We start from the raw sequence: 53730 nt of genomic DNA on the forward strand, positions 1-53730 counted from the left end.
AGATCGATGTGTACATGGACACAGAGTTTGTGCAATTCTTTGACTTCTTATTTTGGTTTTCTGTAGCGGCCTTCTTGAAATTGTGCCTTCCTGGCGCCGATCTTGGCGTCAAAAAAGAATTGCCAAGAAACAAGGGGCACCTAATTGTAAACTTTTACATAGAATATATATGAAAACTGTAATGTTAGTTGTTAAAATTTGACCAATTGTTAAGTGCATGGTTGCCAAAGTTTGGTGTATTTTGAAAATTTTATGACATCTATTGAAGCAGTTGGTCTAATATGTTAGTTTATGATAATTTTTTGAAAATGGTAAATTAGTTTCATCTTTATTACACTAAAACAAAAGGGTGCTTTTCTGTTATTGTACTGAATTAAAAAGTGTATGTGTGTGCATATGTTTGCATGTATGTGTGTGCACACTCGCACATACAGACTACATACATGCCTAGTATATTTTGAATTCAGTCCCAATAACAGAAAAGTACCAATAGCACTCTGACTATTGTGTTGTATTTCAATAAGTTCATAGTTATGTTGTGTTTCATTGAGCATTTACTAAGTTTTTATTTAAAAATTGGCAAATCTCAGATAAGCGACATTTGGTGCAGTTTTGTCCGCTGTCTTAAATCGTGAAAAATCACCATTTCCTTGGAAGGAATGTTTTGACGCCAAGAGGGAAATGACATCAAAAGGCACTTTCAAAAAATTCCCTCTTCAGCCCAGTATCTGGGAAAGAGCCTTATATGGCTAACCTTAATGCTTTGCCTTATATGGTTTTAGCCTTATAAGGCTAAAACCATATAAGGCAAAGTGTAGCATTTGCGTTAAGGTAAACCATACTCATAGAACAAATTGTAAATGATTGGATTTTGTTGTGAGTAAATAAATCTACATACGTTTTTGATACTTCTCTTTCTTAATTCTTACCATTAATTTTAACAATTATCCATAATAATGGTTACAGATGTTTGAAAACATGTTCCTTATATAAATGCAGTAATGATCACGAAAATGCAACATATATCACATAGTTAAAGATGAAAGTTTTAAAAAATAAAATATGCATGTGTTTCCACAACAATATTACATCCTCGAAATATATTACAGGCTATTCAGGCATGGTTTATATTGGACATTCAGGATTCTTTTATGCACATAATTTCGCTTAATAAGTTTAAAAGGATTATTTTTTATTCTTTTTTCGTGTTTAAGTCCGAAAATAGTTTTCATGTAGGTAAACAAAGAAATGTAATCTTGAATTGCATAACTGCAGGGAAACAAGATTTGTAACAAGTGCTTCTATGGCTTTTTACGATGTTATACAATTGTTTAAATTTAGGAAAGAGACCAATAAAATAGAATAGGACAAGGTTAATTGAATTTGCCTGTATTTATTCAATGAAAAGTTAAATCATAAAGTATTATTTTTGTGCAATTTGAACATTGTCTATAATAGTGGTTTCAAACTGGCAGGCCCTGAAGCAATTTTATGCAGTCAGCGAATATATTATATTTCAGTTATGCATTCATTGCAAATACGGTAATGCGAAGATTTCTAAGCTTTACTTATTTAAGCTGAAGTTTCAGTTTAAATTACATTCAATACTATTAAACATGAACATAAGTAACACGTCAGAAAACCTATAAATATAAATCTTATTCAAAGATTTGAAGATACAAATTTAATTAACTTTTATTCATTTTTTGTGAAAAAATAAAGAAACTTTTGCTCATGGTTTAGAATTTTTACCTATATACCCAACTTTTAATTCACAGAATTTATACTAACGTATTAGCATTTCAAAATCTATATAAGGAATCTATACTAACATATTAGCATTTCAAAATCTGATAAGTTGGAAAAAGAACATATTTTGTTCTATAAAAATAAAATATTTTTATTCTGATTAGAAGTGTAATTAATTTAAGTCTATAATTAAAAATTTAAAATAAATTTTTAAAATTTATTTAGAAATTAATTATATGTAAATAAATACACATGGGATAATGCGAGTCATAAGTACTGAAAAAGAGCATATTTTGTAATTTTCTTGTATAAAAATAAAATTATCTTATTCTAGTTACAGGTGTAATTAATTTATTTATAAAATAATTAAACAGCGAATCAAAACATCTACTGGCAAAGTCATGTGATGATCAGCACGAAGATTTATCAAAACTATCTACAAAGTCATGATACTCTACGTAAAGTATCTACATATAGAAAGGAAATATCCCTTTTCTTTTCCCTATTTTAGTTAACATCTGAACTAGCAACCTAAACACTCTTCCCACTGTGTGGCACCTATCGCCCAAGTTGGGGAATGGGATTTCAGGAACCTCGCCAAGTGCCAGTTATCTGAGTATCCCTTAAAAATCAAATTGCATGCCATGATTGAAATAACTATATTTCACTTGCTTCCAAACATATTTTGTTATTTATAGAATGAGCACCTTTTGCCCAATTACAATAAAAGCTCAACTATTCAGAAGGCTGGGAAATACAATATGTGAAAATTTCAGGCAGCTGAGTGTAAAAATGTACTTCACTGTAGAAAATCTAAATGAATGGAAGAAGAAATTTCAACTCTAAATGTTAAAGAAATAAAATTAAATTCAACTATAAAGATCTAAGATTAAAAATAGTCATCTTAAATAGCAAAAGCTTGCATTTAACATTATGCAAGAGTTTTAAAGAAGAATGCATTTTAAACATGAAAGCTAATGTATTTTTATTGGCCTTTAACATATCAAAGTAAAACATCGTAATTGATTATAAAATCCTGTTGATCGTGAATGTTGGCAAACTTGTGGCTTTCAATCTGGCAGAAGTTCGAAAGAATTGATTACTCTTTATTTAGTTAGGCAATAAAAATTATGGATATAGCATATAAAAAACTTAAATCACTTGTCATAATTTTTCACAGTATATCACCACTCTTCATGCATGTTCAAATGAAGTTACATATGAAGCTCATTAACACTTTTGTTGATGCCAATTTTTAAAATGTAAGGGAAAAACAACAATTAATTTATAGCCTTCTTCATAAAACTTATAAACCAGCGTATTAATAATTAATCAGGTTTACATAAAACTAAGGCAAAAATTGTATTATAATGTGATTGATGCTTATGCATTGTGCTCAATCAGACTAGCAACAGTTTCTGTTTCTATGGAGTCTTTATGCTTTAGGAAAGTTTTACAAGTGTCTTATATGCTTCATTTTCTGTTAAAAGTAAAAAATTAAAAAAAAAAAAAGCTTCTAAAATTTTAACATATTTTGGTGATTTAAGCTTTCAGTTTGGTTAAATGCTAGATAATTGGGCTTTAAAGGAAAAATTATTACAAACTACATGAAATATGACATCACTCCTGAATAAGAAGTAATTCTAGAGACTTAATGATAAGCGATTTTTTGTGTGGCAATGTTATCTGTATTCTATGAATTTGTTTTTGAGTTGTAGCTTTCCTTTTGATGTAAACAGATTAAATTCAGCTGTAAACATTAGTAAATTTGAATTTAAATGAAAGATTTGGAATCTTCTTTTTAGAGTTTCAGATATGTTTCAGTTCCAGGCAGGGAATATTTGTAATTAGAGTCTACTATATTATTTCCTTCTTTTATTTGGAACAGGGCTTTTACTGTAGTTTTATTTATAGGTAATAAAAGAGGCAAAATATATCCTCATCTTTACAGAGTAATTAAAAGGTACCCATTGGCAATGACACCCATTAATATACTGTCAACGATTTTTTGTTGTCTGTTGGTAATTTTCTATGTCAAAAGATTGATTAAAATATTTCTATCTCATCAAATTTATTTTTGATTTTTGAATGCTATTGTCATTATCATATTGTCATTATCATATTCAAAATTGCATCAAACAGATTGTTATTCTATGTAACTTCTGTTTTCAGTGTGAACGTTACTAAACGCAAAGGCAAAGGAATTCTTTCAAACCAGTTTCCAGTTCTTATTCTAACACTTCGTCAGCAATTATCAGTACAGTACAAAGTCCGTAATCCGGACTCGTCGGGACTTTGGCGATTCCGGATTATAGATCATCAATTTAAATCTGGTAAGATGACATGCAGAAATTATACAATTAAAAATATGAAACCGTAATTTATGAAGTAAAGAGCAATTATGATCTAAAGGGTATCAAAATTTACAAAAAAAAAAAAAAAAAAAAAAAAAAAAAAAAAAAAAAAAAAAAGCTTAATATTTATTTGTTTACTTTATTAAACATTTCTTTCAATGTAAGTTGTTTAAGATGTTTCCACAAAAAATTCCCTTTTCTTTTTTCTTGTGTAATCCAATGCCATACTCCTCGTATAATTTTGAGACGGATATGCCTTTATCCATTTTTTGCAGCAATTCCACTTTTTGTTTGAGGACGTCGAAACATGGTTTCGCTTTGTAGATCCTTTGGCAGCTCCAGAATTGGACACTCTTTTTGACATAATCGAAAGTTCAAGCTTACTTTTATAAAATTGCTCTAACAGTCTGCAAAAAATAATAAGCCGGATCCAATTAGAAGATTAAGGAACAACGCAATCTGCAACATTAACTGAAATAGATAATTTTAGCCTAGCTTATACCGTCCATTATACATTAAATGCGTATGCGTAAACGCATATGCGCAGAAAGTTTGTAGCTTTTAGGTCCGGATTATAGATCATTTTGGATTATGGACGTCCGGATTAAAGACTTTATACTTGTATTTGTGCTATTAAAAGTAGCACAAATTTTTTAAATTTACAGATTTCGGAATAGTTAGAGAGACAAAGGATATGCCTTTATCCATTTTTTGCAGCAATTCCACTTTTTGTTTAAAGGAACACCGAAACATGCTTTCGCTTTGTAGATCCTTTGGCAGCTCCAGAATTGGACACTCTTTTTGACATAATCGAAAGTTCAAGCTTACTTTTATAAAATTGCTCTAACAGTCTGCAAAAAATAATAAGCCGGATCCAATTAGAAGATTAAGGAACAACGCAATCTGCAACATTAACTGAAATAGATAATTTTAGCCTAGCTTATACCGTCCATTATACATTAAATGCGTATGCGTAAACGCATATGCGCAGAAAGTTTGTAGCTTTTAGGTCCGGATTATAGATCATTTTGGATTATGGACGTCCGGATTAAAGACTTTATACTTGTATTTGTGCTATTAAAAGTAGCACAAATTTTTTAAATTTACAGATTTCGGAATAGTTAGAGAGACAAAGGATATGCCTTTATCCATTTTTTGCAGCAATTCCACTTTTTGTTTAAAGGAACACCGAAACATGCTTTCGCTTTGTAGATCCTTTCGCAGTTCCAGAATCGGAAATTCTTTTTCATATAATCGAAAGTTCAAGCTTACTTTTTATAAAATTTCTCTAACAGTCTGCGAAAAATAATAATCCGGATGCAATTAGAAGATTAAGGAACAGTGCAATCTGCAACATTAACTGAAATGCCTTAGATAATTTTAGCCTAGCTTATACCGTCCGTTATACATTAAACGCGCATGCGCATAAAGTTTGTAGCTTTGAGGTCCGGATTATAGATCATTCCGAATTATGAATGTCCGGATTACAGACTTTGTACTGTATTACATTTCCATAATACATCTATAACACAAATTTGTTATATGAGACTTGAATACTCGTAAGTTTCGACAAAATCTTACATCCTAATACATAATTCACATACATAATGCATTTACTTTTCTATTTTTTGTTTAAGCCTCACCAGTGGCTGAGTGGTTGAGAATGCTTAATCGTAGTAGTTCAACTTGGTTTGTTCCCAGCAGAGCCGTTTTTAGACTTGATAAGGCCGTAAGCTATTTGAGGTATGGGGCCCTTTATAAGTCTGATATATTTAAAGTATATTTTTATTTTGGGAGGCCCTAAGCTATAGCTTTAGTAGCTTATACATAAATCCTGCACTGGTTCCCAGTCAAATGGGTTGTTTTCTGTGATTTCCTTCATGGGTAACATGGGTGTGAGTCGGTTCTCTTAGAAAGTCCTCTAGAAATGCATCCCTCCACTTAGTCACACAGCCCTTGTAGTGCCTGCCATATTCAAATAAAATCTATTTTTCGGTAAATATAATAGCAAGATAAAAGATGCTATAAAATTAAATTAAATAAAAGTTAGGCTTCCTCTTCAAGAAAGTGATGGCATTTGTTTGCTGTAATGTTTTGAAATTGTTACTGAAGTAAAAGGACAAGCCCGGATATTAACCAGAAAGGAAAGAAATATGAAAATTCTATCGTTTTGGGAATGCCAGGAACAGCTACTGAGGTTAAGAAAATACTTGCAGAAAAGCCAATTAATTGAGTTATAATACTACCAGTGTATTTGGAAACTAGCACAATATATCCAAATATCTCTTTTTCTGCAATTCAATTGAAACTGGAAGAACAATATTTTGCTCACTTCTAGGCATATTTTGTCACCAGTAAGTCAATCACTTTTTATTCATCCATTTCCATTTTCTGAGTAATGTGAGAAACCAGATATACTTGTTTCTGTTATTCTAACTCTCTTTTATATTTAAACCTTGAAAGGTAAAAAGACTGTTTTATCATATGGACTAATTCATTTCTGCCTTGGACCGGTCCTTGATCCTCGCACGAGTAGGTTGTGCATTATGAGCGCTCCGCCGGAGACGAGTACGTTAGCCGAAAATAGCGCATGGATGGACGCTAGCGTTCCGCCAGAGATGCCTGCTAGAAGTGAGAGTTGCGTTGGGCTTTCCCTACAAATTTAAATCGGCGACACGCATATGGATTATTACCGCGAAAAATTATCGCAAGTGAAGAAAGAAATTGATGGCGAATAAGATAAACCAACTACGTTCAGTGGCGGATGTGAAGGTGCTTAAGGTAAGCTCATCATTAATCGTGTTCAGATAAAAATATAGGTAAGCTCATCATTAATCGTGTTCAGATAAAAATATAGGTAAGCTCATCATTAATCGTGTTCAGATAAAAATATATAAAGACTTATAAATATAAGAGATATATAGAGACCAAATAAAACTAAGTTTTGTTAACAAGTTTAACAAATTATCATTATTATTGCCGAGGATTTAATCTCGGTTCAAATCAAAACTATCCGGATATAGCGTCGGAGACTCGCTTCAAACCCTTATCTAATCTGCTCTAATCTGTTAGACATACAAGAAGAAAAATTTAGGGTTGCATTAAAAAATACTTGGCGCGAATAAATCAGCGTCACAGCGTAATACAAGGGGGTTGCAACACACTGTTCCCGGATGAACAATGACAATTATTCAGCATCTAATTATTTCAAAAGAGATTAACAAATAGAAATATTATAAAACATACTTACGACGTAAGAATGAAATTACTTACTTTCACAGAAAACATTTAAAGAATAAACTGAAGTCTACAAATACAATGACAAACTGAATTAGAACACATAAGCAAGAAATATTCACACACACACATACACAAAAGTAGTAACCGCCGGTGCCCGAGGCTATAGGGGGCGTGGCCTCCGCCATCTTGGATTACGTAACAACCGAAAGTGATGATACCAGCGCCATCTTGGATTCCTTCCCGCGTTGGAATGACGTCATAGTTCTGTTTTGATTCTGTGGCAACGATTTTATGTTTCAAAGCTTTTATTTTTTGTAGCAACAACAATACTTGTTTATGTTTATGGCAACGGTCTCTTGAACCACGTGTTTGGAATGACATCACTTTTAATTTATTTTTTTAACTATTTGACACGTGATCATTATTTAACACTTTATTAATATTAATTATTTACTCTTTTTATAAGTATTTTAATTATTTGATTTGTCATTATTTTAAGTACCTTTAATTTATTTTTATTCAATTTAATATTATTTTCCCTGAATTTTAAAAATAACTCCACGAGCGGGTTTCGAACCCACCATCTCTTGCTTGAGAGAAAAGCACGATACCTCAATTCTATGCTTTATCTTTTGAATCTTGTCCTCTTTGTCCCTTTGACTGATTTCTACCATTGATGTCATAAGGCTGAAAGTCTGCGCATGCGCTTAGACATGAAAACTGCGACACACATTTGTTTTTACACGACAGCTAGGATTTCTTTTGGCTTCTTAATCATTACTTTATTCATTGCTGTTTTAAATGTAAGATTTTCCCACAGTTTAATTTCTTTTATTATTAAGATATTTTTAATTGTTTTCATTTTGTCATCTCATTCTTACTATTTTTTAAGTAATTAGTTAATTTATTAATTTTTTAATTCCTTTTTCTTTCCCTTTCCGAAACATAAATTTTATTTTTAACTTTCGCAAATTGACGTTTACTTCCACAAAAGTGAATTAAAATTTTTTTTTTTACTTTTATCTTGCAAAGTTTTTTTTCTTTTTTTTTTTTTTTTCAAATTTCTTCCGTTTTATATTTTTACTTTATTTTTTTTTATAGTTAACTTCCTTTTTTTGGTTTTACGAAAGTAATATTTTATTTTTACGAATTTATTTTTGTTCTTTTCACTTTTTTATTTTGCAATTTTTTTTTCAAATTTATTCCTTTTTTTGTATTTTTATTTTATTTTTTTATTTACATTTAACTTTTTATTTTAAAAAGGCTTTTTTTTTTTTGTTTAAACTTTTTTTTACAAAAGTAATATCTATTTTTACAAATTTAATTTTTCCTTTCCGCTTTTTATTTTTTAAAAAAGGTGTTACTACTTTTTAACTTTATTTTTTTACAAAAGTAATATTTAATTTCATAAGTTTAATTTTTTTTTAAATTTTTGTTTACACAAATGCAGTTTTTTGTTTTTCCCTTATGCATTTTACTTCCAAAAGTAAATTTTATTTTTTTCCCCCTTTCCTTTAATTTTTTGTTACATTTTTATGTTACCCTTAACTATTTTCCCCTTGTTTTAAATACAACATCATGTTACACTTCCATTTCTCCAAAAGTAAACTTACCTACATTTCTCCGTCTTTGAAATTTTAAGCTGGAATTTACATGCATATAACTTCACTAAATAATATTTTCTGTAATTTTAAACCAATATACACAATGTTCCTTCTATATAGTTTAACTGGAATACTACATTTCTTACTTTTTTACTACTAAGTTGGAGATACTCAGAATTTTTCCTTCTAATGTATTGTACTAACTATACAAAACTCTGTTGATTCCCTTTTACACGTCTCACTTTTATTCAAAGGATTCACCAAACTATGTCTGACAAATGTAATTTTTACACTTTCCATTTACACATTTACCCTTATATTTAACTTATAAAACATATTCATGCTGTATTTCTGATTCCTTTCCCCCATAATAAATACAGACTTACACATGTTTCTTTATTGTAAGACCTACTGACTTTAAATAAATCTTATAAGGAGCAATAAATTTTCATGGTATGAAGCCCACTCAAACCAATGCATGGAACATTTCTACCCAGTTAAGTTTAGATACGTACCAATAGTACTTCATTTCTTCTTATTTTACCCTACAGACATTTATTCAAAACACTCCCTTTTATTCAGTAAGATTCATTTATACTACTAATACACATTTTGCTAACTCTTTGAAATATTTACAAAAATAATCTTGTATTTTCTTGCACACATCCTACTTAAATCACCAAACATGCATTGAACCTTGATTTTTCCTTCATGTGAAAACGTCACTCGGATTCTTAATATGATTCCACCATTTACCGCAGAACTTTATAAACACTACTCTATTTCAACTTATCACAGCCTTACTCTCTTAACAAGGTACAGAAGATTGAATTATATTTTAACTACAGAGAAGAATATCCACATTGTAACGTATTATTTTAAACTTGAATTATAGTCACATTTTGTGAAGGAAAACTTAAAGTCTATAATACACATGGAATTAATATTCAGCAATGGAAATGAAACTTTATCGCCTTTTTCTCAACTTGGAATATAAAAATTTGTTAACTTGGAATATTTTTAACGTATTCATTGTAACTTAACTGAAAAATACCCATATTTCACATTGTCAATAATTTATTTAGCACTGAACTCTTACAGCCTTTTGAGAACGAAATTTAATTTATCATACCTGACAAATGACTCCTACATAGTTGTGATACATTACACGAAATATTCAGCAGACTTCCAAATAATGATCTAACATAGTAATTAACATAAAAGACCTAACACAAATAATTTTAAGATAGAAATTTCAAACTGACATTGCTTAATAATGAACTTTTACAGCTTTTTGGACATTTAACTTCTCATAGATAATAAATAAAATTACACACAAATAATTATACAAAATAGGTAATAATGACAGAAAGTCCATATAATAATCTACTATAGTCACCAACTTTAAAAATTTTAACGCATTTTTAATATCTCATAAGGAAGACCAAACTTTTTTGAAAAGCATTATTTTAACTAAACATTGGAACCACACAGTCCTGCGCACATGTATAACATTTTTATTTATCATGAGCATGACATATAATAAGTAAATAAAATGCTCGCAAAGTACGAAACACATTTCTCTTTTAACTGACTGTACTCTTAAGAACAATGCAGTATGGAATGCTTAGAACACTCAGTTCGACAGTTCCTCTTTTCCCCACGCATTGACCAAAATATACACGTACTTTAAAATCAGTTAAACAAATTCAAATGTTAGTATTCAAACAGGAATACCTCACAAATTAGATAAAAGAGAGGTACACAATGAACTTGAGTGATAAATACAGAAAAGCATGTAAGGACCGAGAAAAAGATGTATTCGTGGAGAACTTTTTAAGATAAACTTGCTCTATTTTTGCACATGGGTTACATTTTGCATTTCAGATTAAGGAAATATTCAAGATAATTCCTGTATAACTAGGGATTTTATTCACACTTGTTAGTAATGTAATTTATTAGAACAGTCGCAGATATATAGGACAAGGATGCCATTTCCAAGGAAAACAATTTTCCCCAAGCCAGACTTTAACAGTGAAATATAAAATGAAATAAGAAAATCCCATATTTCCAACAAAATTAGTATCTGAGTATGCAAAAACATGAACAAGAAACGAATATTTTTTCTGAAAATGTTCCGAATGGGATAAGTCAGGACTAGTTTCATGAAAAGAGCATGAAAAATAATGATGAATTTTTAATTTTATTTTATCTGTAGTACATTTACTTATGCTAAAATCTTCCTTTTGGTTGACTTTACATTTAGACGCAAGTTGATAAATCAGAGTGATTTTGTGTTTTAAAGCTTCAGATTCAGAAATATTACAACTTCAGAAATAATAGAACTTAAAAGCAAAAAGATTAAAACGACAAGAGAATATACTGCAAGCAAGCGAACGCGATAAATGACTTTTTTGGGCTGATTTTTCATGAATTCATAGATCGGGTGCAAAATTTTAATGCACTGTATATGAACTATTTTTCAAATATATTACCATCACTGTTTTTCAACTTTACATAGACTTTAGTAAACATTTCATGTTAATTTGCCATTTTTCTTGAGATTTATCTACGTATTTACTAAATTTTTGCATTTTGTTTATAAATTTAATACCAAAAGGACATAAGAGAACATTTGTTTCTTGAAAATGTCCATATTTCTACCCAACTGTTATTTCTTTCATAGCTTTGAAGTAACCTACTAAACACATAGTTATCTTGTATTGACCAGACAGCCGTTGGTCTTGCCAATGTTTGAGGGAAGTCACAAAGCTAGAGAATTTAAGTAATATTTTACCAGTACGGAGAACTTCTTACGGCGTTTTTGATGAAAATTGACCGAATTTAGTAGTTCATTACTAACCTAGGAGCCTTTAACTATTTTTTTAAACACACTCAGGAAAAAAACACACTCAGAAATTATCATCAAGATTTTCCATACAGATATATTGTACTACTTTTCATGCCATTACATTTCCAATGAAATTTGATTTATTGTCACATAGTTAAATTGTAGGGTTTATATTTATTTTAACTAACATTTATTTTAAGTTTAAACTATCTTTCCTGTCAAGCCTTACTTTCCCCTGGAACTGCCAATGCCAGAATATGTAAATTTAGTAGAACGCGCAAGCATTCAAATTATCAGCGGAAGTAGTATGATTTAAATAGAAGGAAACAAGTTCGGTGAGAGAGAGTTATTCTTACTTCACGAGCGCGGAGGTAGAAATCGAGAATCAAAGAACCCCGCGTTGCGGCCTATGTGCTTGGCGGGAAGTAGTTGCAATTGTTCCAGTGAGCTTCAAGTCTGCTGAATTAGCGGCGGTATTTGTAAAACGCGGTGAGTTAGTTATTTTAGAGAGCCTCGTAGTTAGAATATTGTCTTTACTTTCTTTTCAGGTTTTTATTTTTATTTGACTGCCTAGTTGGCACAGTTGTAAGCGTCAAGAGGACGCAATTGTAATTTAGTACGTTGAATAAAAAGGGACTTAAACCCTTTATAAGACTCTGTGGTTTATACAAGCTTTCACAGTCACCTCTAGGTTGCGTGCTAATTAGAGGCGAGCAACGTTATAAAATGTTTGTTATTTTTTCGCACACGAATGCATTTCGTGTCTCACATACGCTCATTACATATTATTTAACAAAACTCTAAACAAGTTAAATGAATATTTCCTGAAATACTGTACATTTCATTCCGGAAAGTTTACATGAGTACCTTCATTTCAAAACCCTAATGTTTCTTTTCCTGCATTCACAGGCAATTTTGAGTATAGAATTTTCAGTTTTGACAGAAGTTATTTGTGGGTGGCTGTGATGTGTTCGTGTTTTCATAAACAGTTTTTTGTGGAGTACCTTTTCGATAAACTTTGGAACACTTTGAAGGTTACCACTTTTACATTACTGCCGCTGCAAATCATTGAGTTTTCAAATATTTTCCTATTTATCGTTTACAACGCTTCGTAAAGACTTGGGAACAAAGTTTTACTAAATAGTTATATTATTTGATTTAATAATTGTGTTACACATTTAGAAGATTTAACAACACTACCATGCTGAACCAGAAATTAAGAAAAGAAATGGAATTTTTATCTTAGTATACTATAGGAATAGATTAATTTTCTCTGACTTAGATGTATTCGAATGTAGATAATGGAGACTTTTAACTCAGCTCATAAAGACTTCGAATATTTTCTCTAAGTCACCACGATCACTGACTTGCATTGTCTTAGTTTTTTCTCGTAAAGACTATTTCTTAAAAGAAGTTTATATACTAATTTCATTAGAAACATGTCTAAAAAATATCTCATCTTCTTAAGAAACATCAACGCTTTGATTTAAATTACTAGGAAAACAAGAACCATTGTTTTGTAAACATGGTTTCTCTCTGACTCAAAAAATTTCTGCTTTGTCATATTCGAAATAAACAATTAACCTTACATACCTAATATATTGTATTGATGAGTTATATTTCAACTTACTGCATTACATTTCAAGCGAATGTGTTTATTGCATCTTTTAATAAAATCTTAAAGGCTGAAATGAGTGTTTCATTACCAAATTTGTACTTTCTAACTTCATTCTACTGAAACGAAAACATTCATAACTTATTGCGAAGAAAAATGTTTACGTGTTATACTTTTTGATTAATTTTCATACCACAGTATCATCTTTGAAAATTTGTTTCCTAGTCCACTGCTAATATATTACTAATTTTCGTTATTTCAATACATTTCGTACGTGACAAAAAACCTCAGTTTAGAATTTTTTTTTTTTTTTTTTTTTAATTTAACAACTTGTATTGCATTGCTGAACCGGAGCCATGCTTTCATTTTTATTACATATCATGTGAATATTTGAAAAAAGGGATTTTTTCCCTTCTGTTAGCACAATTTTAACCAGCATTTTACTATTACAGAGACTTCTTTAGTAAAATCTCAAGGGTTAAATTGAACATTTCATTACTAATTTTGAAGATTCTGGATATCCTACTTAAAAGTTCATAACCGATTAGCAAAATAATTTATATATGTACCTCGTTGTGCTCTTGGTTAATTTTTAAATCGTTGTTCATTTATAACACTTGATTTCTAGAGAAGTATCGAAATGATTATTTACTTTTCGCTTTTTCCAAAGAATTTCGTAGACACATATGTTCAGTATAGAAAATGTTCCTAACTTAAAATTATTATTACCCAAATAGAAAACATGCAAAATTTTCCTAAAAATTTATATATTTGTTTTTTACAAACATGTACACGAATACCCACATTTACTTACTTAATGTGTATTTTCCTATATCAGAACTAAAATTTCGAACGAAAATTTTTAAATAATGTCATGTTCCATAAAATTTATGTCTTTGTGAGATCATTGTCTTTTCGCAAACGTTTTGAGAGTGTGCTCTAGGTTGTCGTTTAGACATTTCGAAAATGTTTTCTCTTTGCTATTGGAAACTATTTTATCTTTGCTGCTTTATCTCTTTCAACATATGCCAATGAATTCCCGATACTCTTTTGGTTTATCTTCAGCTTATGAAATATTTAAATACTTAAAAATATATTTGTATATCGTTTATGTTGACACTTGTGAAAGATTTTCTGGATGTTTGTTTTTGAGAATGTATTTATTCACGTGAATGAAGTTGATGTTTTCTTAAAATTTTTATTATTCAGAGTATTAGTCAATTATGACAGAATGCTGGATTTGTTCTCTTTATTCAACATTCATATGAACTTCGGTATTCCAAATCTCTCATGTAAATGTAATTTTTCCTATCAGTAATAGGAAGACGAATGGAATAAATGCAGGTTATACAGACATAAGGTAAAAATCTGGAAGTAAAAGAAATTCTTCAGATCTAGGCAATTCAGTTGAATTTGCTAATATTCATCCTATTCGAAGCTTATTTTTGGAATTATATAGCATATAAAGTGTAAATTTGATAAAAACAGATATAATGAAGATCAAGTACTCTGCAAAATCTGAACGGTAATTATACAAAAATACAAAATAAGTTATAAGGCAGTTTTTCATAAAAAGCGGTTCCTGCGGAGGAAACACAGTAGTAGTCTTCTAAAACTTTAAGTGAGCACCTGATCTTTGCTCTTACAAAAGCTAGGTAGAATTGTAAATTCTATTTAAGAGCGAAGATCAAATGCCCACTTAAAGTTTCAGGAGATTGCTGGAGTGTTTCCTCCGCAGGAAACGCTTTTTATGAAAAACTGCCTTATAACTTATTTTGTATAATTACCGTTCAGATTTTGCAGAGTACTTGATCTTCATTATATCTGTTTTTATCAAATTTACACTTTATATGCTATATAATTCCAAAAATAAGCTTCGAATAGGATGAATATTAGCACATTCAACTGAATTGCCTAGATCTGAAGAATTTCTTTCACTTCCAGATTTTTACCTTATGTCTGTATAACCTGCATTAAATTCCATTCGTCTTCCTAATACTGATAGGAAAAATTACATTTACATGAGAGATTTGGAATACTGAAGTTCATATGAATGTTGAATAAAGACAACAAATCCAGCATTCTGTCATAATTGACTAATACTCTGAATAATAAAAATTTTAAGAAAACATCAACTTCATTCACGTGAATAAATACATTCTCAAAAACAAACATCCAGAAAATCTTTCACAAGTGTCAACATAAACGATATACAAATATATTTTTAAGTATTTAAATATTTCATAAGCTGAAGATAAACCAAAAGAGTATCGGGAATTCATTGGCATATGTTGAAAGAGATAAAGCAGCAAAGATAAAATAGTTTCCAATAGCAAAGAGAAAACATTTTCGAAATGTCTAAACGACAACCTAGAGCACACTCTCAAAACGTTTGCGAAAAGACAATGATCTCACAAAGACATAAATTTTATGGAACATGACATTATTTAAAAATTTTCGTTCGAAATTTTAGTTCTGATATAGGAAAATACACATTAAGTAAGTAAATGTGGGTATTCGTGTACATGTTTGTAAGAAACAAATATATAAATTTTTAGGAAAATTTTGCATGTTTTCTATTTGGGTAATAATAATTTTAAGTTAGGAACATTTTCTATACTGAACATATGTGTCTACGAAATTCTTTGGAAAAAGAGAAAAGTAAATAATCATTTCGATACTTCTCTAGAAATCAAGTGTTATAAATGAACAACGATTTAAAAATTAACCAAGAGCACAACGAAGTACATATATAAATTATTTTGCTAATCGGTTATGAAATTTTAAGTAGGATATCCAGAATCTTCAAAATTAGTAATGAAATGTTCAATTTAACCTATGAGATTTTACTAAAGAAGTCTCTGTAATAGTAAAATGCTGGTTAAAATTGTGCTAACAGAAGGGAAAAATCCCTTTTTTCAAATATTCACATGATATGTAATAAAAATGAAAGCATGGCTCCGGTTCAGCAATGCAATACAAGTTGTTAAATTTAAAAAAAAAAAAAAAAAAAAATTCTAAACTGAGGTTTTTTGTCACGTACGAAATGTATTGAAATAACGAAAATTAGTAATATATTAGCAGTGGACTAGGAAACAAATTTTCAAAGATGATACTGTGGTATGAAAATTAATCAAAAAGTATAACACGTAAACATTTTTCTTCGCAATAAGTTATGAATGTTTTCGTTTCAGTAGAATGAAGTTAGAAAGTACAAATTTGGTAATGAAACACTCATTTCAGCCTTTAAGATTTTATTAAAAGATGCAATAAATACATTCGCTTGAAATGTAATGCAGTAAGTTGAAATATAACTCATCAATACAATATATTAGGTATCTAAGGTTAATTGTTTATTTCGAATATGACAAAGCAGAAATTTTTTGAGTCAGAGAGAAACCATGTTTACAAAACAATGGTTCTTGTTTTCCTAGTAATTTAAATCAAAGCGTTGATGTTTCTTAAGAAGATGAGATATTTTTTAGACATGTTTCTAATGAAATTAGTATATAAACTTCTTTTAAGAAATAGTCTTTACGAGAAAAATCTAAGACAATGCAAGTCAGTGATCGTGGTGACTTAGAGAAAATATTCGAAGTCTTTATGAGCTGAGTTAAAAGTCTCCATTATCTACATTGCAATACATCTAAGTCAGAGAAAATTAATCTATTCCTATAGTATACTAAGATAAAAATTCCATTCCTTTTCTTAATTTCTGGTTCAGCATGGTAGTGTTGTTAAATCTTCTAAATATGTAACACAATTATTAAATCCAATAATATAACTATTTAGTAAAACTTTGTTCCCATGTCTTTACGAAGCGTTGTAAACGATAAATAGGAAAATATTTGAAAACTCAATGATTTGCAGTGGCAGTAATGTAAAAGTGGTAACCTTCAAAGTGTTCAAAAGGTTATCGAAAAGGTACTCCACAAAAAATTGTTTATGAAAACACGAACACATCACAGCCACCCACAAATAACTTCTGTCAAAACTGAAAATTCTATACTCAAAATTGCCTGTGAATGCAGGAAAAGAAACATTAGGGGTTTGAAAAGAAGGTACTCATGTAAACTTTCCGGAATGAAATGTACAGTATTTCAGGAAATATTCATTTAACTTGTTTGCAGTTTTGTTAAATAATATGTAATGAGCGTATGTGAGACCCGAAATGCATTCGTGTGCGAAAAAATAACAAACATTTAACTATGTGACAATGAATCAAATTTCATTGGAAATGTAACGGCATGAAAATTAGTACAACATATCTGTATGGAAAATCTTGATGATAATTTCTGAGTGTGTTTTTTTCCTGAGTGTGTTTAAAAAAATAGTTAAAGGCTCCTAGGTTAGTAATGAACTTCTAAATTCGGTCAATTTTCATCAAAAACACCGTAAGAAATTCTCCGTACTGGTAAAATATTACTTAAATTCTCTAGCTTTGTGACTTCCCTCAAACATTGGCAAGACCAACGGCTGTCTGGTCAATACAAGATAACTATTTGTTTAATAGGTTACTTCAAAGCTATGAAAGAAATAACAGTTGGGTAAAAATATGGACATTTTCAAGAAACAAATGTTCTCTTATGTCTTTTTGGTATTAAAATTATAAACAAAATGCAAAAATTTAGTAAATACGTAGATAAATCTCAAGAAAAATTGTAAATTAACATGAAATGTTTACTTAAAGTCTATGGAAAGTTGAAAAACAGTGATGGTAATACATTTGAAAAATAGTTCATATACAGTGCATTAAAATTTTGCACTCGATCTATGAATTCATGAAAATCAGCCCAAAAAAGTCATTTATCGCTTTCGCTTGCTTGCAGTATATTCTCTTGTCGTTTTAATCTTTTTGCTTTTGAGTTCTATTATTTCTGAAGTTGTAATATTTCTGAATCTGAAGCTTTAAAACACAAAATCACTCTGATTTATCAACTTGCGTCTAAATGTAAAGTCAACCAAATGGAAGATTTTAGCATAAGTAAATGTACTACAGACAAAATAAAATTAAAAATTCATCATTATTTTTCATGGTCTGTTCATGAAACTAGTCCTGACTTATCCCATTCGGAACATTTTCAGAAAAAATATTCGTTTCTTGTTCATGTTTTTGCATACTCAGATACTAATTTTGTTGGAAATATGGGATTTTCTTATTTCATTTTATATTTCACTGTTAAAGACTGGCTTGGGGAAAATTGTTTTCCTTGGAAATGGCATCCTTGTCCTGTATATCTGCGACTGTTCTAATAAATTACATTAGTAACAAGTGTGAATAAAATCCCTAGTTATACAGGAATTATCTTGAATGTTTCCTTAATCTGAAATGCAAAATGTAACCCATGTGCAAAAATAGAGCAAGTTTATCTTAAAAAGTTCTCCACGAATACATCTTTTTCTCGGTCCTTACATGCTTTTCTGTATTTATCACTCAAGTTCATTGTGTACCTCTCTTTTATCTAATTTGTGAGGTATTCCTGTTTGAATACTAACATTTGAATTTGTTTAACTGATTTTAAAGTACGTGTATATTTTGGTCAATGCGTGGGGAAAAGAGGAACTGTCGAACTGAGTGTTCTAAGCATTCCATACTGCATTGTTCTTAAGAGTACAGTCAGTTAAAAGAGAAATGTGTTTCGTACTTTGCGAGCATTTTATTTACTTATTATATGTCATGCTCATGATAAATAAAAATGTTATACATGTGCGCAGGACTGTGTGGTTCCAATGTTTAGTTAAAATAATGCTTTTCAAAAAAGTTTGGTCTTCCTTATGAGATATTAAAAATGCGTTAAAATTTTTAAAGTTGGTGACTATAGTAGATCCTTATATGGACTTTCTGTCATTATTACCTATTTTGTATAATTATTTGTGCGTAATTTTATTTATTATCTATGAGAAGTTAAATGTCCAAAAAGCTGTAAAAGTTCATTATTAAGCAATGTCAGTTTGAAATTTCTATCTTAAAATTATTTGTGTTAGGTCTTTTATGTTAATTACTATGTTAGATCATTATTTGGAAGTCTGCTGAATATTTCGTGTAATGTATCACAACTATGTAGGAGTCATTTGTCAGGTATGATAAATTAAATTTCGTTCTCAAAAGGCTGTAAGAGTTCAGTGCTAAATAATTATTGATAATGTGAAATATGGGTTTTTTTCAGTTAAGTTACAATGAATACGTTAAAAATATTCCAAGTTAACAAATTTTTACATTCCAAGTTGAGAAAAAGGCGATAAAGTTTCATTTCCATTGCTGAATATTAATTCCATGTGTATTATAGACTTTAAGTTTTCCTTCACAAAATGTGACTATAATTCAAGTTTAAAATAATACGTTACAATGTGGATATTCTTCTCTGTAGTTAAAATATAATTCAATCTTCTGTACCTTGTTAAGAGAGTAAGGCTGTGATAAGTTGAAATAGAGTAGTGTTTATAAAGTTCTGCGGTAAATGGTGGAATCATATTAAGAATCCGAGTGACGTTTTCACATGAAGGAAAAATCAAGGTTCAATGCATGTTTGGTGATTTAAGTAGGATGTGTGCAAGAAAATACAAGATATTTTTGTAAATATTTCAAAGAGTTAGCAAAATGTGTATTAGTAGTATAAATGAATCTTACTGAATAAAAGGGAGTGTTTTGAATAAATGTCTGTAGAGTAAAATAAGAAGAAATGAAGTACTATTGGTACGTATCTAAACTTAACTGGGTAGAAATGTTCCATGCATTGGTTTGAGTGGGCTTCATACCATGAAAATTTATTGCTCCTTATAAGATTTATTTAAAGTCAGTAGGTCTTACAATAAAGAAACATGTGTAAGTCTGTATTTATTATGGGGGAAAGGAATCAGAAATACAGCATGAATATGTTTTATAAGTTAAATATAAGGGTAAATGTGTAAATGGAAAGTGTAAAAATTACATTTGTCAGACATAGTTTGGTGAATCCTTTGAATAAAAGTGAGACGTGTAAAAGGGAATCAACAGAGTTTTGTATAGTTAGTACAATACATTAGAAGGAAAAATTCTGAGTATCTCCAACTTAGTAGTAAAAAAGTAAGAAATGTAGTATTCCAGTTAAACTATATAGAAGGAACATTGTGTATATTGGTTTAAAATTACAGAAAATATTATTTAGTGAAGTTATATGCATGTAAATTCCAGCTTAAAATTTCAAAGACGGAGAAATGTAGGTAAGTTTACTTTTGGAGAAATGGAAGCGTAACATGATGTTGTATTTAAAACAAGGGGAAAATAGTTAAGGGTAACATAAAAATGTAACAAAAAATTAAAGGAAAGGGGGAAAAAAAATAAAATTTACTTTTGGAAGTAAAATGCATAAGGGAAAAACAAAAAACTGCATTTGTGTAAACAAAAATTTAAAAAAAAATTAAACTTATGAAATTAAATATTACTTTTGTAAAAAAATAAAGTTAAAAAGTAGTAACACCTTTTTTAAAAAATAAAAAGCGGAAAGGAAAAATTAAATTTGTAAAAATAGATATTACTTTTGTAAAAAAAAGTTTAAACAAAAAAAAAAGCCTTTTTAAAATAAAAAGTTAAATGTAAATAAAAAAATAAAATAAAAATACAAAAAAAGGAATAAATTTGAAAAAAAAATTGCAAAATAAAAAAGTGAAAAGAACAAAAATAAATTCGTAAAAATAAAATATTACTTTCGTAAAACCAAAAAAAGGAAGTTAACTATAAAAAAAAATAAAGTAAAAATATAAAACGGAAGAAATTTGAAAAAAAAAAAAAAAAGAAAAAAAAACTTTGCAAGATAAAAGTAAAAAAAAAATTTTAATTCACTTTTGTGGAAGTAAACGTCAATTTGCGAAAGTTAAAAATAAAATTTATGTTTCGGAAAGGGAAAGAAAAAGGAATTAAAAAATTAATAAATTAACTAATTACTTAAAAAATAGTAAGAATGAGATGAAAAATTAAAACAATTAAAAATATCTTAATAATAAAAGAAATTAAACCATGGGAAAATCTTACATTTAAAACAGCAATGAATAAAGTAATGATTAAGAAGCCAAAAGAAATCCTAGCCGTCGTGTAAAAACAAATGTGTGTCGCAGTTTTCATGTCTAAGCGCATGCGCAGACTTTCAGCCTTATGACATCAATGGTGGAAATCAGTCAAAGGGACAAAGAGGACAAGATTCAAAAGATAAAGCATAGAATTGAGGTATCGTGCTTTTCTCTCAAGCAAGAGATGGTGGGTTCGAAACCCGCTCGTGGAGTTATTTTTAAAATTCAGGGAAAATAATATTAAATTGAATAAAAATTAATTAAAGGTAATTAAAATAATGACAAATCAAATAATTAAAATACTTATAAAAAGAGTAAATAATTAATATTAATAAAGTGTTAAATAATGATGTGTCAAATAGTTACAAAAATAAATTAAAAGTGATGTCATTCCAAACACGTGGTTCAAGAGACCGTTGCCATAAACATAAACAAGTATTGTTGTTGCTACAAAAAATAAAAGCTTTGAAACATAAAATCGTTGCCACAGAATCAAAACAGAACTATGATGACGTCATTCCAACGCGGGAAGGAATCCAAGATGGCGCTGGTATCATCACTTTCGGTTGTTACGTAATCCAAGATGGCGGAGGCCACGCCCCCTAAAGCCTCGGGCGCCCCCCGAGTACGGGCGGTTACTACTCACCAAAAAAAAAAAAAAACATGGTTCATTGCTAAATAATAAAATGTCAATCATGACCAAGTTCTAGTTTGTAGAGTAATTGAATCGGTCTTTTAATTATACCAGAAGATGTCTGAAAGGCAGAAGAACGCACTTTACCGTCTCTACCAAGAAAAGTTCCTTGACAACTCCAAACTTCCACAAATGTTTTGACATTTTGTCTTCTTGAATCAACACTACATCACCAGTTTTGAATGTAGAAGGAGTGTTAATGCGAGGGGATAAATTGGCAGAGAGAAGTTCAAGTAAATATTCTTTACGCCAACGTTTCCAGAAATGAGCGATGACTTGTTGTCTGTATCTCAACATTTTCGTGAGAACAATTTTGTTTGATTTGGTTTCAGCTGAATAGTTGACATCTGGCAAGGAATTTAAACGCTTACCAATCAGAAAATGAGATGGGGTAATCGGAAGAGGTTTGTTGTTATCTTCATAAAGATAAGTCAGAGGACGACTGTTGATGACAGCTTCAATTTCGATCAGTGTTGGATTTCAAAATAATGTAGTTTGTATTTTGTATTTACTTTCCTTTAAATTATACTTATAATTTTACAATACTTATTACTTTTACTTTTAGGCCACTAATAATTGTTGTTAATTTGGTTTCATGAGAATGGCAGCAGGGCAATTCTTAGAATTTGAAAAAATATGTTTCTGTAGTTAGGTTAGGCTTATTGAAGATTAATTATATGTTATATACCTGAGTGATGTTTTATTAAATAAATGAATACTTTAGAATATAGTAGTCTCTTTGGAGTCCTTGATACGCTGGTAGCGTAATTGTTTGACGCGTAAGCGAACATTTTAGTGGTACCCTCGGTGGGACATAAGAGACGTTAGTTTGGAATTCTAAAGTATAAAAATGGAAGCTAAAGCTTGAAAAGAAGATTCACAGAGCTGCTTTTACAAAAGCATTCAATGTGTTAGAAGAAATTTTAAGGAAAAGTGAGATAAATTCTTCTGAATTACAGTCGGAGCTTAATGTTTTTGTTTCGAAAGTTCAAATCGAAACTAAAGTAAAAGATATTCTTCAGAATCTACAAAATGTAAGTGCTTTAAATTTAATTTTGAATGAATCTGTTAATGAGAATGTATGTAAACATACATTTAAACTTCCAAAGCTTGAATTACGAAAATTTGATGGTGAAATTAAGGAATGGTTATTTTTTTGTAGTCAATTTTAATAAAATTGACAAAGATACTACGATTTCTGATAGTGATAAATTTCAATATTTATTACAAGCGACTGTTGAGGGTTCACGTGCAAGGGAGGTTATAGATATATGGATATAATTTAAATATGGTGTCATTGCAGATATTGAAAAGGTCTTTTTGCAAGTGAGCGTTCAGCCGGAAGAACGAAACTATTTGAGATTCTTCTGGTGGAATGATAGTGACTCTAAAGAAACTAAGGTAATACAACACAACAGATTGGTCTTTGGTGTAAAGAGCAGCCCTTTTCTTTTGGGAGCAGTCTTAGATTATCATTTGGGAAAATATTTGAATGACGCCAGATATAATCAATATTATGTTAAGATTCTTCTTTCGAGTTTCTATGTTGATAATTTAGTAACGAGCTTAAATGATACATGTGATATATTACCCTTCATTGAAATGTCTCAAGCCATACTGAGTGAGGGAAAATTCAATTTGAGAGGCTGACAGTACACTAATGATAATGGTCCTGAACCCTTTACTTTTGTATTAGGACTTTTATGGGATAGAAACAAGGATACGCTGATGATAAATCTGGATTGGTTAGACAGCTATAAATTCGAAACTTTGATCAAAAGAATAATTCTTTCTGTCACTCATAAGGTGTTCGATCCAGTTGGTTTATTATGTCCTGTTTTGCTGATACCCAAATTGTTATTGCAAAAGATGTGGAAAGAAAACATACCTTGGGACTCTGAAGTCAACGCTAATATAAAAGAAGAATTTATGAGCTGGTTTTTCAGAACTTCATTTGCTGAAGGAAGTGACCATATCACGGTGTTTTTCAATTGATCCAAGTAGACAAAACATTTCTCTGCATACGTTTTGTGATGCTAGTCATTCGGCCTTCGCAGCAGCTGTTTACATTCGTGTGGAGACATCGGAGAATGTCCAAGTTCATCTCTTAGAAGCCAAAGCTAGAGTGGCTTCTGTAAAACCCATGACTATCCCTCGATTGGAGCTGATGGCTGCTATGGTGGGAGCTCGTTTTTGTGCATCTGTTGTGGAAGAGCTTCAATGGAAACATGTTGAACAGCATTATTGGACTGACTCAACGGTTGTTTTAGGGTGAATTCAACGTAAAGAATCCTAGACGGTATTTGTGAAGAACAGAGTGAATGAGATAAATAGTTTAACGGATCCTCTTGTATGGAAACACCTTCCTGGGATCCAGAATCCAGCTGATTTGCCTTCTCGAGGATGTTCCGCTAGACAACTGTTATCAAGCAAATGGTGAGAGGGTCCTAGGGCCGTAACCTCCTTCCGTGCGACGAGATCTCGATACGAGAGTGACGTCACATATGACGGGTTTTTCGTGCGGAGCGACAATTTGCAATCCTCGAGCAGCGATCGAAACCATTTCGTGCGGCGTAGCGATCGTCTGGTTTTCGGCTGCTTATGTGCAACCGTTTAAAAATCTTGCGATCGAAAAGTAATGGCGTCGGATGAATGTTTAGCGATGTATATTTTAAACTGAATACATCATCGTAATTCAATTCAAAGAAGAATGTTCCGAAGCAGAGTGGATACGTTTGCATTACCTGTTAAGCAGTTTATAAAGTTATTTAGGGCAGCTAAACAGTTGGATTCTGTTCTGAACTAACAGCTTTGTTCGAAGACTCTTACATTTTACTGAATTCCCGCCTGACCTAAGAGTAAGTTACTTATTTGCATTGTTGAAATTTCAGTCTAAAATTGTAAATAACTTAATCAATTATTCTATAATTTATGTTTATATATTCTACATGTGTCGTGATTTCTGGTTTTCTAATCAATTTCAGTTGTAGAAACATTTTTTATGAATTCGTCTATACTTAACGAATAATTTTCTGCTTAATATTTTTTATGTATCATCTGAAACATTCGAAAAATTTAATTGGAATTAAGTTCCGAATTATATAATAGTAAACATATCCGAATTATATAATAGAGAAGAATATGTTAGTTAAATTTATCTCTGGTTTTCATAATAAATTACATCTTTGGTGCATAACATTCTCATTTGTGTTTTGTTGTCAAAAATCAGGATCTGAAAAAGATAACTAGTTGGATTCATTTGCAGTATTATTTAAAAACGAATTACAGACAGAAACACTTTGATATAAAAAATATGTTTATGAAAATGGTATGATATGGAAGGGTCGTAAGAACGTTTTGTGTTTCTTTTTAACTCCCTCATGATCCCCCCTATTAAAAAAAAATAAAAATAAAAAAAAAAAAAAAAAAATAAAAAATCTTTCTTGGATCGCATTAAAGTCACAAAAACAACGCACAGGACTGGTTTATCTCGATTTCGTCAGGGTCAACGTTTCACATCAGATGATTTATTGACATCGAAGGGATTGTTCTGGAAAGGTCACCTCGGAGGGGGAAAAAATCCTAATCAGGACGGTTATTCTACGCTACGAGAGTCGACAGCAAGTTGTGGGCCGCCAGATGTCGCTGCTAGTAAAAAACAGGTCTGCCCGACATCCTATATTCTCTGAGTACGGAAGTTGTCGAAAGCGCGTGAAAAAGTGTTGCCGCGTCGTCAATCAGGGTTGTGCAGTTGACGTACCAAGTAGACATTGGCTTTGTATGTGTTTTCGCCGCTGATTTTTTTCATATTTAAACGAAGAATACGGTCGTAGATCTCTGAATCGGTGGCGAATTTATAGAAAATATGTTGATACTTTTGCTCTGCCAAAAGATGTTTTTATTGCGTATTTCAGATTGCCAAAATTTATAGTTATTTTAATTTGCAATGAACTGAAAGAGTATTTGGAGCCACATTCAGGAAACAAGAACGCAATTTCTATTGAAAGAAAGGTTATACTATTCCTGAAATTATAGATATAAATTGTAATTGTATGCTTTAAAAATGTAGAAGCTAATAAGTTTATCAGGCGCATAAACCTTCTTCATTTAATACAAATATAGACATCCGATAAGCTTCTACTCGATTTATGTGCAGCAAGAATTACGTTTACTTTAAAATCTAACAGTTGAATACCTTACGAATAATACTGTGAACACAAAAAGGAATGTCGTTCATTATTACGCGAAATTCACACTACTGTAAAATAAAAATAAAAAATTATAAAACTATAAAATAGCTGTATAATATTTTTGTCAGTAGCTGTACTACTACTAGTGTGATACATTTAAAAATAAGTTTTAGCACAGAGGGCCTATTAATTTCGTTTTGCCATTTTGTGACGTTTCACAATAAATGGCGTTTCACTTTTCAAATCGTTGCCACCAAGTATTATCGCACTCTATTATATTTAAACAAATTAAATAATGAGGAATCTGCAGAATGTATGAATGTTTCTCGCACTGTGATAAAACAACGGTACTTAGAGCCATGAAATTCTGAATAACGTAATCCTCCATCCTAATATAGGCATGTGGAGGCCCAAATTTGGAACTGGGAATTTGTTTTATTATCTATTTCATATTTTGTAAAGCATTTATGAGTTTTTGATTAAGAAACCCAACGATTTCAAAGCGAGCAATGACAACATTGTACGGGGAAAAAAAAAAGAGGAAAAAAACATTTTCATCTCTAGCGCGCGAGACTATGCATCGGAAATTCTAAAGCTATGCTTTTTAAATTATATGATATTGCTGTTGAATTGAATTTTATGGTTTAAGTGCGAAAAACATGACATTTAATAAATAAAGGTAACACGTAAAACGTTAAAAAAAATGGCCCTTTGGGAGTAATAAAAAATCTGAAAGCTTTCAGATTTTTTTTTTTTGTGTGTATGTATGTAATTTTATTACATTTTAAAACTGGTTTCTAAGTGAGGACTGCCCATCAGCGGCCGAGCGGTAAAGTCGCTGAACACTGGTAGTTCGGTCCGAGGTTCGAATCCCGCGAACGGGCTGGCTGCTTGGGCGTTTTCGTGGTTTTCCCCCATGTGTAACGTGTATACGATCCAGTTTCCCTTAGAAAGTTCCCCACGAAGGCATCCCTCCTCTTAGACAGATAGCCCTCGTGTGCTTTGCCATAATTAAACACACACACACACACACTAAGTGAGGACTTTCTAGGGGAAACTGGCTCGTATACACGTTACACATGGGCCTCGAAAACGCCGGCCAGCTCGTTCGCGGGATTCGAACCTCGTACCAAACTGCCTGCGTTCAGCGACTCTACCACTCAGCGGCTGGTGGACTTGTTAGCAGAATTATACTGCATTATTATTGTATTATGCTATAAAGTAACAATGCTATAAGACTGAGGGTTTGTTCATAGAATAGTACTTTTGTAACCTACTATAGTATTAAAAAAATCATAGTTTCTTTGCAAACTTAAATTTAAAAAAATTACTGTTCACAGCATTCTCATTTTTATATTGTAAAAGAGATATTGATTATTATTAGTTTTCTATTTAAAATGTGTCGAAACGCTGGTTTGACAAGGACTTCAACTGCAGGAGACCTACACTGATTATTTTTACTTTAGTACTTGCATTGTGAAAATATCTTTTAATTATTTTCTGCTCAGTTTAAATATTCTTCCTTCTCAAAAGATTTTATTTTCACAGAATAAAATCTTTTGAGAAGGAAGAATATTTAAACTGAGCAGTTCTTATATATATATAAAATTAAAATAACAGCAATGTAATATTAAAAAAAGTATTAGTAATTTTGTGACAAAAATTGCAAAACGAATTAATCACACATGCAGGATAGATTAGTTTAATTTTGGTTAAATATTTTATATTAAAAAATATTTTCTATCATGTTAATTATAGAATAAATTATTTAAAATATAGCATTTTGATGCGTGTGTGATAGTTGAATGCAGCAGCAATCGGCCATAGCGAATGAATTTTTCTATGAAAATTATTTCTTTCGGAAAAGAAATAATTTTCATAGAAAAAGAAAATAAAAAAGGGAAGAAATATTAAGAAAGAAATATTTTCTTTCTAATTTCTTATTTAAAGAAATATTTTCCCAATAGTAACTGTAAATTGCGAGGAAACAGTTTTAATGTAAGCATGGAATTAAAAAAAAAAAAAAAAAAAAAACAACTTAGTTTGCTATTAGATTGTAATGCAAATTAATCATATTATAAATTTAAATGATTAAAATTGTTTATTTCTAAAAGGATTTGAAGTAAGCTTAATTCATCTACTCTTATCTATTTACCATTGCTTTCGTGGTATCCCATATCACTCTTTATTTCTTAGCTCTAAATTCCTGCATTAACTTTCACCTTATAAAACGGGATTTTCCTTCACATAACGCAGCAGAATGCACAGCAGCATGTTCTGCTGCGTGTTGGTCATAATACTGTTTTGTGCAATTTTTTTCGAATTACAAATGCAGCGTGTGAGTTAGCACTCTTGAGGATTCTCTTTCACATCTAGGTGGGATAGTGGTTGAGACCAATATTCTTGGGTTTCTAAAGCGTCCCAATTTAAACATTTCGTAGAAAGTTCATCTTCCTCCTCCTCGTCATCATCACAGGGATTCTCCTGGGAAGCCCCGACCTCGTACACTTCTTCCTCCACCGCCGGCTCCTCCTCCTCTTCTTCTTTTTCGACGAGTTTGCTTTCTGGGGGTAAAAGTGTAGTTTCCGGAGAACGTAACTGCCCTCCTTCAAATGGGTTCGAAAATTCTTACCTTGTTCTCGGCACAATGAATAAACTGCTGCTTGGGAAAAAATTGGTGTCGCGTGCATTTCGTCTTGTAACGCCACTCGGTTTTTCCCGGGACGTAAAACTCGTTAAACGGGCCGCTAGCAGAGATTGCTGAAGAATTCGGCTTTATCGTATCCATTGACATAGATCGCCTCCACATTTTCGGTCAGCATTTTCAGGATCGTAGGAAGATGCTCGTAGGAAAGACGACCCTCGTTCCATTGCAGGCAGTGTCGGTTCCGCTTGGCCTGGTTGACGACAGCTCGATTGCGGTACGATAAGTCATCGTAATGGACAGGAGGGAGGAAAATCATAGATCCGCATAAAGTTAAATCATAGGTAATGTAGCCCAGCTCTTTCAAGATGAAACATATATCTCCAGTCTTTTGATCATGACAGAGAAAGGACTCCATATCCAAAACAATGTAGGAACCTTTGAGAGGTTTGGCACTCAGGTTTTCCATAGTCAACGGAACAAAAGAAAATTCTCTCTCTCTCTGTGTGTGTGTCCTGAAGAAAAAAGGATAGCGCTCTCCTCCCCAGTAGAGCGGTGTTTGCGACACCAGGGTGCCTAGGCCAGAGGCCTTACCCCTTGTAGAACATTTTGGTTCCATTTAATTTTATGATTTAGAAACGTTCAAATAAAGCTTTTAAATAGTGGCCAAAATGATAAATGTATATATATAGAAATTTATTTATTTATTTTTTATTTTTTATTTTTTTTTAAATTCCTAATATATGTCTTTGAAAAATTTTTTAGGTCAAAATTGCTGTAATGGTGGAAGCCCAGGAAAGCTGTCGAGCCGTGACTACAAATACATGGTAAGTTTAGCAAGTAAGTTAGTAGTCTGGATAATTATAAAGTACATGATACATGATGCAGAATATATATGTGAAAAGTAATGAATAATATATAAGCAATTGGTAAAGATACATTAGAAGAGAATGAACAATAAGATACATGAGATCAGAGGCAGGTGATAGACGAGAAATGGTAAACACATCAGGAACAAATTACATGATGTAAACATTGAGCTGGGCAAGAGGGCGATCAATGTGCTTGAGATCATTATAGTCAGAATCACAGATTTTTATGCATGTGTTGTCGATGATTTGTTGCCTACTGTGGAAGCGTTTGGCAAGCCTGTAATAAAATGATCTGAGGTGTGTCATGCCCAGCTCTTCATGAATTCTGTTGTTCCTGATGTACCATTCTGCATTAGTGATTTGTCTGAGTACAACATTCTGACAGGCCTGCAGCCTACCTCTGTTGGTTTTACGCGTGTGGGCCCAGATAGGGCTGGCATAACAGAGTAATGGTCTGAGAATGGACTTGTAAATAAGTAACTTGTTGTCTACAGATAATACACTGTTCCGAGCAATTAAGGGGTTGAGTTGTGCTTTACGAACCCGGAACTTTTGGATAATAGAAGTGATGTGTGGGGACCATGTGAGAGTATTGTTGAGGATCACCCCAAGGTAAAGGACTTGCTTGGCCCAGGGAATGGTGGTACCATAGAGCTGGAGATTTTTCTTAATCTTTGTTTTTCTGGTGAATAGGATGGCCTTGGTTTTATCAATATTAACTGCGATCTTCCACTGGGTGAGCCAGGTCTCTAATGCATGTATGTGATTCTGAAGTCGTTGTATTGCTGGACCAATAAATGCACTTTGTGCCAGGATCGCAGTGTCGTCTGCATACATAGCTAATGTTGTGTCATGTGTGGTGGGAATATCGTTCACGTAAATGTTAAAATATGTAGGCCCAAGCAAGGACCCCTGAGGGACCCCTGCTTGGATGGGGTGGAAAGTTGAATTTGTGCCTGCTACGTGAACGAGAAGGGATCTACCTGTTAGGTAGGAATTGGTGATGGTAATGATGTATTCTGGGAAACCCAGAACATGTAACTTTTAATATATGTGAGTGCTTCCAACCAGACTCTATCAAAAGCCTTTGCAATATCAACAAAGATTCCACCAGTGATCCTCTTGTTGGCCATTCCTTCAGCGAGTCTCGACAACCCTGTAGAGCTGGTTTGCAGTGGAAAGTTGCTTCCTGAAGCCGAACTGATGGGGAATCAGAATGTTGTTGTCGTCCAGGTGTGCATTAATTCTTTGGAGCAGGACTGCTTCGAACACTTTGCTTATGGACTAAAGCAGGCTTATGGGCCTGTACAATTCTGGGTTGTTAGGTGATTTTTTGGGCTTCAGTATAGGGACGATTTTTGCCTTTTTCCAACATTCAGGAAAGTATTGCCATTTCAGGAGGATGTTGCAGATCTTGGTGAAAATGAAGATGACTTTGACTGGCAGCTTCTTGAGCATGATGTTGGTGATGTTGTCGATGCCAGGGCTTTTCCTGTTCTTGAGTTTCTTGATAATAGCTAGGACTTCTGAAGGTAAGGTTGGAATGATGTTGTCAGTGCGTGGGCTTGTAGGAAAAGTGGAATGAAAGTTTTGAACAGTGCTCTCAGTGACAGTGTCGGGAATGTTGTTTGTGTGAAATTGAGATTCCAGATGCTGCGCTAAAAGTTCTGCTTTCTCAATTTCGGTGTAATGGATCCCTTGAGGCCCTTTAAGGGGCGGAATGTTGTTGTGGCATTTCGTATACCTTTTAATGGCTCTCCATAGCGAGTTGTCGTCTGTGGAGAGGTTTTGAAGGTACCTGGTCCAGCTGTGTTGTGCCTGTGTGTTGAGTAGAGATCTGACCTCATCGCAGAGTCTGTTGAATCGCTGTTTGTCCTCGCGGTTGCGGGACCTCTGGAATTGTCGTCTGGCTGCGTTGCGTCGTTTGATGAGAAGTCTGAGCTCTGGGCTTCTATAAGTGTGCCCCTTCGGCACAGGCTTTCTAGCTGCTGAGTAAGCTTGAGTAATATCATCAGTGAGAGTCTTGATTAAACTATCAATGTCATCCCTCGATTGTACTGTGGGGGTAGTGTAATGCATGTTGTTTAGAGTTTTGACGAAGGAGGATAGCGCTCTCTCTGCGATCTCCTCTTTTATAGAAAGAGATAGGCAAGGGAGCACGTGATAGGTCGTATGAATTCAGGGAAAAGGTCACATTTTTTAATATATTATCGTGCGCATCTTAATAAATAAATAAATAATAAAGGTCACTTTGGAAAGAAAAGACAACATGGAACTCGTGCTCGACTTTGAAGCTTTCTACAATTCTCAAGGATCCTTTATTGTGAAAGAATTGGCTTACGTCACGTTGGACGGCACTTCACGAGGGGTATTTGTTTTTAAATCCCCGTTTCCATGGAAAATGCTCACCGAAAAAGAAAAACGAACCGCTGTGTGGGCGAGTGATTATTATCACGGCTTGTCGTGGTACGAAGGAGAAATTCCGTATAGTTATTTTCCATGGGTGTTAACGATGTTGACGGAACCCTTTTCCGTGGTTTGGGTGCGAGGAGAAACGAAACGGCGGTTTCTATAGAAATGGTTGCAAAGATCCATGGGTCGCATTTCGGGATCGACGCAAGAGATTCTCAAATACAATGGGATCGAAGGCATGAATTCTCCTAACCACACAAAAGGTTTTTTCCATTGCGCTCTACAAAAAGCGGTTCGGTATCATTATTATTTAAAGACACAGAGAAGAAATTCGTAAAATGGATCCTGCACAATTCAATTTTGACAGAACTCCTAAAAAAATATTACATGATCTCTTCAACAGCATGAATGGTTTGGAAGTGAAACTTGGAATTTTTAAATTGATCAGGAAGAGCTCATTCTTAAAAAAAATGGCGCTGTCTTGTCAATCGAAAATCGAGTCGGCTGAGAAACATTTCTGAGAGCTGGAAAAAAATTTCTCTGGCTCAGATAAAAAAAATAAAATAATAAAAAAAAATGTTAATTTTTATAATGTCTTTAGACATTATAAAAATTAACGACAACCCCCCTTTTCTCTGGGAATCATGCCTCATCCTTTCTAAAAATAGATTTCTAAGAAAAGAATGAGTCATATCTTTCTTGGAAATCTGCTTTAGAAGCACGTTGAAACATGTTGAGATCTGATTCGAACCAAAATAGGGAAGGTAAAGTTAATTTTCATTAAAGTGATTTTTTTTTAAATCTGAGCCAGAGAAAATTTTTTCCAGCTCTCAGAAATGTTTCCCAGCCGACTCGATTTTCGATTGACAAGACAGCGCCATTTTTTTAAAGAATGAGCTCTTCCTGATCTATTTATTTATTTTTTTTTCATTCTGTGCCAGACATACCCATTGACTTTCACAAGTTTTTTACTTCCCACCTCCTCCCTTTTTCCTAAACTGTTATAGAAACATTGTGGAATCATTTTTTTTTTCGAAGCTAATGTAGAGGTTCTCCAATCAAAAGGGTTACTATAAAGGGATTGGTTTGAATGCATTTATCCGCAAACTCTCTAGGATCCTGTTGAGAAGGAGAGGATGTCATATTGCAGAGTCATTTTTTGAAGAGAAACCAAGTCTTATCAGAGGGTCCTTTCTGAGAATCGTCTCTACATTGTTTTTCAGTAGGAATGGTTTCTCTCGGATCCTCAAGAGATATAGGAGAATCCTGTTTTGAGATATTGAGCGGTCCCTCCTCCTCGAGGGGTCTTGACAAAGGGAGAGAAGTTTCGGTTTCCTTATCCTCGGAGAGTCTTGACAAATTGAGAGGTTCTTCCTCTTCGAGAGATCTTGACAAAGGGAGGACAGGTCCTTCCTCATTCTCGAGGAGTCTGGATAAATGAAGAGGTTTTTCATCCTTGAGGGGTTTTGACAAAGGGATTGATTTTTCGTTCTCGAGGATTTTGACAAAGGGAGGAGAGAAATCCGAACAGACTGCTTCGTCTTCTCGTCCTCATGGATGAGGATAGACTTTTTTTTGAACAGGTTCCCCCGCCTCCTCATCCTCATCATCGGTGAGAGAGATTGGATAACTTTTCAACCATTCTATCTTTTCTTGCTCGATAATTTTTTGAAAAGTCGTTCAGATGATTGTCCTCGAGAATATAATATGGATTATTCCCAGTCCTCACGATCGAGAGTTTCGTGCAGAAATTTGTGCAAATAGTCGCTAAAATGAACCAGAATCCCCTTTTCCTTCTCAAGACGATTCATGATATGGTTCATTTGCAGGAGGGTTAGAAAGGTAGACGTGTAATGATATTTAGCTCCTTTCATCGACAAAATTTGTGAATCCAAAGTTGAAATTTCACGAGCAGTGAAAACTTTTTCGTCGGCCAGAAATTGGTCCCGCATCTTGTGGTAGCTCCCCACGATATGATACCCCGTACATTTTGAAAAAATCTGAGGCTTTCAAGTAAATGACTCCTTGGATGATATAAAAGGAAAGTTCAAAATTTTTATATTTGAAAGGGATATGTGTGGTGAGCTGGGAATTCCTCATGATGATCGACTTCTCCCTTAAAAAAATACGACTGTTTGGCTCTCTTTTTCTATTTTATATATATAGAGAGAAAAATAGATCCTCCCTTCTTCCTCTCTATATCTCTGGACGTCCTTGGGATAGAAAGGGTAACTGAAAAAAATGGGAAGTTCATAGTTAGTTCATGATGACTTTCACTTCCGCATTCCAACCCACTCAAAAAAAAATAGGTCAGGGAGATAAGATTTTCTTGGAAAAGATAGATATATAAAATAAATGAATGAAACTATGACGTCACAGAGACTCTGTGTGTACATAAAAAGACAAGAGCACTGAGCGAGATTATTCCATTAGGAGCCATGTCGCTGTTCGATGTTTTTCCGACTCAACCGATTTCGAGTGTAGAGGATTTGAAGTCGCTCATGCAAATCACAAACCTGAAAAGCTTTCTGGCATGTCATTATGCGAAATTTATTTCACATCTACCCACTTATCGAGCCATCGTCTCTTTCAAGCAGGATGTCGAATCCTCCGACCTGCTCGTTCAGAACCTGTATAGAAATTTATTCGAATCTCAACAAATGAAAAAGGAATCTCCCATCTCTTGGAACCGGGTGGATCGAGCTTTGAGACGGCCTATTCAAACAGATCGGAGATATACGGATCAGCGCATGAGTTTTTGATGGAGGAATATTTTTCTCACGAAAAGATATTTTACGTTTGGTGTGAAAACGACGGCTTTGGACGAAGTGCATATTGTTCAGACCACAGCTTCCTCCCTCGTCTATTACGAATCCTCGTCGTCCCATCTCCAGGAAAGAAGTTTTAACATCGCCGACAGAACGAAATTTAAGAAAGATATTTTAAGACCTTTCCAAAACTACGTCATCCCTCCGAAAACGTGCTACCTCATCCTCACGATCCAGAAGAGTCTCTTTCTCGTGGATCGATGCCCGTGGACGCTTTGGAAACAAATAGAAAAGGAGATTCCTTTTCAAACGCCGATGACGTTTCAAGAGGAGAAGAATAAACCACGGCCACTTTCTCCCATCCCTTCTTTAGATGATAAGTGGAGATGGATCAAACCGTCCTAGCCCGTAACGAGTCAACGGAAAGAAATCGAAGTCATCACCATTGAAGATGAAGAGGAGGAGGAAGAAGAAGAGAAGAAATTACCGATTAAAAAACGGTCGACTTATCGCAACATGCCTGGCGGGGAAGATTCATTCAAGAACCTGGAATCCTCTTCTTCTTTTTCGCAGACGGGTTCAGACAGACAGCCTCTTTCGGACTTCTCTCAGACGTGTCCAGAACCTCTTCCAACATCCTCTTCTTCTTCTCCAACGTGTCCAGAAATCATGGAGGTCGTCAAACTTCAGCCGGGTCCAGAAGTTCCAACATCTCCAGAGGTCATGGTCGTTTCCACTGCTGCGTATGCGTTGCGGTGCGTATGCGTTTCTCCAATCAGCGAGCGAATTCACTTTGATTGACATCTGCAATCCGGTCGGTGTGCGGTGACGGATGACATACGGATGGAGTTCAACAATGTTCAACTTCTATCCGTATGTCTGCGGATGCGTTGGGGTCAAGTGGTAAAAAAGGAGCAATCAGGTGCAGTGACTAAAAATTAATGGCGGCAGAAGTAGAGATGAACGCTCGCTAATAGGGAAAGAATGTTTTGCTAAAAAATACTTATTTCTGGATTAACATTATAGCGAGAAATCTGCTTGCTGAAAAAGACAGCAATCAGCTGAATTTAGTTAAAAAAAGATTTAAAAAAATAAGATAACTGCAACTACAGTACTTGTTCGCAGATAAAATCAGGCGTTCAAGAAATTCAGTTTAAGAAAATCAGCGGCAAAAATTATAATTCCAAGTCCATGAAATAGCAAAATTTGTCCTGACAATTATTTCCTAGTTTTGCATATTCATTTACCTTTAATGAAAATGAATGTCTGACTATATCAAACTGCTATAGCAAATTATATATGATTAAAAGATTTGTTATTTTTTTCTTTTAAAACAGGTAAAAACTAAAAACGTTGATTATAAATTAAATTTGATAGTCTTTTAAATACTCCAGTTCATTGAAGAGTATGTTAAATTTGTATTTCCCTTTATAAATATATCTTTTTGGCTAACATATATTTGTAAGCACATGAAATATATTTTTAATAGCCCGTTTAACTTCAATCGGAACGCCACTTTAAAAGATAATGTTTTTTGTAAAAAATGTACTAGAAGCTGAAGAACAAACTCTGGTGAATTTCTCAGACGATAGTACACTGAAATAGAACCAAAAAATTTAGTTTCAAGAATGGATTTACTTGATAATGTATATAAGCCAAAATATGCATCCGCTCCATGTGATGCTAGCTTAGTGGTAAAGCTGACGGTATAAATGCTTGCCTTTTGGGGTCGTGAGTTCGAATCCCATGCGCTTTTTGCACCCTGTCTGTAACTTTCTTAGCTTTTTGTTTCAATTTGATCTATATTCGTGTTTTATAATTTATTTCTATTATTATATACGTTAGATATATAGTTTTATTTATGCTCTTGTTTATTTAAATTTCCCCCCAGCAAAAAAGTTTAAAAATTATATAATACTAATTTAAAGCATACCCTGTATATATATATTTGAATTTAACAAACATTCTCTATTCGTAAAAAGCAAATTTAAAGTTAATTAAATATAGATGAAATAAATGATTAATTATTGCTGCGAACTAATCTCAATATCATTTAAATTCTGAGAGCATATGTAAATCAAGTGCAAGTATCAAAATCCATGAATAAATATACAATTCCAAAAATTTATAAAAATGCATAAGTGAATAATGGGATAGATTATTAATCCTAAAAAAATATAAAAATGCATAAGTGAATAATAGGATAGATTATTAATCCTAAAAAATTATAAAAATGCATAAGTGAATAATAGGATAGCTTATTAATCCTAAAAAATTTATAAAAATGCATAAATGAATAATAGGATAGATTTAATCCTAAAAAGTTTATAAAAATGCATAAGTGAATAATAGGATAAATACATTTTTGGAATTATATATTTATTCATGGATTTTGATACTTGCACTTGATTTACATATGCTCTCAGAATTTAAATGATATTGTATATTAGTTCGCAGCAATAATTAATCCTTTATTTGTTTGCATTAAATTTCATTTAAACTTAATTAACTTTTAATTTGCTTTTTACGAATAGAAAATGTTTGTTAAATTCAAATTTCATTCCTTGCAGCAATGGCGCAAGAGAATTATTTAAATTTAATTTATTTTGAAACCCTGCAGATATAAATTATTATTAACTAACTTTGCAGCAATTGCGCAAGTAATAATAACTTGTATTCGCACTAAATGGATTTAAGTTCATACAACATTATATATATATTCGTTTCACTTTTATGTGAATGTATATACATGTGCTTCGACTTTGGGATGTTTACGACCCTAAACTTTCATTCCAATTAACATGAGACAGTATTAATGCCCTAAACATTTTTTAACAAAAAATTACTATAATAATTGCTTTTAAATTCAGTCCTCTCCAGCAGAAGCGCAGGGATTAATTAATTAAATATTTCCATTTCCTTTACCTAATGTGTGTATATATATTCCTTTACCTAATGTGTGTATATATACCTAATGTGTGTATATATTCCTTACCTAATGTGTGTATATATCTAAGAGAAAAATCTTATTTTTATAACTTCTGTAAAAAGAGATATGAATTAAAAATGTTTAAATTAAAAATAATATTTTATGGATTATGCATAAAATATAACTGCCCATAGTGCATTTTAAAACAAACGAGATTTCTAATAAATTATCCAGCTATGACCCTGAAGTCAGCGGTATACAAGCATAGCAAATTTTGTGTAAATATTGTGAACCTTTCTTTACAGTTGCTCTGTACTTTTAAAGTACCAACTATTTTTTAATCCCTTTAACTTTTTTATTTTATTTATTTATTTGTTTACTTTTTCACTAACAGTACACTTTAGTTTTAATAATATATATATTATTTCATAATATTTAAGGCTTCTAGAAACACAAAAAATTTTTTTTTAAAATTTACTTAAGCTTCTATGGAATTAGTGATGTTCATAATATGCATTATAATACTTATGTAAACATTGCTAGCGTACTTTACTTTCGCAGTCCATAAGCAGAAATAAAAATTTCCAATAACATGGAATTTAGTAAACAAAACTTTTCTGCGTTTTACGTCAGGATCCATATCAAATCCAAAACCAGCGTCGTAACTCGCGAACTGCTTGTTTGGCGCCAAAATATTACAGTGACACCTAACGGCGGAAAATGAAAATATTTTACGGATACGCAGCAGTGGAAACGCTTGTACGGATGCCGTAGGCGTGTCTTCAGTTGACGCAACGCGTTCGTACGCAGTAGTGGAAACGAGCCTTCAGTCGCGTACAGAAGCTCCAACGTGTCCAGAGGTCATGGAGATAAAATCTCAGTCGGGTCCAGAGATCGTGGATCCCCCACTCATCCCAAAGAGACTACAAGAGTTTCAAGACAATCTGGGGAGGATCCAGCCTTTCCCGTATGGAAGGATTATATGGACTTACAAAGCTTGATGAATCCTGAAGAAGACGAAAATAATACGGATGGGTGGGTCAAAGATTGTTTAGATCAATTATCCTCGAATGAAATTGAACTGTTATGGGATTGCATTTCTGAAATCCCATCGGAAAGGTTGTAAAAAAAATTTTTTTGTAACAAATTGTAAGATGGTCATGATAACAATAAAAAAATATTATATATATATACCAATCTTGGTGGCTTCTCAATTCAGAGAGAGAGAGAGAGAGAGGATGTAGAGCGTTCATTTCCGTTTTCTTCCAAGATGGGAGGATCCCAAAATGGCTACCCAATTCAAAGAAAGAGGGTGTAGAGCATTCATTTTCAGTTTTCCAAGATGGGAGAGTCTCAAAATGGTTACCCAATTCAAAGAAAGAGGTTGTAGAGCGTTCATTTTCAGTTTTCCAAGATGGGAGAGTCTCACAATGGCTACACATTTTAAAGAAAAATTATGTAGAGCGTTCATTTCAGTTGTCCAAGATGGGAGAGTCTCACAATGACTACTAATTTCAAAGAGAAATTGTGTAGAGCGTTCGTTTCATATTTTTTCCCAAGTTTGGGGGGGGGGAGGAAGGTATCGCAAAATGATGACCCATTTCAAAAGAGAGATTGTTTAGAGCGTTCATTTCAATTTTTTCCAAAGTTAGGGAGTCTCAAAATGGTGACCCATTTCAATGAGAGAGAGAGAGATCGTGTAGAGTGTTCATTTCCAGTTTTTCCAAGATTAGAAGGTCCTGAAATACCTTCTAAATTCAAAGAGAGAGAGAGAGATCGTGTAGAGCGGTCATTTCCCAAATCTCCAAGATCAGAGGGTCCGTTTTTTCCAAAATGACTTTCCGAATTCAGAAACAGCGGGATGTAGACTTCCAAAGTCCCCAAAAATGGCGTCCTCATTCAAACAGAGTGAGAGGCGTGGTGAGCGGTCATTTCCCGTTCTTCCAAGAGGGGTCTTCTGCTTTTTCTCAAAATGGCGTCCCCATTCAAACAGAGTGAGAGGCGGGGTGAGCGGTCATGTCCGTTCTCCAAGATGGAGAAAGAAGAAACACCTAGGATGGAATGACACGAAGGAAAGAGAGAAAAAAACGCCATCTTGTCATTTTCTGATAGGGTACCGGTGTTCGAATACTTTTGTCACCGACTGTACTGTTGCAAATAAATTGAAATCTATCGTACGTAAATACAGGTATACATACAGCCTATAACATAGAAATCGACTCATTGCGAAGTTATCCAAATAGGTAGAAATTGCGTATGACTATACCTTACGACGAAATACAGAAATGATTAACATTTAGTGTTGAATGATTGACAAGCTATGGAGCTCCAGCGGGGTATCCAGATGAAATGGACAGCTGTGTCAACACCTCTACACTCCACTGCTCTGCCAACTAAACTATGGACGGATGGTACATAAAACGGAAGATATTTCACTGATAATGCATAACTTCCAAGCAAGTATGGGTCCGTCGATCTAGGTAGACTGTACCAACGTCTTGTAGACGAGTTCGTCAAAAGTACGAGCAGATGTCACAATTTAAGAATAAAGGAATGAGGGTAGCCGCAGGATAGTTAGATATTTGGATCCGAGCGATGCGACCATTCTATGATGTTGACAGGAATGGGTGAACCATGGTTATAGAGAGCGTCAAGAATGTAACGGTCGAGCAAAGGTGACTGCAGAACGCAAGGACAAAGTGATCATCCGAATACGCACGGGGGTGAAGTCACAGAAGGCATTGCGCCGGCTACCCATCGTCATTGCATACCGTTAAGCATGTTTGCAGCGGTGCCGGAGGTATTCGACCTGGGATCTAACAGACTGGAATATAATTGCTTTCAGCGATGAGTTCTGCTTCGAAGTGAGTTCCGACGATTAGCGAAGACATGTCTGGAGACGTTCAGAACAGCAATGCATACTCATCTGGATACTGTCAACGAAACAACCAGGGGCATTGGTATGGGGTGCCATTTCATTTGACAGCCGGCCTCGTTTGGTGTGGCACCCTTATAGCACGGCAGCACTTCGATGAGATTCTAGCCCTTTATTTTTGCCCTTCCTTTCAGGGATCTCTGGGCTTACATTTCAGCAGGTTAATGCTCGGATGCACACGGCATGCCTTTCTACTAACTGTTTTCGTGCTTCTCCAACACTTCCCTAAGCACGTTTGGGCACTGAGGAGCCATGTACGACCCTCCCTGGATGGCGCCGATCTATCTTGCCGGTCTGAAAGTATATGCCAAGGAATCCTCCAGGAGCACATCCGCCAACTCTACGAGTCAATGCCTAACCGCATTAGAGCTTGCATTAGGGCTAAAGGTGGGCCATTGCATTATTTATTTTGCTTTTGTAGCTGTATTCCCTAAATAAAAATTAAATTCCTATCATACTAGTTTCGTTTTCAATCCATCTACAGATTTTCGTCCCATTCAAATAACTCCTTTTTGGTGTGTCGTTTTATATGTTACAGAAATGCAACTGAAACGGTAGGTTAAATTAATTGAATATGGCGATGTTTACAAGGGGTATCTGCTTAAGAGGAACGATGCTTTCATGGAGGACTTATTAAGATAAACTGGCTCATATTTACGCTACGCATGGGGAAACTACGAAAACCAATAATGGACTTTTATCTGTGCGTCTTTCTAATAAAATCTTACATATACTGCTATGTATCTTATAGCTAGAATAGAGCATTTTCACAGGCTGATTTCATAAATGTTATCAAAATAATGTTAGAATTATGCTTAATGAATTGGTTTTTCCTACATTAAATAATCCCTTCACTACCTAAATGCTTAACTTTCCTCTTATTATTCATTAAATACCAGGGACACAAGTGCAATTTCTCCCATGTTAAGACAGATCTTTTTTTCAGTGTCCTTCAGCTGTTGATGAAAAATACTTTAGCTATATAAATTATATCTTCTTTTTGTAATAAAGATTATTTACAATATTATTCTTATTTGTTATAATATTTCAGTTTTGCATTGATAGGACAATCAAATTAACCTCTTTTGCAGTTCTTGATAAAGATGCCTATAAATCTGAAAGTAAGGCATTAAATTGTTTTAAGTTTTACATACTGTGCATGTAAGTAATTTTAGAAAAAGTTATATAATTTCATCTTTAGATCTATGGAAGATTTAAGGATGATTTCAATTGAACTGCAGCCATGGTTTTGGTGCTAAGAAGCATCTTGTTCTAGGCAGATAGCACTTGAAATGCATATGCTTATGATTAATAAAACATTAAACCACATGGTCAAAATTCAGTGTAGAATGTTTTTCAATACTGACATGTAAAGTTAAAAGCCTTGTGAACTTTCTTCTTCTTGTTGCTTTATTTATACAAGATAATCTATACTGTACAATGGTTCTATCTATAACGCATTTTATTTCTCTATGTAACATTGTAATATACTACTCTTAGTATTCTGAATAACTATTAAAAAAATTACTCTTGGTATTATAAAAATTTCTAAAACTGTTAATCTCAATGTTTTTGAAAGAGATAGTTTTTTCCCCTCCTTGAATTTTGCATTTACGCTAAAAGAATTTTAAATGCGAGTTTAATGCAAGACATACAACAAAAGTGTCATCAATTATAATAAAGCAGAATTTATTTTACTCTGTAAATACACATATCTTATAACACATGCCTTATAACTCCCAGGTAACCAGTGGTAAAAAATCACTGAATACGGGCAGTTCCTATTCGATTTCTGAAGAATTTATTGGCTGCATCGGTGTTTTCATGGTTTTCCCTACCTGTACCATCTATATGAGCTAGTTTCCCCGAGAAAGTCCTTCACAAAGGCATCCTCCCCTTAGAAAGAGAACCCTAGTTTGCTTTGCAATAATCAACTAAACCAAACCAATTATGACTCACAGTTCAAAGTACTTCTAATATATTAAAAATATACCAAGTTTATGAAATGGATTTAGTTACATAATGTGAATGTGCCTAATTTCTTATTAACAGTTTCAGATATATACATGCCTTAAAATTTATGATAAACTGAGATTTATAATAGCCTGAGATTTCTCAATAATTACTTTTGTAAAAATTAAGTAAATTTAATTAATAAACTGATCACTAAAATTTTGAAATTCTGTAATAAATACAATTTTTTAAAATAATAAATGATAATTAAGTAATAATTAAGTAAGTAATAAATGAAAGTCACATTTTGGCAAACGTGCTCTGAAGTGAAAATATATTTGAAAGCATAAGATTGTGTATGCAAAATAAAGTGCAACTCATTAGCCAATGGTCTTGTATTTATCTTTTTCTATCATCGGCTGCTCTAGGAAACTTTTGCTTCAGCAGAATTCAAATGCCTACATGCCAGAAAGAATATGACATTCACGCCTCTCTGAGATTTCATACATGAAACTGAACTAGGTTGAGGTGACAAATTCTGTTTGACTATTAGGACTATCTGGGTTATTTGTAGAAGGCTGATTGCTATCTTGGGGTTTAAATGAATCAAGATGACAACCTTTTTTTACTAGTTACATATTTAGTAGCATTTTTTGGAAATTTTCTTCTGGCAATTTTAGAAAACCTTTAGGAATGAATACCTTCAGATTTTCTTCATTACTACCAGAAAAAGTATCTGGTTTCCTTTTAAGATGCAAGATTTCATTACTTTGTGTATTTAATTAATCTATTGTCAGGAAGTGTAGCCTGCTATAGAAATAAAAACCCATTCCTTTCATTGCATAAAATTAAGAGTTCTCCCCCTTTTTTTTGTTAAATATATTTGGCAATTTTCAAAGGTGAATTTATCCAAAGATCAATTTATGGAGTAGATTTGTCGAGCCATACATAGTATCCTTTGATTAATGAGTCCATACTCTGATCCAATTCTTGTACTACCACTTTGATAGTCTATATAATTCAGTAGTATTCTTCAGTAAATGAAGTATCTATCTTGTTATGGAGTATTCACGCACAGACTCATTCCAATCAATCTTTCCAAACGGAACAACATCACTCGCTGCCCTTCTAAGGCTGAAACCTGAATGTATGATATGTACAAGGTATGTCTTATGAATGTGTAAAATTATGATTTTTATGAAGGGTACACTTTTAAACTGAATGCTTTGCATAATAAGCATTGAGCAAGTTTTTAATTACACAAGTATTATTGGGGGCACATGTATAAATACAAGTCATTTGCAAAATGACACCACAATAGTCTCAATATCACAGCTTAAAAACAGAAAATAAGTCTATAACAGTTTCAAAGAAAAATGTAAAAATACAATGCAAAAATTTATTCCATCATAACAAAAATGTGCCCACCAGTGCTTGAGCACTAAAGTTGCTCAAAGCTGGTAGTTTGACCTGACTACATTTCTAGGTAAACAGATTGGCTTTGCATGTGTAATGAAGATACGAGTGAGTGTCTTTTAGAAAGGTCCTGTATGAAAGCGTGCTTCTGCTTATACAAATAGCTCTCAAATACTTTGCCATAAACAAATCATGCAGACCAAGCCAAATCAAATTAAAATAAAAATTACAATAAAATAAATCAAACTATTACTAAATAAGTAAATTAAAAAGTATGTAATTTGAGTTTAGCTGTAATTCTGTAAAATGTCCTATGCATTATATGTTTTTTTCAAGAAGGGGGGAAATTAGCTAATCTAGAATCAACATTATTGTTAAACATATTAGTTGAATAACTGTATTGCTCTTACATGAGTAACAGATTTTACATGTTCCATTATTTACATGCTTTACAGATTTTATATGCCTCATTATTTACATAGCTTACAGGTGTTAAGGGGTGTTGGAATCCCAAAATCTTCAAAAAATTGTAATTTCGGATTTTTGCATTTTCAAATTCTTTACACTTTTATCTTTCTAAAAATACCATTCTTTAATATCTATGAAAATTAGAACTGTAAAAAAAATCTAGTTTTAATTTGTTATCTACTGCTTTGATCAATGAGGATTTTTACATAAAAACGCGTTTTTCTCCAAATGTGATTTTTTTATACTCGACGTACCTTTTCTGAGGAACTACTGCTCACAGGTATCTAAACTTTTTATATCTTATTTATTAGGTTCCCTAATATTTACTGAAATGAGCTTTTTGTAATAAACTTAGAAAAAAAAATTAAAATTTTTTTTTGTGTGAGAAAAGTGCTAAATTTTACTATGCTTAACAAAATATTCTGTAATTTACTCTAAAATTCAAAATGCTTCAAAAGCTCATTTCAGTATAATCAGATAGGTATACTTTAATTACAGAAAAAATTTCAAGCTGGTATCTACAGCAAATTTTGAGAAAAGGTACATCGAAAATAGCCAATTTAATATTGTCAGTATAGGGGTTTCTGATACCCCTTAAATACCTCATTTTGTTTTTATTTGGTAAAAAAGGGGGATAATAAATTTCAATGCAAAACATTTTGATAGGTAGCTATGTATACTACTTATGATATGAGATCAATATTCAACTATCATATAAATACTATTCGTAATATACATAAAATTTAATTTTTATAAGCCTCTGTAGTCAACCCTCTAAGGTATAATATAGCATGGCTTACGTAATACTTTTTGCAATACAATGTATTGTGGAATGTGAAACATGAATACAGAAACATATTAAGTGCAAAGGACATAGAGAATAAAATGCCATTTTAATCATAGATATTTACAAGAAATATTACTTGATATTTATCAGAATTGTTCAGATGAACTGTTACTAACTGCAATACATGCATCACAATGACAAAGAAGTGATTGGCATATCCTCCTCAGACCCGAGACAAAAATAAAAGCTTGATATTTTGTAACAGGTATTTAAATAGTTGTTTCGATCACTTTGATGTAGAAAAGTGCAATAATTTTTTTTTTTTTAGTTTATGAAACCTAGGGGGGGGATGTATCACATGTGATACATTAGGAACAAGGCACTACAATCAGAATCTTCTTAAGTATTAAGCAAGATTGAAGTAATTAATTTAATCTTAGTCTTTAATCACACAATACATACAATTTATAAATTCAACACGAAAATTAAGTTTTATTGGCGTTGTAGGTACATATTGTTATTATTATTTATATTCGTGAAATGCCTTGAAACAATTTCTACTAGTTGTAAAGCATAGAAAAACCTTGCAGTCTGTACATTGTACATTTGTTAAGGCCGAGCAGTTCTCATTCCTGCACCTACTTCGATGAGTTCTATCCCCAACCATTTCAGGCATGTGCCTAGCTTCATTGTTACGAGCTGCTTGATGTGGAATGCAAGTTGTAACTCTGCGTTTTGGAAGGGGTTCATCATTTTCATCTTCGGCTAGCGAAGGAATGGGAGATGGCTTCTTCAGTAAGCCGTGGATGAGTGTATTTGCAATACTGAGTCTAAACGCAAAGTAGTCCAGAATGTTCTTCTTAGGTTCCCCTAATTCTGTCATAGTATTTCTGTATGCGAGCCATGCACTCGACATGGTAAAGTCGATCATATGCAAAATGACTCGTACTGTCCATTTCTTGGTTCGGTGCTTCATTCTGTAGAAACTAATGGTACGGTCCAGATGATCGACGCCCCCCCCCCATGTAATCGTTGTAATTTTTTACAATATGAGGGCAATCAACTTCTTGTCCGTTTTCGACCATCTTTTGCATTTTGTGATGGGAGTTTCTCCATGCTCACTGGACATCAGCAAAACACTTTTATTGTCGAACCATTTCACAAGGGAAATTTTTTGATCCACTCTCACAACTTGATCTATTGACCCTCGGCCTTCTCGTCTCATTTCTGAATCTGACTTTAGTTGTGTCAATTTCGGAACTTTATTTTTCATAAGAGTGCCAGTTAAATGCAATTCTCTATTCAGAAGGAAGTCAAGAAGCAATTCTGAAGTGAAATACCGGTCCAGGAGCCGGGAAATAATGAGTCCGAAAGCTTCAGAACAACTTTTCCTCCCAAGTCAAGAAAACTTGTATCCTCTGGAGATGTAACATCAGTTCCCTTTCCTTCATAAAAGATGAAATCTAAAGGCAAACCGCACGAAGAGCACATTACAAAAACTTTTATTCCTACTGGGTTTGGCTTTCCTCTGACATACTGTCGCATAGAAACCTGTCCATGAAAAGGGATAATCTGTTCATCAATTGAAACAATTTTTGGCCTTTTTTGCTTCAAGCAACGTTCTCGTATTTTATTTAGCATTGGCCTGACTTTCCAAAATTTATCTTTTTCCTTTATTTCCTTTGCGACATCATTATCATTTAAAACTTTCAAATTGTTGCGAATTTGAAAAAAACCTATCCCTAGAAATATTGTCAGCTATAATGGGTATCCGTGTGGACCTTTCCCATATCATTTTTATCCTGGGATACCCATAGCAGGACAAAAGAAGACTGCAGCCTATGAATGTTATCATTTCCTCTTTTGATGCATTAATACTCTTGCCAGTACGTGTTACGAATCGAATGTTACTGAAATTTGCCAAATCTTCAAAAAAGCATTCATCTAAATATTCCATAAAATATTCAATGGGTGCAGTACTTTGATATTCAAAGCATCCTACCTCCTGAAAATCAAATGAAACTGGATTGAACTTATCTGTGTGTATTCCCCATTGAGTTGGAGCAGAAAAGTCAAAAGTTACATCCTGATCTTCATCAACATCATCCATCTCACATCCATTATCGCTTTGATAATCATCTTCATCTGACAGTGAACTCAAATCAGAATCATCGCGATTCATCAGCTCTAAAATTTCATCTAGTGTCAAATATTTCACTGAAAAAAAAAATACTTATTAAATAAAAAATTATCCGGAAAAAATGGGTAAAAATGGAATGCAAACACCTCAACTAAAGATTTGAATTCAAGAAATACTTTTATCAATCTTCAAATCCCCCCAAAATATAACTAAAAATTAAAACAAAATTGACTTAAAAAGTGTGTTCATAAGTGATTGGGTCCCATAGTATCACAAGTGATACAAACAAATTTCACAAGTCATTATACTTTAATATTTCAGTAAAAATTTCTTTTTTTGCTGTTAACTAGTAAAAAGTACATATACAAAGAGAAAGCATATTTTAAAAATAGTTTAATATTTGTATATAAACAAGAAAAAAATACTTACTTCGACGACGTGCAGACATTTTGTTTTGATTCAGAGATGCTACTAGAAATCGCTATCATGGACAAGTACTGCCATCTGTTGACTAAACGAGGAAAATATATGAGGTATTTCACTTTGTATCTTATGTGATACAACCGGTCCCAAATTTGTTTTTGCAGCTCAGCCTTTCCAAAAAATTATGAAACTTTTGTATCACATGTGATACAAGGGAACCGAGGAGGATATACTTTGAGAGCTATTCAGCAAGACTCTGCTGCAGTGATGCTAATTAGCTGACAAGGTCTGCAGTAGCATCAATCTCAGTTTCGTAAACAAAATCCACTGTCATTGTAATGCATGAAGTTTACATTACCTATTTGTACAATCCATTTATAATAATTCTCAAATATCTTGCTGTAATCATAAACAATTACCAAGGACTTCAGTTTACTTAGTTAAATTAAATAAATCATGAAGGAAATACTGCAAAATTTTCACTATCACATTCTGTAAGTTGGAGATGATTTATATTTATGACAATTAAAATCAAAAATGAAACAAAATATTTTTAGTTTATTCTTATAGCATTTAAATCCACTTTTATTAACTGCATACATCATTATTTTATGACACCAGGAAATATTAATTTATTAAAATTTATTGAGACTTCTCAGCTCATAATGCATTATACATATATAAAATACTGTAAAGATGAGGAAATGTTTAATGCAAATTACTCTTCCCATTACATAATGCATGTAACTAAATATGTGTTTAAATACTACAAAATATGTATCCTTCTAGAAGGTTTAATGAAATTTTTATATTTATACCGCAGTTAAAAAATGAAATACAATACTATAGCATTTTGAACAATTAAGACTTGAGAGCATTACCATGTCTAACAGCACACAAATTTCTCGCATACATATTTCCAAAACGTTATTATTATTTCTAATTCGTACAATAAATACTAAAATATTAAATGTGCTATAAACTAAATATCAGACTTAAGCTACAAATGTCCCAGAACAAATATACTGCAAATATGTTTAGTCTTAGAACTTGGGTCGGTTTAAGCCAGATATTTCTAGCAACTGTGAAGTAAAACTGCCAATCTATGGGCAAATTTAAAGTTCCTCTGAATTCAGATTACTGTACATAACTATGAATATGATATGAAAGTACACATTGTGCTACGATATGAAAGCACACATTGCAAGAGAGAAAGTACAGGAAAATATTTATACATTTCTTGCAGTCAATGCACATAAAACAAATATACTAAAAAGCTATAGAATAAAGCATGTTTGAACATCGATGAGTACAGGGAAGCATAACAAAGCAAATGAAAACAGAAAATAAAGCATTAAATAAATATTTACAGGTGCAAGACACTTATTTTTACTTATATTATCAATATTTTATATTTATTCAATTATGTGCTATTTCTAATTTAATACTCTTTGCTTGATAAGCAAACAGCAAACATAATAATATTTTCCGAATACGTATCCCGATCTGCTGCTACGGATAATCCCTAAGCAGGGAAAAAGTATCACGCTGTCCTCCTAGAAGTACGTCATCGGATGACAACCATTACATGGTCTACCATACTAAGCTGTTTCTCTCCGATTTGGCGTTAAGGCTGTTCTCCAAACCTTATCCCAATCCTCTCATATAATATGTTGTTAACTTTTGATTACATGATACTACAAGCATTTTCTTTAGATTTGTCCTACAAGTGGTTAAAACGACTGAACACATAATTCCCACAACAATAAAAAATAAATGTTTAATTACTTTTCGATCACAACACGCTTCACAAACTACATAGTATTGTCAAACGTACATACCGATTTTTAATGTTTCTACCTTTTAGCCACTAGATGACGTATCAGAGCGCTGGAATCGCGGATATGCCTTTCCTTCGCGGTCGCCGCTTTTTCAGATGGCCCAGACTTTCCTTTCCACAAGCGTCTAGCCCCTCAGATACTAGTTTCCTCCCGATTCCTCCCTGATCATTTGCGCAGATTCACGCGCAGCGTGTTTACTCCAAGAAGCTCGGCGTGGTCAAAGCCGATTTTCTTAAAATGGCGTGCTTTTAAAACGTTACGAACTCGATGCTCATTACCGAGTGTAAATTAATTTCTTTTGTTAGTTTTTCTGAAATAGTTTTCTTTTTAATTGGTATACATATTTATTTGTTCAGATGTTTTATTATAAATCTTTACATAAAGGAAGAATTCATGATTTATTCATCTACAGATCATTGCCCAAAGCTATTAGAGATACAGATATCAAAACTTAGGAGCTTATTCCTTTTGTACCGAAGATGTCATTTAAGAAGCGATTTTTTAAGATTCGGTGGCCATCACGTGTTTTTATGCTTTTTCATATAAGGAAGAAACAGATGTACATAAGGTTATTGCTTTAAAATGTATGGAATATGAATACCTAAAAACCAATTTCAAACGTTTTCAAAATTCGGCCCCTAAGGGGGGGGAGGAATGTGTTCTTTACATATTCCTTCATATCTCAGATATCCATAAGACAAACTTATGAATTATTGCTGTAAAATGTAAGGAATACAAATAAATGCTGACATCAACATGTGTGGGGAGGGGGACTGATTGGCATAAAATACAAGTTTACTTAATGTACAAGTAAGCCATATTTAAGGTACAGGAATACCAGGTATGTAAAGCTAGTTAGCATTAAAAAAAATTAAGGTTTCTACTTTTTAATGTTATTAATAATTAAAACCCCAAAATAAAAATGTAGCAGCATGTGGCAATTCACAAAACTGTGATGAGATTGTTACAATGTTCAGTTAGTTTTAAACAATTCTAAACATAATAAAATGGCCAGTGCACAACATGTGAATGCACATGGGGTTGAATAATTAGAAAATAAAAAACTTGACAAATATTAAGTAGTAGAAAATATTGCTTACTGTTCAAATTTGGGATCGACTCAGTTTCTCCAAAATATATTTATCTACATTAAAACGTTTGGTAATAATCTATTGACTGAATAGTATAAAAGTCAATGAATGATTGATTATATGGACAATATTTGGTATTGTTGAACTTGGGGGGGGGGGAAAGAAGACAGTAATGCAAGGAGGATGAACAAAAATAGACTTACTCATTAATCACAGAATACATCAGCTTATCACGAGGACCTGAGATAAAGGTTCAAAACTCTGTTCTGACCTTCTACATCTGTTCCTGATCATTTTAAGGATCAGAGTTGGAATTATCTTATTATTAAAGAGAAGTTCTGAAGAATGAGAGAGAGAAACTATTATATAAATAAGAAAAAAATATCATCTGACACATATAAAACACTTACAGGCATTCATTATTAGATGTTCAGATTTTGAGCGTGAAGGTGCATTTGCCCCTCGCTTCCTATTTTAACTTCTCTAATTTTTCTTGTCCTTTATGCTTGATCAGATAGCCTGGCTCAGTAAAAGTAGGCGGCCAGTGCAACTCTGATTAAAAATCCAGTTATAACCACGTGCAGTGCTGATACCCACATAGCACAAAAACATCCTTGGGATATCCCAAGGATGTTGCTCGCGGGATATGCGCACATCCTCAGGACATCCCGGATTATCCCGCGAACCTCCTAAACACCTCCTCCCGAGTGCTTAATGTCACATCCCGGGATATCCTCAGGACATCCTAACCAAGTCCCATCGACAGCGTGCGGGATGTTATTAGGATATGAACTCCTACTTACTACATCCTCAGGGCATCCCGGGATATCCCACAAACCTCCTAAGCACATCCCATTATATCCTAAAAACATCCTATCTATGTCCCATCGACAGCATATGGGATGTTATTAGGATTTAAAGTCCTACTTACTACATCCTCAGGACATCCCGTAATATCCCAATTTCCTCCTAAACTCATCCTCCTGAGCGCTTAATGTCACATCCCAGTATATCCTTAGGACATCCTAGCTACGTCCCACCGACAGCGTATGGGATGTTATCAGGATTTGAAACACTAGTTACAATATCCCTATAACCTCTTAAATACATACTCTCAACTGCTTAGTGTCACATCCCAGTATATATACAGAGGGAAATTCCAGTGAAAGTATGTGAAGGTGTGATGATCTAAAACCTGCTTTTTTTTACACAGATAGTCTCAAATCGTTCTCCTATGGTTACTATGGAAAAATCAGAAATGTTGAAAATATTTATACAACTTTTGTTTTTAAATCTGAATTTGTGAATATATTAAAACTAAGCAAGGAAATTAAAATGAATTATTAATACAAAATATTAAAACTGAAAATTTTGCTTTTATTTTTAAGATATTAAAAATCTTTTGATAATTTTTAAACATCCAATAGCCCCCAAATTGAATTATTCATAATTAAATTATTTTACAAAATCAGTTTCTAATTTCAGTTAATTTGTATTAAAAATTTAATAAAATTACCCATTTAATAATCTTTACATAAATGAATCATCTTTCTTTAAAACATGTAAGGGATTTATAGTGTTTTGATGACACTGTTGGGAAATTGTTAAAAGGAATAAATTGTATTTTTAAAACTAAATCAATTCCTAGCCTCAGAATAAATAAATATGTTTTCGTAACATGAGAATGCTGCAGGCTTTTTTATATATTTAATATTTAGTTGTAAAAATTTGACATTATGTTAACAATTCTTTATATCATTCAAAAGGTAACTCAAGAAACTCTTCTAAAATTCTATCTTTCTGCTCACACAATTAAAAAAAAAATCTGAATGGCCTCAGATTTTAGCAGTCACTGAAAGAGTTTATGAATGCATAGATTATCAATACAGATGGGGCAGTGGAAATAGCAAAACATTTTATAAGATACTGACACCAGAAAGTTATATATCTTCTATATATTTGAAAAATGAAGAAATATATCATGTAATTATGCAGAAATATTAAAATGTTTTCAATTATATATATCATGAATTAAATGCATTTTAAATCTATCAGATTAAAAATTAAGAAAAGCATTGTTAAAAACTGTGTGTAATGCTTTTAAATAGCTTGGCTTGTTAGTCAATAATATATTAGATTTCAAAGGTAAATATGTTAAATTTTGCCAAATGGCAAGACTTGAATGAAAAGCGAAACAAGTTTACGACTGACGATATGAAGTCACGTTTCAAAACTAATAGCCCTTTTAGATTAAAAAAAAAAAAAGTTCTGAAAATAATTTGCAATGGTTCATTGGTATTATTTTACGCAAAATTCAGTAAAATGAAATTTACCCGTTGAAATCAGCACCAAATTAAACTTTGTAAATTCTAGCGCATGTTAAAGGTTGTCTCATCCAGAATTTTATTACTAACGATTCATTTCAGAGCAAAATAAAACAGTAATTGCCATTTATATGACAATCAATATCAAAAATTTAAATCTGCATTTTACGCAACATAGAAAAACTTCAAAAGATCTACTGTTTACCATGCAATTAAGGCATTTTATTCTGCTATCAACTCTACCAATTATTAATTCCATTAAGTATATTCAGTTTACTCTTTCTGCTCAATATATGCAATGTAAAATTTTCCATAAATTTATTAATTCATTTTATTTTGAGGTGAGCTTTTATTCAACTCTCAATGTCAACGAGAATGTTTAGTTCA

At 32.7% G+C, this 53730-nt stretch overlaps 2 protein-coding genes and 1 long non-coding RNA gene across 3 annotated transcripts in view; 2 read left to right on the plus strand and 1 right to left on the minus strand.

Annotated features, from left to right (window-relative positions):
- The window catches only part of LOC118180480 (uncharacterized), an 8942-nt gene extending 5681 nt beyond the window's left edge, over positions 1 to 3261 (plus strand). Inside the window, exon 1 of the mRNA XM_085821825.1 lies at positions 1 to 3261. This exon is cut by the window's left edge and continues 5681 nt beyond it. The gene's annotated coding sequence lies outside the window, so the exon portion shown is untranslated.
- LOC146999314 (uncharacterized) overlaps positions 1 to 7727 on the minus strand; it is an 18201-nt gene extending 10474 nt beyond the window's left edge. Inside the window, exon 1 of the long non-coding RNA XR_015042567.1 lies at positions 7377 to 7727. This is a non-coding gene — a long non-coding RNA (uncharacterized LOC146999314). The remainder of the gene's footprint in view (positions 1 to 7376) is intronic.
- A 4426-nt stretch (positions 7728 to 12153) lies between these two features.
- LOC146999315 (uncharacterized) lies at positions 12154 to 41985 on the plus strand. The gene is made up of 3 exons (XM_085821834.1): positions 12154 to 12287; positions 29750 to 29811; positions 41035 to 41985. The coding sequence occupies exons 2-3, from the start codon at positions 29809 to 29811 to the stop codon at positions 41332 to 41334; spliced, it is 303 nt and encodes a 100-aa protein (XP_085677960.1). The 5' UTR covers positions 12154 to 12287; positions 29750 to 29808; the 3' UTR covers positions 41335 to 41985.
- The last annotated feature ends 11745 nt before the right edge of the window (positions 41986 to 53730 follow it).

Source organism: Stegodyphus dumicola, chromosome 1 (genome assembly GCF_044657685.1).
Source record: "Stegodyphus dumicola isolate Sdum_Otavi_A_Nest chromosome 1, ASM4465768v1".
NCBI classification, from domain to species: Eukaryota; Metazoa; Arthropoda; class Arachnida; order Araneae; family Eresidae; genus Stegodyphus; species Stegodyphus dumicola.